General features: G+C 37.4%; 2 protein-coding genes across 3 annotated transcripts; one reads left to right on the forward strand and one right to left on the reverse strand.

Annotated features, from left to right (window-relative positions):
• Window positions 1-17,630: 17,630 nt before the first annotated feature.
• On the forward strand, window positions 17,631-44,961 carry LOC131033305 (probable U3 small nucleolar RNA-associated protein 11). 2 transcript variants are annotated; one of them, XM_057964490.2, is made up of 10 exons: window positions 17,631-18,695; window positions 19,511-19,743; window positions 23,824-23,889; window positions 24,017-24,107; window positions 24,377-24,468; window positions 24,553-24,646; window positions 24,744-24,823; window positions 43,809-43,895; window positions 44,360-44,459; window positions 44,548-44,961. In XM_057964490.2, exons 3-10 carry the CDS (start codon window positions 23,834-23,836, stop codon window positions 44,638-44,640), a joined length of 693 nt encoding a protein of 230 aa, XP_057820473.2. In that variant the 5' UTR covers window positions 17,631-18,695; window positions 19,511-19,743; window positions 23,824-23,833; the 3' UTR covers window positions 44,641-44,961. The 2 variants fall into 2 exon arrangements, with proteins under 2 accessions (XP_057820473.2, XP_057820472.2); XM_057964489.2 differs by lacking the exon at window positions 19,511-19,743 and having other exon boundaries at window positions 17,632-18,695.
• Window positions 44,962-46,073: 1,112 nt separating this feature from the next.
• LOC131033335 (uncharacterized) lies at window positions 46,074-46,643 on the reverse strand. The gene has a single exon (XM_057964543.2). The coding sequence runs from the start codon at window positions 46,641-46,643 to the stop codon at window positions 46,074-46,076; it is 570 nt and encodes a 189-aa protein (XP_057820526.2).
• Between the last annotated feature and the right edge of the window lie 25,446 nt (window positions 46,644-72,089).

Here is a 72,089-nt window from a genome sequence, read left to right on the forward strand (position 1 = left end):
GATCCAAGAAATAGGAATAGAAACACTTAAAATGGTAGAATATCACGAGGAAATGGCACAAGGAAATGAAATACAAGAAGAAGGGATAATTGATCAACACATCAGATAAATCCAACAAGATCCTAAATTTTACAAATTCATGGAGAAAATATTGGAGGGTGAAAAAGAAAAATAGTTCTTAATGTTAGCAAAATCTAGTGCTAAACTTCCCTAAGATTTTGACGTAAACAATATAAGACAAAGGGGAAGATTAAATGATACTTATAATGACAATGAGAAAAATGAATAAATTTTCAATCACATGAAGGATGACACAAGGATTCCTAATAATACAATAACTCACGAGGACACACAAAGAACTCATGATGATACAAGAAGAGATCACGATCACACAAGAACTCGTGATGATATAAAAAGAAATCATGTCGATGATCCCCTTTTGGCTCTCACACAACAGATGCAAACTCTTCAAACACAAATTCAAGATATACAAAGGGGAACTACTAAGAGGTATTTGCTTCAAGAAAACTGTCTTTATCCATTTGACAGAAGTCTTAACATGATACCTTTTCCTCCAAATTGTGAAACTCCTATATATGACAAATATAATGGAAGAATTGATCCCCAAGATCATATAAGATAATTTTGCACAATGAACATGGAGTTCCAACATGAGGACACATAGTTAATGAGGTTATTTCCAAAGAGATTAAGTGGACAAGCTATGGAATGGTTATCGAAACTTCCACCTGGAATTAGAATATTTGCAGAACTGGTGGACAAATTTGTTTCACAATATTCATACAACATACAACATGAGATCACAATCCTAGACTCGTGTCACACCAAGCAAAAGAGTGGAGAACCTTTCATGATGTTTCTATAAAGGTGGAGATGATTAGGTACACGATATCCTCATACGGTGCCAGATAATGAAAAGATGGACATATTCATTGACAATCTAAATGAAGAAATGAGCTATAAACTAAAAATGCAATGTCCTCCAAGCTTCAAAAAGATGATTGATAATGGAATCGGGATTGAGGAAGCTACGGTAAAGAAAGGAGAGTTAAAGATATACAAAGAAGGAGTTAATTCTCCTCCCAACAACAATATTGATAATAACAACAATGATAAGCCCAACTTTTGGAACAGAAATCGAAACATTGTTAATGATGGGATAGTGAATAATAACAATGTGAAACCAAAGCAACCAGTTTTCAATTTATCAAATCACACAACAGCGATTCAACAAGATAACAATAAACCAAAACCAACTTTTAATAATTTCTTTTGCAGGAAATTTACCAACATTGGCGAACCACTTGGCTTAGCATTAAAGACACTTCTTGCAAACAAGTTGATTACCTTTCCAGAAGCAAGAGAATTTGAACCCAAGGTTAAACCTGCTTGGTGGAATGACAACCATTATTGTGATTTTCATCGAAACAAAGGACACCAAACAGATGATTGTCAGTGGTTAAAACATGTCATCGAAGATTTGATTGACAATGGCGTAATAACTGTGGATGGGCATAAGACAAACGAATCGCACACAACTTTTGAAACTCCGCTTCCTAATTATGAGAAGGGTGAATCATCAACAATGCAAAATGGCAAGGGTAAAGCAAAAGTGAACTATGTTCATACCTATGATAACATGGTCAATGTGATTGTGGTCAAAGAGAAACAACAACAGGAACCCGCTCATGTTATCACAAGAAGAAAATCCAAGGTTACTTTGTCGGGTCCTATAACTGACACGTTATCCATTTCAAAACAATATAGTATAGCCAAATCAATTACAGAAAACTCCCGCGCAAATATCAATTTTGGAACTTTTAAAACTTTCACTCACACATAAAGAAATTTTAGAAAGAGTGCTAGTAGATACAACGGTATCCAAAGATCTTGGCATAGATCAGTTCCAAACTATGGTGGAACACCTCACAATGCCTCATTTTTTATCATTCATAGAAAAAGATGACATGTCTTTGCAACATCCCCATAATGCTCCCTTGCATATTGAAGTCCTTATTCATAAAATGTGTCCTTATAGATGGAGGAATTGGCTTGAATATTTTCTCATTAAGGCTTGTTCACACCTTAGGTTATTCTGAAGAGGTAGTTGATCCCCGTAAAAAGATCACAATCAAAGCATATGATGAAGAAGAGCGCTCCTCCAAAGGAATTGTGGTATTACCAATTAGAGTAGGACCCTTGCAGAAAGATACAACATGCTAAGTTCTAGACCTAGATTTATCATACAACATACTTTTGGGAAGACCATGGATTCATGACCTGCAAGCTATTCCCTCAACTTATCACTAGTGCTTGAAGTTTCTGTACAACGGGCAGGAAATCACAATTTTAACAGACTTGAATCCATTCCAATATTGTAGTAATTTGAAACCAGCACAAGAGGTCATTGTTCCACATAATAGAGAGGCATAATCTTCAAGCACACAATCCAAGGAAAAATCAATTTCCTCAATCTTGTCAAGTTTTAAAAAATAGATACAGCTAAGGGTTCAAGGGAACATAGAATATTCACTAGCACAATTACCCCTTTCTCCTAAATCTTATGGTAAACCATCAAGCTCAAAATAACAACCAGTTGTAAAACCTCTTCCAATATTTTATGGAGCATTTGTTAGTATTGGGACATTATCTGAAGAAATAGAGGACAAAGATGTGCTACAATGGCTATACAATGATGAAGAAGTTCAACAAAAAATCAATAATGTCATAATACCCACAAAAAAACATGGAAAAGGATTCAACATCCTTCAGAAAATGGGATACACTAGAATAGGTCTTGTAGGAACAAGACAAGACGGTATCTTAGAACCCATACAAACTCATACTCAGCAAGCTAAAGACAAATCCAGCTTAGGGTATGGACAAGTTACTCCACAAGAAGAAACATCTACTAGGCAACAAAAAGATGAACATGACAAAAGACAAGAACAACTTGCAATAAAAAATAGACAAGAAGAACTCATAGCATGATTAGAAGAACTAAATATCAACCCAGAGGAAGTCGAATATGAGAGAAGAAAAGAGATAGCGAGGAAAACATAAGAGACAAACCAAAATCTATATGAACAAATCTACAGATTGCAAGCTGCCAGTGAGACAGATTGCAATGAATGGGAATGGGATTCCTATCATTCTGAACAATCAATTGAAGAAACCTGCTATGAAAAATATGTGAGTGTCGATATAGTTTATGCATATGTAGGAGAAGCATTATGAACTAGATCACTTGAATTAGAATCACATTCGGTCGACTTGAATTCAATCGAGGACGATCAGGAACTACTTGTGAGAGATCATTTGGATGAGAGTAATGTCCTAGACATTGAAATACATATTTGAAACATCTCAATCTGATGATCCCTTACCTTTAATACATCTTGAACTTATTGACTGGGATAATGAAGGACACACTGAAATTGATACCTTTCCTAATGACCATGCTATTGCCTTATACCTCAATGCAATTGAGCCCACAACAACCTCCACCAGGGATTTTGCCAACGCATCTTCCAGTCAAGTGGGTGCCAAATCTCCCAGTTGCAAAAATAAAATTAAAGAAAAAATATCAAGTCTAATGGTGAAAATCATTTATTGGCAACATTAGACGGAGGTAGTCAACATTGGAACAACAGATCAACCAAAGATTCTACATCCAACAACCTCTCTATCAGAACAAGAAAAGCAGAAATATCTGGAATTTTTCAAAATATGACAAATCAATTTTGCCTAGTCATATGGAAACATGCCAGGATTGGATCTAGATCTTATAATGCATCACCTAAATGTCACTCCAGGAGCCAAATCGGTAAAATTGAGAAAGATGCATCCTCATATAGCTCTCCTTGTCAAAGCAGAACTAAAGAATTACTTGACGTGGGATTCATCAGAACTGTGGCATATCCTCAATGGGTATCAAACATAGTCTTGTTTCTAAACCAGATAAAACTACCAGAGTATGCACAAACTTTAGAGATCTCAATAATGCATGTCCAAAGGATGACTTTACTTTGCCTAATATTGACATCATTGTCGATTTAACAGCTAGACATTCCATGTTTTCCCTAATGGACGGTTTCTCATGATATAGTCAAGTTAAAATAGCTCCAGAAGATCAAGAAAAGACAACCTTCACGTGTCCATGGGGTAATTTTTACTAGAATGTCATGCCATTTGGACTAAAGAATGCAGGTGCTACCTATCAGAGAGCTATGACAACAATATTCCATGACATGATGCATACATCATGAAAGACTATGTAGATGACATATTGGCAAAATCATACAATAGAGATGAACATCTAGAAATACTGGAAAAGATCTTTTACCGATTAGAACAATACAAGCTAAGGCTCAATCCCAAGAAATGTGTCTTTGGTGTCACTTCAGGTAAGTTGTTGGGATACATTGTTTCAACTAGAGGTATAGAAGTAGATCCGACTAAAGTTAAAGCAATCATGGAAATGGCATCTCCCAAAAATTTCAGTCAACTCAGATCACTTCAATGAAGATTGCAGTCAATTAAAAGATTTGTTGCTCAATTGGTAGATAAGTGTCAACCATTTACTCATCTGTTACACAAGAATGTTCATTTCAAATGGGACAATCATTGTGAAGAAGTATTCAACAAAATCAAGGAATATCTTATGCAACCACCCATCCTAATGTTGCCAATTCAAGGTAAGTCATTGTTACTATATGTATCAGCCACAAAAGTATCATTAGGAGTTATGCTCGCACAATAGGATAATGAAGGAAAAGAACGAGCTATTTACTACATCAACAAAACATTAGTGGGATACGAGCTTAATTATTCACCAACATAAAAAGCATGCTTAGTAGTAGTGTTCACTTCTCAAAAATTGTGACACTATCTACTCTCTCACTCAATCAAACTGATTACTAAAATAGATCCATTAAAGTATTTGCTCAACAAAGCGACATTAACAGGAAGATTAGCAAAATGGGTCATGATCTTGAGCAAATTTGATATTGAATATGTGGACAAAAAAGCTACAAAGGGACAAGTCATTGCAGACCAACTGTTAGAAGCACCACTTCAAGATGATCGTCCCTTAAACATTAAATTTCTAGATGCTGATATCCTCACAATCACCAAACAGACATGGCAGTTGTACTTTGATGGTTCATATACTCAGCATGGATCAAGAGCAGGCATTTTATTCATCACACTGCAAGGTCAAACAATTCCAAATGCATATAAATTGAGTTTTCCATGCACCAACAATACAACCTAATAAGAAGCTTTGGTCACAGGAATCAAGATGGCCATAGAATGGAACATCACACAACTATAGGTTTTTGGAGACTCTCAGCTCGTCATCAATCAAATTAATGATGACTATCAAACAAAGGATGACAAACTAATGCCTTATAAAAAGATGGTAGATGATTTCAAGAAGTATTTTGTAGAAATCACTTTTCAGCAAATTCCAAGAAATGGCAACAAAGCAGCAGATGCCATGGCAACACTTGCTTCTCTACTTTACACATAGGAAAATCAAGAGTGTTATGAATTCCTGGTGGAAGAGTTGTTTTGCCTTGCCCATGAAAATTATCTGTCACCTTGTTGGGCATGATTCTTCCTTCTATGTCCAAATTTATACATACTTGAAAGATAACACCCTCCCTCCTAACTTACTAAAGAACCAAAAGCAAAATTTTATCCGCCAATCCTCTCATTATACTCTTGTCACGGATACCCTTTTTAAACAAGGTCTAGACGGTACTCTCTTAAGATGTCTCAAGCAAGAAGAATCTGAAAAGGCCTTAAATGAAGTCCATAATAGCATTTGTGGAACTCATTCAAGTGGTCTTACCCTTTCGAAAAAACTCATATGCTTGTGCTATTATTGGCCAACTATGGAATGAGATTCTTTTCAGATAGCTAAAAGGTGCAAATAGTGTCAGATCCATGGCAATTTAATTCACGCACCGACACAAGAGCTTCATGCTTTAGCAACATCTTGGCCTTTCTGCCAATGGGGTCTTAATCTAGTACGAAAGATAAATCCTCCTTCATCCAATGATCACAAATTCATCCTTGTAGCTACAAAATATTTTACAAAATGGATTGAGGTGGTACCTCTCACAAATATCACAAGAAAATAAATTGTTGCATTTATCTTAAACTATATCATATGTCGCTATGGTATACCCATGACCATTATCACTGATAATAGGCAACCGTTCAAGAACTAAGACGTACAAGAGCTTTGTGAGAAATTTTAGATCCAACATAGTGGTGCAGGAGTACCTAAGGGTTGAAATGCCCTTAACCAGTTTTGGCTTATGAGACCTTACAATGGTCATGTAAATACATAAGGGCTAACTCTAGTCCATTTGTATGGTTGTTTCTTTGCAGTTTTTGAAATTTTTCCTTATCAGCAAGACCTACCCCGATCGACAAGTCTTATCCCGATGAGGTCGCCAGAGTTTGGAGTGTTGTTATCGAGTATCGGCTAAGAGTGGTTCACACTTATCCCGATGACCTGATAAGTCAATCGGTGTTCAAAGAGTTGTTATTGGTTATCGAGGGGAGTAGTTTCAAGTTACCCCGACGACCCGATGAGAAAGCATAGGTGTGGAGTGAAGCCATCAGGTATCAGAAGGAGCCATTTCAAGTTACCCCGATGACTCAATGAGTTAGCATTGGCTTGGAGTGCATTTGCTAGATGGAGTATCGGAGATTGACGAGAGAGGTTTTCACCCTACACCAATAACCCGATGAGACTGACTCCTGTGCTAAGTTGCCATCGACCATCGGAAGTCCAGTTGTGAAGTTTCCCCGACGACCCGATGGAAAGTGCAAAGCAGTGTGTGTCGCCAACGGACATTGGCAACCCCATGTTGGTGTTACCTCGATGCCCAATAAGAAGTGCGGAGCACGGAAAGTTGTCATCGGCCATCAGAAGCCTGGATTTGTTGTTACCCTGATGCCCGATAGGAAGTGCGGAGTGCGGAAAGTTGTCATCAACATCAGAAATCAGGATTTGTTGTTACGTCGATGGAACCTGCAAGATAGTTGCAAATTGGAGAACTGTTGGTAACGAGATTTATCTCTTCCAATAGGAGGAGTTCCCAATAGAGGATGAAATGTATAAAAAGACCCAATGGGCATTTGTAAGAGGTTAATCAAGAATCATGGATGGTTGATCATTTGATCGTGGATCATTGATCATTATTTGTCGATTGCCTCAAAGAACACATTTTGTTTTTTCTGAAATGCGATAGAGAAGTCCATTTTCTGGTTTTCAATTAGTGTTTAATTTATGTTCATTTCATGTATGTTGTTAATGTAATAGTTTCTTTTCTCTATTATGAGAGTTACTGTTTTGAACCCGTGAAGAAATTCAGGATCTGTAAATAAAGCTTTCCCTTTCAATATTTGTTCCCTGTTTTCAATAATCATATGGCTCTGACTTGAAACTCCACAAGATCATTGGAGATTGTCAAGCAGAGCCACAAAAATGTATAGTAGGTTTTCATTTGGAAGTGACGAGGAAATGGCAATCGCCTTTTCTGCAGACTAAGCCTAGGCGAGCTTGGTGATAGTCCGGCTAGGTATCAATATTTTGAAGGAGATAACTTGCAGGGGAAGGAAAGTGCTAAGAATTAGAAAAAAAATTCCATAAGGCTACAAGCCTGAAAACGAGACATTGTGTAACCATAGGGAAAAGTTTGCTAAACCAAACAAGATGGGTGGTTTTGCAAAGAGAGAAGGAATGTGTGTCCTACACCCCTGCAAAGATTTAGCGAACACACTTACTTTGTGTGATTGAGGAAGGTCAGATAAGCAAACAAATGGTAGGGAATCCCTTAGAAGTCTAGAGGGGTAGACTTGGAACTCGAAAAGGAAAAGAAGTAAACCATCAAAGAAACCTAATTAATGGCAAATTAGGTAGCCTCCCTCTCACATAGATTCTCCACAGCCTACTATCCACAAGGGAATGGACAAGCAGAAGCATCAAACAAAATATTTTTTAAGATCCTAGAAAAGACAATGTGATGTTGGCAGAGATTGGCATATTCAATTGAACCCTACTCTATAGGCCTACCATACCATTATCTGCACCCCTACAAGAGCCACACCTTTCTCTCTTGTTTATGGATCATAAGCAATACTGCTAATAGAAGTAGAGATACCCTCTCTACGAGTATCATTAAAAGGTCTTATCCCAGATGAATAACAACTTGTATCTAGACTACAAGAGCTAGAATTGATCCATGAACGACGCCAAAATGCCTTTGATCATTTGAAGGTGTATCAACAAATAATGTGTCAAAGTTATAATCAAAAGGTCAAACGAAGAGCCTTTCAAGATGGAGAACTAGTGCTAAAGGAAAATCCACGCAACCAGTCAGATCGAGAAAAGGAAGGGAAGTTTGAACCAAACTGGTTGGGTCCATTTGCGGTCACACAACATTTGGGTCTGGAGCCTATCAGCTATCAATGCCAGATGGGGATTGGCTCGAGGAACTTATCAATAGCATGCATCTCAAAAAAAATTATGTCTAACAACAAAAAAATCCAAAAAAAGTGATAAGCAAAAAATCCCAAAACAATGGAAAAAGCAGAAAATCCAAAAATAATGGAAAAAATAGAAGTCCAAAAATAGTGAAAAAGGTGAAAATACAAAAGCAGCGAAAATAGTGAAAAAAAAAACAAATATGAGAAAAAAATGTAATAAAAATAGATGGTGAAAACCTAGCAACAGGAGCTATCTATCAGCTAGCTCTTCCATCTATTAGTTCATGTATCCTTCTGCTTGCATTCATTTTCCATCAACACCGTTTGTATCCATAATAAAGCCTTTGTACATACGTAGGCTTCGTAGGTGATTTCTCACCATGGTTTGGATCATTGTATATACCATAATAAAATTTATTTCTAGACTGCGGGCAAAATCCTGAACCTAGCTAGGGGAATTTTTTTTTGACCTTAATCAAATAGGCGGAACAACAATTAGGCAAAACTTGTCAAGCAAAAAATGAGACACATCCAATGTCGAACACAAGATCAAATTATCAACCATCAAACTATCAACTATAGTCTAAGAATGACAAACACGTATCAATGGATGGCATCTTTTGAATAATGATTTTAACACTTTGATAATAATAGTTCAACTATTTTATCTCAATTTTTTGCTATCATGATTTCTAAGTGACTCCAGGATGTCTTTGACTAGAGGAACGAGGAGGGAACATGATATTTTCTTGTCTACTGTCTATAAATTAATCGTTAATATGTGAAAATTTGTCTCAGGACATGATCATCAAAATATCATCGAGGACATTTCGGATTTGCATATAGAAATGGTTAATACTAATTGTTTTATGCAAGCAACACTTAGGTCATCTTGGTTCAATTGTACCTCGATGCTGTGCTAACTTGCAATATCAAAACCTAGGAAAGTAGTGCTCTGGTCATCATGGTTCAATTATACCATCGATGTTTTCACTCACTTCCCACATTTTAAAGGTTCAATGATGACAAAAAGAAATGACCAAATGACCGGTCCGATCACAGTATTGCATTTCATTTGCATTTGCATATTTAAAGTAGATTACATTTCATTTTGCATGGGATCATAGGAGCTTATCTTTTCCAAGGCAAAAAGCTTCAAACCAGGTGTTATCTCTCTTATTAAGTGATTGAATACATTGGACATTAACAAAAATAATCAATTTATCCATCCTGCATGATAAGTTAGTTCATTTCATCACATGTAAGCATTGCATAATAAGACATTATTCATATGAAATATCCAATCATTCATTCATTTAGTTAGATCATTGTATTACATCCATCTCATATCAATCATGAAAAATAGCATCATCATTGCATTGAATTACATTCGTCTCATATAAGAATGCATGGGGAAAATCATAAAAACATCATAAAAATAGAAAGAATGACACCCGCATCATCATATACAAAGCATACATCCATCATCTAGAATCCATTTAACTATATAGAAGGTAGCATGCATCGTGAAAATATTGCATGCATTCATCATATAGATCAAAATCATAACCAAATAGAAAGTAAAAGCATATATAATGTAAATAGCTGCACAACATACTCATATAGCAAGTATAATGCATCCAGAATCTCATAGGTCATATAGAATGAATAGAATCAATTGCATATCATATCATCAAAAAGATCAATGTCCAAGGTACAATGATATCACAAAATATCTGAGATGCATCACAAATATACATCACGAGAATCATTAATATCTCATCACAAAAAGGTGTGTACATCAATGAATCAATGTCCCATATCAGTGTGACCAAGAGGACGCAGAGTGAAACCCTGTCCTAATGCAACAGGTCTAGTAACACTAGTTGATGCCCCTGTACTCGGGTCCCCACCTGGGGGATCTCTTTGAAGTGGCTCTGCCACTCCTTGACTCTCAGATTGACTTTGTCTCGACCTCCTACTCATTTGTGAAAATCCTAGAGCCCTCCGATCAACAGGAACAACAATATAGTATAAGGTCCTGTAATACTCAGCCTCCCAGACTGCTTGGCGCATCATCTTCAGAGCAGCCTTCCCTAAATTAGTCTCTCCTAGCATCTGTACCTATGCCTCAACCTGTCGACACTTGTCCTTGGTTGCATCTCTCTCTGCCATGAGAGAGGCCATCCGAGCCTCTACTTGGGCAATCTGAGCCAGTGCCTGTGTCTGTACCTAAGACATCTGTGCCTGTGCCTGTACTTGTAACTATGCTATCTGGATCTCTAGTTGTGAGCTGACCCTCTAGCTGCTGCACCTTACCCTGCAAGTCAATAATTTGAGCCTGCTACTGATGAGACGACATTCTAATGAGGATCCATCGTGGTGCCTCTGCCTATAACTGCTCAACTTGTGATACTCTTGTAGGTACCTGCTCAACCTGGGGAACCTCCTACTCTGGAACCTGTTGCCCTTGGTCCACTGGACCTGATCGCCTTTGTCTGACCACCCGGGCCATCCAATCCATAGGTAACTCTGTAGCAGAGCTAGAACTGCTATCTCCTAGTGTGTTTGTTGATACCACTGCCACTGCTCTATCATTTCCCCCCTCATCATCCCCTCCATCTCCACCACCATAATCTTTTGCATCTCTTCCATATCCATCTCTGTCATCCCCTCCATCTCCGCCATCATCTCCACCCCTACCTCCTCTCCCCCCACAATCTCTTGGCTATCTAGGAGCTCTGCATCATGGCCTCTCATCATCCTCATCAAAGGGTGGCTATGGATCATCAAGACAGGTCAATATAGGAAACCTGTGTCGAGTAAAATACGTAGCATACTTGCCAGTCATCCCACTATCTATGGTACCTGGTAAATAGTCCCAATCTAGCGACCCCAATGATCGGTACTCTGTACACACCTGCTCATACGAAATAGTGCCCCCCCAAGTAGCCACATCAAGTCTTCTACACACATAGTGGGTTGTACCTAATGGAATCCCCTATATCCCACAATACTGTCTCAACACCCGCATGCAAAGGAGGGTGTAGATCCGATCAGGTACTGAGTCAAGAATACATAAGGCATCTCCACTGAATCCTTGGGCTAGATCTCACAATCTCAGCAGGGTCTCCATATTACTGTATCTAGGTCATCTAGTGCTCATCGCCAATACTCCAATTTGCCCAACTTTCTCTAGATAATGATACCTGGATATCTGTAAGCGTAAGGCCTACCTACAGGTCTCTCTCTATCTGCTAATGGTCCTGTGATGGGCAGATGCTCCTAGACCCATGTCTGGAGAACTGTAATCCCTGCTGATAATTCGGTTGATCCCTGATACACTACTCGGTGCAAATCATAATATAGGTGGTCCAGCATGCACGATGCCCATGCAAATCAAGTCCCCCGTGTCACCAAATACTCAAGGAGACGACCCCATCCAATGGATAATCCCTTTGACCTGTGATCAGGACAAAGGAAACCTCCGACGAATCCGACAAGCATAGTAGGTAGTGTGGTATAACCTAGATCTAACATCTCTTAGCATGCAATGTCATATTTGCCAATCTCATCATCATCAAAAACTTGCAAAGTGCATCTATCCCCCCTGCTCGCTGAGGTCATAATATACTAACTCGCCCATCACTGGGATGCGCAGTATTCGATACACATCCTCGAGTGTCACAGTCATCTCGTCGATTGGTAAGTGAAAGGTATTATGCTCATTATGCCAATGCTCAGCCAATGTTGTCAATAATCCTCGGTTAATCAAAGGCCCGGGCATATTAAGAAGGGAAGATAAACCACACCTATCGATGTGGTCTCACTCTGCCTGGCTAAGGTGGGGTATCAACATCCACGTCTTCGGGAAGCACTCTCGAGACTAAAGAACGCTAAAGTGCTCCTGCAATCAAATCATATCATCATATCAGTATCTCGATTTATCTATCTATAAAATCAATCTATCTATCAATACATCTTGCTCACTTGCGATTTCTATCAAATCTCATTGAGCCCCTGCCAATGATTCTCATCTATCATGAGGTCGTTATCAATCCTATCTTATCTGGCACATAAATCGAGATAATTAAAACTGATAATCAATTTTCATCAATCAAGAGTATCTAATTTTATCAATTTGATACCTAATCGAATCTATCTTACCCTATCAAAATCAAAAATCAAATCCGCTTGGCAAAATTTCATCGCCTTTATCGAAAATCACGATGTTTGGGGCCAGAGGCACAACAAAAACTTATCATTTTTGACACTTGTGGACGGCGGTCAAACCACGTTAATGCAGAGGATTTCGATTGGATGGAGAGGACGATGAAGCATTGCCCGTAACAACACCCTCGACGCTTGTGGGGCTCGTGGTGGCGCTCCCGACGCCCTCGACGCTCGTGGCGCCCGTGGCACCGCCACGGCTCCGCTGATGACCGATTTATTAAAAAAAAACTATATATTTTTTTTAAACATGACAAATTAGAAATTTTAGTATCCACCAAAACCCATTTTAAAATGTGAAAAACCCAACAGGAAAATGCAAAAATTTTAAAACCCCACATCACGAAAATGGAAAAAAATGTTTTTTTACTAAAACTAGCTAATTTTTTTTTTTCAAAAATCAATTGAAATTTAATGAAGATGGGTTTTCTCGGGGTACGTACCGGTGGACCATAGGCTAGAGGACGCTCATGATGCTGAACTCACTCGAACCTGTGCTAGTGGTACGAAATCACCATTTTCTTCTCTAGAGCAAATTTTTCAACAAGATCAATGGACCTGCTAAAGCTGCAGGCTGAAGCTCTAAAGCAACGTCACAACAGGCATTGTATACGTCACATAAATCACCCACTTTTTCAGGTAGGGGGGTCACTGCCACTATCAAAGGTAGGGGGTGTATAAATGAGGAGTGGTAAAAGTGATTTTCACTTTTTAAACTCAAAGTGGGGCATTTAAGTGGGACTTTTATTCCACTTATTTTTCATCAACTAATCAACTAATCACCCTGTCACGACAACGTTTTCAAAATTTCTTATCGGAAAATGAATCAGATCAACTCTAAAAATCGTAAATCATTAAAAATCTATAAATCATGAAAATTTCAAAAATATAAAAAAAATTAAAAAATCGTGAAAAATTCAAAAACATTGAAAAATTATCCGATTCATCTCCCGAGGGGGCATTCTCGCATCGTAATCTATCAGTCAGCGTCTGGGGCATCATATTGAGATTTATCATCTCAAAATAGAAACCGCATCATATCGAATCGAATCCGCATTGAAATCAAGCTCGAATCCGCATCTTATTGAATCATATCAACAACATCATCAAATAGATTTTTTTTTGAATCGATGTGTCATCACACATCGCTTCAAAGAGGGGCAAAATGTATACACCTAAAACTGGTCTGAAGATAATTAATTAAATATGTAGTTATTTAATTAATACCCATTCCCAATTAATTGAATTCACAAATAATTTGATTAATTTCTCCATTCATCTACTAGTAAATAAATCTAAGTGACTTATTTATGTAGTTCATTCAATAATCCCCCTTTGATTAATTAATTCCTCTTATTTTGATTAATTCTTCTAGATCCTTATTAAGATTAACAAAATCTTAGTTTTGTTGAGATTAATTAGCATTTTCCTAATATTTGAATTTCTAAATTCAAATACGAGCACATGGCTCCTAACTTCTAACCACCTAGCCTAACCACCCCCTAACCTAACCTATTCTATCTAATTCTGGGTTTAACTAACCCTATCTTATCTTGCACATCCTAACCTATTTTATTTTAACCTCCCGTGGGTTGGATATCTCCTCCTTGAGACACATGGCACTTTTGCCACATGTCTTCTCCTTTGGACACTTGCCCTCTCATGAGCAAGGTTCCTTGACACTTGTCACCAAAGAGATGACATGTGTCCCTTCCTATAACCCCCCTTTGATTAATTAATTCCTCTCATTTTAATTAATTCTTCTAATTCCTAATTAAGATTAACAAAATCTTAGTTTGTTGAGATTAATTAGCATTTTCCTAATATTTGAATTTCTAAATTCAAATATGAGCACATGGCTCCTAGCTTCTAACCACCTAGCCTAACCACCCTCTAACCTAATCTATTCTATCTAATTCTGGGTTTAACTAACCCTATCCTATCTTGCACATCCTAACCTCTTTTATTCTAACCTCCCGTGGGTTGGATATCTCCTCCTTGAGACACATGACACTTTTGCCACATGTCTTCTCCCTTGGACACTTTCCCTCTCATGAGCAAGGTTCCTTGACACTTGTCACCACAGAAATGACATGTGTCCCTTCCTATAATCCCCCTTTGATTAATTAATTCCACTCATTTTAATTAATTCTTCTAATTCCTAATTAAGATTAACAAAATCTTAGTTTGTTGAGATTAATTAGCATTTTCCTAATATTTGAATTTCGAAATTCAAATATGAGCACATGGCTCCTAACTTCTAACCGCCTAGCCCAACCTTCCTCTAACCTAATCTATTCTATCTAATTCTGGGTTTAACTAACCCTATCCTATCTTGCACATCCTAACCTCTTTTATTCTAACCTCCCGTGGGTTGGATATCTCCTCCTTGAGACACATGGCACTTTTGCCACATGTCTTCTCCCTTGGATACTTGCCCTCTCATGAGCAAGGTTCCTTGACATTTGTCACCACAAAGATGACATGTGTCCCTTCCTCCAACCTCTTCTCCAACTTCCTCAAACTTAGCCCTTGATATCTTCAGATCGAATCTAGACTGTCGATTCCTACCACCTCAACTTTGGCCTTGAAATTCCTATAAATACCCCTCATTTTGGAGCAATAAGGATCCCTTGCATTCATAGTTTTTGCGTTGTTATTATAGGTATTTGAATTCATATCATCTAGCATGATTGTTAATTTGGATTAATCATAGCATCTTAATCTAGTTTCCTTTTTATCAAATCATGTAGCTTGAATAGATCATTCTAGCTAGATCATCTATTAATCATCATGCATTTCATATCATTTGCATAATCAATCATGATCAAGTAGCTACTCAACTTTTGATTAGTCACTTTGGAGGTCATTGCTCCGCTGAGAGCCAACAATCCAATACCTTCAAGGTCCTCAAAAATAGAGGAAGATGGGATATCTTAAAAGGAGGCCTTTGGTTTGCATATCCTATTTAGTTTTCAAGTTGTGCTTCCTAGTTCTTATTGCTATCTCATCTATGTGCATGTTTAATACAATTAACCCTAACTTTAGCAACACAGTTTATGATCAAGTCAAAGCCAAACTTAGAACACTTAAAGGGCTATTGATGCGTTTTGGAAGTGACATTGACGTCAAACAAGTTGGCCATTATCCCTTACATTGTGTGGACCAGACATTGACAAGTCAAAGGAGTAAATCAACAAGCAAATTTTCTTCTTTATGTGAACTATCATATCTTAATTGCAAAAGCACCTCACAAGTTAAGAGAACACTTGAAAGCTGAATGCATTATATCTATTTTGCAAAGTAAGATTGTAGGTAAATATTAATAACAACAAAACTAATGGCTTGATTTTCTCTTGGTAGAGAAAGATTGTAGATAACTTCCTTTTTGAAGGCATCTTGTGGAGATTGTGGAGGAATACAAGAATCTTGGTCCCAATCTCCACAACAAATTTAGTTGGAAATTATGCAAGTCGAATTGAATACAAGAGCAATGGAAGGCATTACACTCAGTACAAAATTTGTGTAGAAACACACAATTGTGGAATTGTAATATCACAAGTATAATGTTTTTGGTTGCTTGTCATGCTAGCAGTACTTTACAAGTATGAGGTATGAGGCATTAAACACAACCTTTCGCATGTAACAATCTCTAAGTGAAATTTGGTAGTTAGTGCACGCTCAAAGAATTGTGCAAATCCATTTCATGTTCTAGGATTTTCTAATGTGGTTCCAATTGTTATATGCATCAGTGATTGGTATTCGTTGTTTATGGCTTTATCAGCTAGTCTGATTTTTTGCATATCCAACATAATTTTAGCTCGATCAAATCCCATTTTATGGTCAATCTCATTGGAAAAGCATAAAGTTCGGCAAAGGACATCATTTGTGCGCCATTTCAATTATAGTATTCCATCATTCTACATTTTATTATGGCATTTTGTGAGACATATTATGGGGTTCCCGTATGCTTATGTACTTAGTGTATGTGCCTATTAGGGAGTTAGAACATGACAACTTTTTTTTTGGCTTATTCTTAATGGCTTTTGACACCTGTTCCAAAGATCTCGTTTTGGCAGATGGTCAGAGGATTGTAACATTGCTAGCTGAGTTTGGCTTTACATCTAACCAATTACATATGTTACAAGTTCACCAAAGCGACATGTTTATCTTGATTTAACTTCCAAATTTCACATACATGTCCTTAAGACAATTCTCAATGGGTTGATTGCAAAATAACATCTTGTCTTATGATTTGCTCTTGTCCGTCCAATTCATTTTTTGTTTGATGGTAGACTAAGTCTTTCTAAAACTAAAGGCTTTTTAGATTGTCCATAAACAAGGATCAAACACAACCCATTTGAGCATGTATTGGCACATACCATTTTAGGTATTTTGCACTTTGTGATGGAGTAACTCATTAGCACTGTAGTCAACAATTCTTCTTGTAGACTAGTCATGAAGTATCATTATTCTCACTTTAACATTTTGTGTACCACTATTAGTGAGATAATAAGTGAGCTGAAATTTGTTCACTGTTAAATGGATTTTGTGTTGCAATTTTTTAAAAATATTTATTGTATTTTGATTTTTTAAGGTACATCTGTCTTCTTTTTTAATGTTCCCAAATTTAAAGTGATGACTAATTAAATTGATTTTTGTTAAGTCATCAAAAAATAAATAAAATATTTAATCAATGACTTAATATTAATTAATTTAATTAAATAACAATAAAATAATAAAATATTAATATAAGGTCACTTTATATAATAAAGTTCTCTCGTTGGGTTCATCTTGTAGATGTTTCCTAGAGGGCTTTATAAAGAGGTCGTGGGGTTGTAACAAGGGCATGCTTAATTTGATAAAACGGTTTATGATTTCAAGAGACGAAAACCTTCAGATGTTGACAAAAGAGTTGAACAAAACGTTATCTCTTCCAAACAAAACCCTAGCTGTTCCAAAAGGTGGATTCACGATGGAGTTCATAATTGAACCAAATTTGCAGAAATAAAAGATATCAAGACGGAGATATGAATGTTTTATTCTAATTATCATAAGCCGGTAGTATTGAGATATATGTATTTAACAAATACTTGGCTGAAGTTATTCGGAGTTTATATCCTCGGCAGAATAATATAAGGGGTGCGATATATATGTTATACCTGCCGAAGGGAAACATTGGCGAATTCTTTATTAAACGGCAATAGTAAGAAAATCTATATTTGGCGATTTGATTGCATTAGTGGATATAATTATGGGGTCGGGCTTTTCAATGGTCAAATGATTTAAATAATTTTTGAGCTTCAAACATTTCAGTGAAGTTGTGGCAATATAGAAGTATCGCAGGTATTGAATAAGGGCCAATATATATTCCTGGGCACCGCAAATATTGTTAGGTCGTCTCATTCTTCCACGGGCGGTGGAGATTGATCTCCTATCAGCGATAGCCATTGCCGTGTCTTCGACAGGCAAGGCGAACAGAGCGGACGAGTCACAGAGTTGCTAACAAGAGCCAAGACAGGGGCCAAAACTCACAACGCACATATAGCTGGACATCGAGTAATATTTGGTGCAACTCATTTCCGGTAGTTCTCAAAGCCTCTACCTTTGGTGCGTCATTTGTTGCACTGCACGTGAGGGTTGAATGTTAGTGCTCGTATATTCTGGGAACATCGTGGGCTCTTTCCTGAAGCATGGTCGCACTGGGTGAAAATATATTCCTGTACAACCTTCTATGTCATAATTAATTGCTGCTGTCACTGGAGGAAGTATCATTCTGTGCATCGTAAAAGAAGATTGTAGCTGTCATATATATCTGCGGTGTACACACAGGCTAACCTCTGCGATTCAATAGCCAGCGACTTTCAACGCTGGGTATTGAGCAAGTCCATATCGATTGTAATCTGAGCTCTCTTTCAATCTGGTGCAATCTAAAGGTTACAGTTTATATTGTTCCTAAATATTTCAATTGGAATAATTGCAAGAAGTTCTGGTCGAATGGGCTTTTGGCTGGCTGTGAATTGTTTGTACAAATTCTTTGGGTTTACATTGCAATTTTGTGGTAGAAATTAGTTAGGTATCTTTCATCTTTGCCGTGCCTTTCTTCCTAAGATTTGGGGTTCCTTCCAGGTATATTCATATCACATCCCCTGTTTCCTTGATGCCCCCAAAAGATGACTTCGTGGAACATAGAAAATTACAATTGTTGATGATCTGATTTTTTCTCTATACTTGTGCCTCTAGGCTTTGATCAATGCATGCATTGGGCCTCAGTACCTAGTACTTTTGCTGATTTTCTGCCTTTTTTTCTAATATTGTTCAAGGCATTGTTTTTGCTCATCTGTACGGTTCCAAAATCCTGTCACTTACACTGATATATCAGGCCTTCTCACTATGAATTTTGTGAATTTCAAAATGCATCTCGGGACCCAAGGTGTATTGGGTGTTTCATCTTATTGTTTTGTGATATTTGTGTATATCTTTAATTTCAGGGATATCTAATGCAAATTTGAAGAAGTAAAATTTGGCACTGCTTTGTAGTAAAGTTTTGATGTCACCTGTCTAATGTATTGTCAGCAACTATATTGCTGGCTTTATTTATAAACAAAAACTATTAAAATTTTAGTTCTTTATGTTTGAAAGCAATTGTTTGTGGAAGACATAGGGAGGAATAAACATGTAAATGCGGGAGTCATATTACTTCAAGAGTTGCTAGTTCCTAATTATAAATTGATGCAAGTTGTTTTTGCAGGTTCTTAATGTTTAAGATTACTGTTGTCATGAAGGTTTGCGCCTGGTGCCAAGTTCTTAAAACTCTGCAATCCCGTGCAACATGGGATCACTCCTAGGCCTGTGGGTTGCCTAAAATTAGAGTGAACCTCTAGATTAGGGGCTGGATCCCCTTTTGAAAACCTCCTAAAAATATCAATTGCTTGGAAAAAGGATAGAGAAATTGCTTAAACTGAAAACTACGACTACCAAGAGGTGATACACCAAAACTATGATTCTATTTGTTGTCCTAGACTCACAATCTGACTCATAAAAGCTTTTATTTGTTCACAACTCAGATCAAACATGAAATGTATGAATACTTCGTAGGAAGGTTTTGTACTAATCATTTGCTTGAAGGAAAACTAGAAGTTTTCACAGCTTCAACTGATTAAGAACAAACTAACACAACCTACAATCTGAAATAAACATGTTTCTCTTGCATTATTAAGTCTGAATAAATCCCAGAAAACACCTCATAATATTCAAAAGATTTGAAAGAATAAATCCCAGAAAACACCTCATATTATTCATCCACACAACAAGAAAACACCTCATATTATTCGTCCACATAACAAGACAAAAGATGTAGAGAACAAACCAGCTACTTTTGTTGAATTTGAAAATAGTTTTGCTGCATTACAAATTGAAAATACTTCTGATACTGTAACTAAAAATGAGCTACAATGCTTCTCTGCTACTGTATTTTGCAAGCAAGAAGAAAGAACTCCAAGAAAAAAGAAGAAGAGTGAAGACTTATGAAAAAGAAGCCTTGAAAACAACTGAGGATGAACTGATGATGAACTGCCTCTGCCTCCTCAATCTTGGCTCCAACTGATGGTCTTCTACCTTGATTCTATCTCCACTTTGTATGATTAAGCCTTCTTGGGTCGGATGTCATAAAAAATCATGCAAAAAGAGGGTCAGAACTGCTCTGAACTGGCTGTGAACTGCTACAAAACTTGTCCCAAGTGGCACTGCACCCATGTGATAGCTCAAATTGACTATAAACTGCTGTATCTGCCCTCAAAACACCTCTTTTTTAAGCCTCAAACTGATGTTTGCATTGTAGGTCCACCTCTTGCCTCTATGACCGACTCTTGAATTGATTGGCACGATGACTCAACTGATTGAGTGAACCTTTAAGATGTTTCCATGAATGTCAACTTGTGATTGAACATTGAGTTTGACTAAGCCTCTTTATTGGGCGTAGGGTTTTGATTTAGCATAGAATATCTCAATTTTAAGAAATTTGAATTGATACCTTACTTTGCTTTTCTTCCCCCTAAATCACTGTTTTCAACCTTCTATCCTTCTCTTCCTTTGTATTGTAATCTTCGACAACTGCCCAATCTTGAGGTGAGCTTGGAATCTGTTCCCTGTAAGTTTGTGATCTTGGAAACTATATTATTCTCTGCATTTTCTTTGGACAGTGGTATTTGATATTAAGCTTATTGTCGTTATGACTCTCTTGTTATCTTTTAAAAGATTTAGGACTGTGCACTAAGATGGACCTGCAATAAGATCCTTAAGTCTTTGCTTCTCTGAATGACAGTGACCTATCTCCTTTGATTTAACCTCGGTCTTCCCTCTTGACAACTTCCTTAGGACTGTTTTGATAGTTATTCATGATTGGCACAAGCATAAGACTGCTCCTATGACTGCAAAGTCTGTTCACTGCACTGTCATTTTGCCTTTGTGTTCTGGGGCTATCTCTGTCATATTCTTATCATGAGGTTTGAGAGTCTTAGAAAGCTTCTGACTGCATTTTCTCTCTGTGACAACCTTGACTGTTGTGTTTTCGTTGAATGGACTGTTTCTTATATAATGCGGATTATAATTTGTTTGATGCCTCCACCTATTCATGTTTTTTGACTGCCCCCTTCCTACCATGACCTTTTGCTGGCTGATTAACCTTGTCCAGAATGCCTCCTAAATTTTGCTTGCTTACTGCAATACTGTCTCTAAGCAATGATTGCTCTTTTCTTACCTTAGGGTTTGGGCTGCTTACATTCTTTTCCTTTTGACTGATTCTCAAAGTTGCTCTGTCTCAGACTTTCTTGTACTCCTTGCTCACTGTTTCTTGGATGACTGCATTTTGATGAAGACTTTCTTTTGCTGTTGCTTATGTCTGGAGATAGCGACTGTCCTTGGTCTCCATTTCATCATCTATTCACCGTCAATGTCATATCTGCAACATGAAGATCTTGCCTTGAGCATTGACTCAGTGAAGGGGCTGGAGTTTGGCACTGTCACATTTTGACTGCTCTTTTATACCATACCTCTATCTGTACACTTTTGGCTCATGAGACTCTAACTCCTCCTTAGGTCTACTCTCTTGCTTTGATATCTCTCTGTCATTTGTTAGTAATAACTGCTCTTTTCACTGAAACAATGCTTATACATTGGCTTTTGTCTATCTTTTTTTTCTTTTGGACTGCAAATCCTTTGTTGTTTCATGCTTTCATTGCTCAGTTTATCCATGTTCTTCTCTTCATTGTTTAAGACTATCATACTGTATTCTAGTTTCTTAGCAGTCTCGTGGCTACTTTTTTCATTGTAATCCCTGATCTTTGCGTGGATGTCTCAGACCTGCGATTGTATTTTCTTTGTTCACACTGATTTTTGCATCATTGATATCTTCAAGAGATCTTAATGGCATGTTCAAATGTGAGATTGGGGTTGTCATTACTATCTCCTTTGTTAATAGCATGATCTCTGTTTTGACAGTGTTTCGTCTTTGTCACTTTAAATACACTGTCATTGTGCTTACAAACTTGCTCACAACAAACTTTAATGGAGGGGACCTCTACTGGAAGCATGGGGGATTTGGTAGTAAAATAGATCTTTCATTGTGAACCTTAATCTTCCTATGGCATCAGTGACTGGTAACATAGGCTTTGGACTGTCTCTTCATACTGAGAGCCTCATGACTGCTATGCTGCTTTATCTCTGTTTTATTCTTTTGCCTCTCAAATCAGGGCACTGTCTTGTAAAGCATGGTTGTTGTTCTTTACATGGAAATCTCTGTCTATATGACTGCAATATTGCTTCTTGACCAATAAACTCTCTATTGTCCCTAAAGTGTCATGAAGTCATAAACCTCATGGATTAATATGTATGCTCATGCTATCCTTGTGAATCTTACTATCATCCTTTCTTGCTAAGGCTTTGTTTCAAGCACAAAAGGAACAAAAACCCTAGATGTACAAACAACAAAACCTTGCTCTCGTGAAAGGCAATAGGGTATAAGTGAAGTTAAGCAAACCTGCCTTGTGCATGGATAATCTTCACATGGGATACTTGCAGTGACCTTTGTGGCTTGCTCAACCCTCTTCATGCATTCTTCCTTCCACCATATAAGTATATTTCATGTTTCAAAACTTCTAAAATTGTTCTTCAACTTCTTGAAACTAGAAAACACGTGAAGATGTGTACTTTTCTTCCTGAAAGCTGTTGATTAAGTGGTGAAATAGGCCTGTAAGGGCTTGCATGAAGCTTATTTGACAGCAAGGTTCCATTTCCACGATGGATGGGCAAAAAAACTTAAAGTGAACTTGCAGAAGACACGAGTATAACCGAAATGCAACATTGAAAGTCTATGTTTTCAAACTCTTATTTCCCTCTCTCCATTAGAATGAACTTGACTTTGACTTGATGCTACGTGGGAATAACTTTGGTAGCTTTCATAGAGTTTTAACAAAACAAAAGACACTATTTACCCTTTTTGACAACATAAATCAAATGTATTGGAAGTGATTTTTGTCCTTTTTTAAAGACTTGAACCTTTAAACTTCTATACAAGACCTATGCCCCTAAGTAGGCTATTTTGACCTGAGAGTGGGAAAATAAGCAACAATTAGAAAATGTTATATTTTCAGATTTGTTAGCCCCTGGTGATTAAGGATCTGTAATTTGATTAATAATCAATTAATAGAGGAAAATCTATGTTTTTTTTAACGTTTTGGAGATATTCACATCACACCCCTAATTTCTATACTGAATCCTCGTGTGCCTCTCTGGTACCATAATTTTATGACTACAATGCATTTATAGTCTTCTTTTAGATTCTGGTTTTCTACTTTGTCTAACATGAATGGTTGAAGTTGATGTTGCATGATTACGTGTCCACCATTTCTTTAGGATGCTGTACTTCTGCTAATAATCATCAGAGTTATTGATTTTAGATGGTGGCTTTCATTTTTAATGCTCTTGGGATCTAGTTTCTATGTTGGTTGTTATATGTATAGTATGGATGAAATTAGATGATTGAAATCTTCTGTGCTTCATTTGCAGGTTTACAATCATGTCTTCACTAAGAAATGCAGTAAAGCGGCGGACTCATAAGGAACGTGCGCAGCCGTATGTACCCTTATCTTTAAATGAAATAAAGTGAAAGTCATTTTAAAGTTTACGTCTTCTTTACATTTGAAATGGGATTTTAAAATCACAAAAGGAATTTTGAATTTATACATTTTTGTTTATGTAGGGCTGCAAGGAGCAAACTTGGATTGCTAGAAAAACACAAGGACTATGTAGTCAGGGCTCGTGATTTCCATAAGAAAGAGGAAGCTATCCGGGTATACACTGCAACATGGCAACATTTTTTTCCCACTATGAATTCTAATTTCTAACTGTTGTGTATAAACTATAAAACATTGAATATGAAGTACACCATTTTAGTTTACATCTAAAATTCCTGTTGTTGACGAAAGGCTGTAACATTTATGATATATTTCTTGTTTAATCTGTTCAGATGAAATTGTTTTCTGTATAGTCATGTAATTGTTCAAATGTGGTTATGTTCCCCCTCTCTTTCTCTCTCTAAGGATTTGAAATTCGAATGCAGATTCTTCAAGAGAAAGCAGCATCGAGAAACCCTGATGAATTTTATTTTAAGATGATCAATACTAAGATTGTTGATGGAGTCCACCGTCCACAGTAAGAATATGTTTTATAAATTTTCACTCTATTTTAACCCAGACTGCTTTGGTGGAGATTTTGAGCATTTATTTTGTAATTTAGGAGTCTTGCAAAAAAGTATTCAGCGGAGGAAATGTTATTGATGAAGACTCAGGACATTGGGTATGTTCTTCAAAAAGTACAAAGTGAAAAGAAGGTATGTGCATTATCATCTGCATCATGTTAGTTTTACACACCCACATTGTTACTTATGTTTTGGCAATAGTGGTCTAAGTTTGTTATAAATTATGCAGAAAGTTGAACGGCTTTCCTCTGTTCTGCATCGCATTGATAATCCTCCTTCAAACAAGCACATTTATTTTGCTGACGACAGGTAACCATAGTTACCAGGTTTTTGCGCATTAAAATGACACATTTGATGTTGCAACAAGTTTTACAAGTTTTTTACACATCCAATTGCACTGTTGATTTGATCACTTGCTTTCATAAGGCATTCAACTTATTCTTAATTTAAAAGAAACATAATTTGAGTTAATAGTGTACTGACTCTTTACTTTGTCTCTGCCTTTCCATCACAATTTAAATTACCATATGTTTTTGTTTGAAAATTATGTGGGATTATCATTTTATTTTTAAAAATTGGTCAAGCTTTGTTCTTTGCACCATGCTATGCTATTTCTAAACCATTGTGTGGGCCATGTAACTGTTAATTTTCAGACCATGTTAAGCAGATTTTGCACACAGAAATTTTGATCCTTATTGTGAAGAGCTAAACATAAAAGAACTCCAATAAAAACATCTGAGTACACTGATCTACAAACACATACTGCTGAAAAATGTGAACAATGGATCTACAGAAGTAAACTCTCAAACCTTGTTGACCATTTTCACCCTCCTTTGTGCCGTGACCCCACTGATCAAGCATTAAAGATTTGAGAACCAGCTTGCCATTGACAACAATGCGATGGGGCAGTCTCACCCATAGTTGCAAAACTCGCTGAGTACTCACTAAAATTGTGAGTCAGATTGCTTGGTGAGTTGCCCAATAGCTTGCCAATGAATTTTTGTAAAACTCACAGCTAATTTTCCTTGTAAAGTTCATGAGTCAATGCAAAAAATCACAATTTATTTGTCAATAACTTATCCAAATCCATATAATTTTTTTTTCTTGCTTGCAGAAAAAATGCAATTTTCATTTTATTTTTGCTCACATTTGGCAACCTTGGGCACACAGTGACTGGCAATGAATGTTTGTGTGGTTTCAAAAGGCGAAAGGGGCTCTGCCTCTTGACCCCGCCTTGTCATGCCAGGGGTGCTGCTCCTCAACCCTATTGTGGGTTTTGCTCCCAAATCCCCACAAGTGGTGCTGCCTCTTGACCCTATTGGGGGCATTGGCCTCAAATCTTCACAAGGGGTTGTCGCCCCTTGACCCATTGGGGGCATTGCCACCGGAATTCCCATGAGGGGCACTGCCCCTCAAACCCATTAAGGTTTCCACTCCCATTAGTTTTCAGGATCTCTTGTTGGATACGAAACTTGATTACAACGAGGGGGTGATGAATTATGGGAACATGACTCTGAGTATGCAATTTTAGATGTTATCATCTCACATCTTGTCAAAATTCTCTTTAGAGAAAACTTCTACATTGGAAGTAGTGTTGTAACTCATTTAGAGGTTGAACTTGTATTTTGGTCTATGATATGTAAACTCTAATTTTGATTCATATACGATGGAAATCAGTAATATGCTCTACAAATTTAATAATATGTGTTGTTTTTAAGAATATTTTAAAATGTTTGATAAGTTTTTGCCAATTTTCCCCCTTATTTTTTGCCTAGCCCTGAGCTTTTAAATTTTTTGGGTCCAAGTTTTTCAATTATGATCTCACCGAAGGTGCACATGAGTTTAAGATTCAATACTCTTCCTACCATGTAGATTAAAACCTACCAGATCTTGAGTGTACAACATGCATGCAAAGATAACAGTGGAATAACACACATTAATGCATAAACATTGAAAATTCTCAGTCATATTACAATGAGCTGAAACATACAATGGCCTCCCTTGCCAGCAAAGGGGCAGCTGAAACCTTCCCTTTTTGCTCTTCTCCTTGCAACCAATGGATTTGCTTTTCAATCTAAGATCTCCATTACCTTTCAAAATCAACTCTCCACTCTCTCAAAGGTTTCCTCTACAAGTGTATAAGATTTAGCTTAGAAAGATGTGGAGTCTTCTATTTTATAATAATATCTCTCACAATATAGAACTTTGATTATTTACATAATTATCAAGTCCTAATTATTTACTTTTGGTGCCAACATTCTTCTGACACAAATGTTGTATTTTTTAATCGGAATACCCAAAAAGTTAACCACAAACCACATACCCTGCAGCTGTGAAGATTGTGATCCTCAGTATGTTGTGTTGCTACATTGGATCAAACCCTGTTACAATGCTCAACTGGATATGGGTATGCTACACCTTCTCAACTAACACTAGGCAGGAGCCCACAACTCATATGGTGAGCATGTCTCAGGTTCTCTCATGTGCTCCACCTCAACTGAACACTTGTCATGCTCAAGCCTTCATCAAAACAACTATATCACAAGCACATTTTGACTCTCATACGTGACATCTACACTCATCATGCATCATGCTCAAGCCTCCACCTCAAGAATAATTGACAAATGACAAACATTGTAGTCATGCTCTAATGATTCCACCAACACAAATTAAGCACCAAGAGTAGAAACCAGAATCAACAACTTCTGTCAAATCTAAGAATTATCAGAATCAAAACCTTCTCAAAAATCTGTGGATGCCTGTATGGTATCTGTGCCATCCCATTGGGCTTACATGGGTAACTGACCACTATGACGAATGAGTATGTAGGCTCATACGTTGTATATGTAGGGCTTCCAACCCCCTGTAGACTTGCTGCATCAAAAACTGTCATGTGGACAACATACTACCACTTTTGAATGGAGCCAAATATCAATTTGACATTGATTTCAATCTGCACACTTGTAATTGTGTGCTATGAAGGCAAGTCAAACAAAGCAATAAAAAAACCACTGCCACCATGCAATATTTTAAGACCATCTTGTGCTACTTTACTATGTGCATTTGTTGAACCCATCATTGCAATGTAACTATGAGAGAAATATGTGAATCATCCACACACTGTGTTAAGAAGACATTGCAATCAGGGAAAATGCGTTCACCACAGACAAATGAAAACCTATTCTGAGTATGAAATGCTCTCAAATTGGTTAGGTCAACCAATTGAATACATCCATAGAGTTTAATTTTTTGCAGTAGTACTTGTAGCTGACTAATCCATAACCATGCTCATATCCATATAATATTGAAAAGCAAAATGATTTGGCAAAGAAGAGTAAACAAACACGAAACATAAACAAAATCGCATAACCTACCATAATCAAACTACAACAATTTCTGAGATTTTTGTTGGTACATTCACTGTTTTGTTCATGCCATATGATTACTTGTACACCACCATTGCACATCCTTATCACCTTTTTGTGCTAATTCTTAACTCTTGGCACAATCAAAATTCGAACCTCAACATCCTTTTCTTCCGTGTATTAGGTATTACCACTTATCTGATTGATTGGGCACCCAGGGTAAACTTTGATCAAACTTTGCTTTAATTCCACCAAATATATCTTACACCTGGGTGCTTCTCCCTGGATTTATCCCATTGTTCTTGCATTCTTACCCTCTGCACTCTGCTCAAAATCAACTCCATTATTCTTTTAGCTTCAACCGCTACACAGTATCCTTTATAACTACAATTCACTTCATTGAAGGAAATGAAGATCCCATGCACCCATCAGAATTTTTGTTGCGTTTCATGTCACCATTTGAGCCACATGTTTGTCTTCTGCACACTATCTATTGTGCTCTTGACCACCTCCACTCATTTATGTGCACAAATATCCACCTCCATAAAGCATTCTCACTCTTTTTCATAATTGTGTACATCTTTGAAACTTGTGTGCCCAAATAACCGGTGTCAACATTTTTAAGCATGTGCATTAATCTTGCGCTCTTCTAGAATCACTTGTCTTGTATGAAAAATGCGATGCATACTTAATGAGTGGTGCCAACAATGTGTGCCACAAGAAAAAGATCACACATCTATGCATGAGCAGGTTAGACAAAAGTGGCGCTCTGTTTCAAAGCTCTCCAAAAACTTTATGGTGGGCACCTCAAGCAGATAGTCTTCATGGCACAACTTTCACGCATTTCATTTTCACAAACTCTCCTCTCATTCAAATGAACTTCAACTATAATCACATGCTTGCCTTGTCTCCTCTTGGGGGCACCATTGACAATGTCAATTTAATGTTTATTTGTATGCACAACAACACAATTCTTCAACATTGCACTTCCATATTAGCTTTGCTCCAGCGTCCATGATGTGTGTACCTCTGTGGTAACCATAGGGTTTACTTCAATCACTCACAGAAAATTAACATATCATGAACTGTAATCATGGATGAATGTACAATGAAATGATAATACCAAGAACAACTGTAAATTTAATGGCAAACAGGAAAATTATTCTGACCCAGATCTTACAGATAATGCGTTGATGTAGGCTGATTTACATGTTTGAACATGGTGACACTTTCCTTTTCACAAATCCACTTCCCTCTCGAGTTAGGGAAATAATTACAGAACTTTCTGCTTGTAGAGGTGGATGGCTGGGTCACTCTGCTTCTGTTCGGGTGATTGATTTCTTCCCAAAACGTTGTGTAGAATTCAGATCTGTTGTCATGTCCTTGCCAAAAATCAGGTCCCAGCACAAACTGCATCTGTAAATAGCCCAGGATCTGTCCCTAATAAACCGTAGCTGACCAGGGAATAAATAATAACAATTAAATAGATAATCAGCCCTAGTTGACTAATAACTGCTAGGCTGACCCCCATCTCAAGCAATAAACAATGGGCTGATGGAAATTTCTATTGCAAGATGACCCAGCATAAATATTTAATAATTAAGTTATAATAACAAAAGGGCCGACTCAGTAAGAAGATGAATTAAATAACACTAATTTGTACTAGGGCCGACCTGCTTGGTGACTGAATTGAAAACTATATATATATATATAATCTTAGGGCCGACTCCCTTTTCTATGATAATAAAGGGTGTGTGTACGTGTATATATATATGTATGGATACATACATACATACATACATACATACATACATACATACATACATACACATATATATATATCATAGTTCCCAAACTCGCCGTGAGTCGTGCGAGTTATCCGAGTCGCCGAGCAGATCTTGCCGAGTTTTTAGGCCCGAGTCATGGAATATGATATATAATTTCATATATATATAATTGTAAAAGTATATAATTTCAAGATTTTGCCGAGTCATTGCTGAGTTGTTGCCGAGTCACGAGTCGAGTTGTCCGAGCCGAGTCCGAGCCGAGTCCGAGTCTGGGAACTTTCATATATATACATATATACATTGTATATATACATATATACATACATATATATACATACATACATACATATATATATATACACACACACATATATACATACATATATATATATATATATAGACACACACACACACACACACATATATACATATATACATATACATATCTATATATGTATATACATATATAGATATAATCTTAGGGCGACTCCCTTTTCTATAATAACAAAGGGTGTGTATTTAAGGTGGATAGGTGCGATCACCTCCACGAGGAATGGGATTATTTAATAAGGAGCAATGATAGAATTTAGAGGGAGGGGTAGCGATTAACAAGGCAAAGATCAATATAATTTCAAAGGCAGTGGTTACATAAGATCACAACAGTAATTTGTTGAGTTAGGCAAAAGACAGTTTGAAAGGATACAACTCTTAGGAAGGTTGTGACTGTAGGAAGAGATCATAACCCTCCGCCACCAAAGGAGAGATATAAAGAGCAAATCCAGCAGTCCAAGGATAAGCGTTGATCATATAAGTTTGGGCATTAATAATAAATTAAGTATACAGCAGTTTGAAGATATGGTGGGTTTGTTTTGACTTCCTTATACATAGCATAGTGAATGCTATTTATATCTGCTCATTGCTGATTAATAATATGTTGTTGTTTATGTATGTATGTAGAATACATGCCATAATATAGGATTTTTTATATGTTCTGCTTAATTATTGTAATCAGCCATGATAGGGGCATTGAGGGATTACAAGGAGGGAAACATCGTTGGGGTCCTCTTGTAGGTACACCACCTCATGGTAGTAGACCGGGGAGTCCCATGAGGCCAAGGGGGTAGTAGGGTTACTGCCTTTTGGCTTAAGAAGGGATGGACTTCCGGGACACTTTATTGTGAATACACCTCAACCCTCTATCATGGTAAGTCAATACACTAAGGAACCCAATCATAGGAAGTGGGAGAAGGATGGCATGATGAAGGCGAATGGTTGTGGGACACCTCACTAGGTACATCACCTCATATGGTTGGCACGGGCCATGAGTCAAAGGGGGATGGTGTATCCGCTCTTGGGCCTAGGGTAGAGGATCTCGAGGGCACTCTATCAAGTCACCTTATCCTAGCTTCCCTATGGTGGAGCTTTCCCAAACAGATATAGGATATCTTATGATTAAATTTATAATTCTAATATATGCTTTTGATAATTCCTAATGAAGATCTATTTTATGGATTATGGTTATAAATGGTTTCTAACCTGTTTGCAGGGTCACAATCAGGTGAATGATATCTCTAACCCTACTCCTGTTTCACTTGGAAATTGTGATTTAGGGCAAAAATAGGGCATTCACAAATAGGGGACATTACATCTGTGATGGTCTGTTGATTGGGTATTGGCATAGGAGGGCTTGTTGCCTGCCACTCCCACTCCTCACAGAAAATCTAACATTTCAAAATAGCAATCTTATCTCATGCAGGAGATGACTTGTAAGATAAATCTAAATCATTAGTGATCATCCACACTTTATAGACTTATTTAGCTAAATAGAATACTCTCTCTTTGATCACTAAAGTGAAATGCAAAATAGAAACTTAAACTACTTGAACTTTTCCCTGCACATTCATGCTAAACCTGTGCGGAAGCTCATATCCGAGCTAAAAACTCAACAAATCCTCCATCATGGTATCCTACCGTACTTGCTCAACTGGATTAGCAAGTAGGCTGTAAAAAGACACCATCTCAAACTTCTTTGGCCAAAACTTGATTAGGTTCAGGGCTTTGCCTTTTAATAATCTCTTGTTGACCATCAAATTCAATGATATATTGTTGATCTATCATACAAGTGAAAGAAGACTCTTCATTAAACTACAAACATACAAGAGATCATCTAGCTCAAGAACATCATCTAAAGGCTGCAGAAGGAGGTGGAGCCCAATCTAGTAACAAGACAAGTGGTACCATTGACCAACTCAAATTGTATGCCATCTTCCGATTCATGAAATTTATTGAACACCTTCTTGTTGAAGGTTATGCATTTGGATGCTCCATTGGCCACATACCACCTCACACTAGAAATAGTGTTAGTTGATAGGTAATACACCATGAAGAAAGTTGTCTCAAGTTTGAATGCTAACTCATTTGCTCTTGCTGAAGTTTCTGCACTCCTTGCAAACTCTTGCTTTTGTTGCTTGGGTTTCTTCCTCTCAAGACACTGAGATTCATAGTAGCCCATCTCATGGCACTTGAAACACCTCACATGACTTGAGCCTTTCTTCCTTTTGTTCAAACTATTGCATTTTTCCTCCTTGCCCATTTGACCTTTACCAGGTCTTCCCGTCTTACTGGCTTTCCTCATCTTCCTAGTGAGGGCTGGGTTATGACTCTCTTTTGTTTTAGCTGAAATAGTATCCAGTTTGGTGTCCTCTTGGGTGAAATCATCACAAAACTTCTCACAAGTGCAAATACCTTGAACAAATGGATCTCACGATGGAGAGAACCCATTCATAGCTATGGGTACCAACTCCTCATCCTACATCTTCACCCTGATAGCAACGAGCTGATCTCTAAGCTTTGTGATTTTCATGAGGTAACTGTTTATTGTCTCTATCACTCGGATGTGGCATTGCGCTTGTTCCTTAGCAGCATCTTGTAGGAAATGTTCACACTTTGGTAGAGAGTGGTCAAGGCATCAGACAATTCCTTCATTGTCTTCTTTGTGATGTGAGGGATTAAATGCTCCTTCACTGAATCTAGGGTGCTTTGTCTCACCTTGGTTGAGATTTTCTAATGTTCGGCCAATTGAATAAGGTTGGTAGACCTACAACCTTTGTCTCCACAAAATTTTAAAGATCAACCTCTTCTAGTAGAATTTGCAATTTGCATTTCCAAGATGTAAAACTGGAAATACCCTCAAAATGGTCACATTCTCTGAGACCAATACTAGTCATACCTGTAGAGCTTGGAACTCACTAAAAACAAACAAATCAGTTGTAACAACTCAGATCAGCAGCCTATCATAGGTGTAGATCAACTCTCCAATCAATGAAGCACTTTGGGCATCCCAGTCTACAACTTCTTACAATTCTCTCTCTTCAATCACTAAAAAGTAAAAACTCTTGGCATCACACCACTTAAATTATAAAAATTAGCCACGTGTCTCAGATTAAAATCAACCTTCCAATCACTCTATGACCTTGGGCATCCCACCTAACAACGTATCAAAGGCCCTTATACCTCTCATATGCATGAATTGGCTTGAATCATTGAAGCTTGAGCATCATACCTGCTGAAACCTTTCAACATCTTCCATTCATAGGCAGCAGCCTCTTCCATCCACAGAAATCTCAGGAGATTTTAGATTACTACTTTGATATTATGTTAATCTTCAAATCATGATAAGTAGATTCTGCACTGAGAAAATTTAGTCCTTACTGCAAAGAGCTTAAAGCCAAAAAACAACAATCAAAACAGTAGGTTTGAGTACACCAATTTACAAGCATGTACTACTGAAAAATGTGAAAAGTGAATACACAGTATTGAACTCTCAAATCTGCAACTGTGTTCTCATGAAATCGAAAAAGAAATACATTGAACTGGAATGAAATTTCTGAAAACATACTTTATATGTTTGTAAATAGATTTCTGGATTCAACTGCGTAAGATTTTTTTGCACAGTTGAATCCAGAAATCTATTTACAATCAATGGCATGGACTGTGGAAATCTGATAAATCTGATACTCTATATGGATCGTAATTAAAATTAGAATCGGTTCCCTTTAAAGAGACAAGTGCATTGTGAATATAACTAAGAGAAAGTTAATGAGTGTCAAATAAAGCTCCAATTTAAGATTAGAACTCTTTGGAGTGACACTCAATTGGACTGAATGATCAACTAGTCTGAGTAACCAATCAACCTAGTCTAACAACAACTAACTACAAATCAAGATAGTTGAGACAAATTTACATCCACACATCAGTCAAGCCTCAAATAATTAAGCGGGGTGTTTGACTCAAAGATGAATTCCTACATAGCTGGGTCTTATTCTTTTATATAAGTGTATTCTCTTCATGCTGATCTATAAGCTGCAAAAAAACCAAGGTGAACTCTCCCATCACTGCTGTGCCATGGTATTGCTGATGCTGCTCTTGACTGTGCCTTCATCTCATCTGCACAGAGATCAAGGTTGCTGGTGGGTACACTTGTGTGCTGAGGGGGAACTGCAGTATAGTGTCATATCCCCGTGTAGACAGCGGAATCATTAGAAGCATAACTGTATGCGATTTGTACATAAATGTATATTTTCCAAATATTCAAATTAATAAAATTATATTGACCGATTAAACGAGTTTACACCTTAACTAATATTATTAATGAAAGGATGCATCCATTTCCAAGTCATCTCTGGAAAAGACACCATGCTTCCAAGGGGGTCGCGTGGTTTCAGGAGGTATAAACCACGCACACCAAGGGAAGCACGGGAGAAGGAGGTGACAAGGAGAAAATCGCAAGAAGAATCTGCAAACAGGTAACCTCATTACTCAGCCATAATATAAATTTAGTTTCATTATGATGCTCAATAACCAATGGGATAGCCTGCGAATGTATCAGGCTGACACAATGCGGAGGGTGAGTCACTGGTTCTTCCCAGCGATGAAGAACCAGTGGCTAGTCATATAGAGTGCCCCCTCCCCACCGCCGGCAGTCTGGTACGTTCCCAGACCAGTTCGTCTGAGTATCACAGTGTGTCCATGGTTTATCGTTCATTAAATGTATGCAAATTGTATTCAATGGGATTTTTTGTAACTCACCTTAATAGCAATGGGAATGAATAAAATCAAAGTAATTGTATAGATTAATTGTTAGTCAATCATAAATTTGTATCTATAAATAAATATTCTTGCTACATAAATTAATCAAACCTAAAACGTGCCAGAAGATATCCTCCCTATCAAATATACAACCTGTAATATCAGGTTCAGTTATAAATCGTAAGGATGTACTCTAGTAATCGACAAAAAAGATAAACATAATTCACAGACAATAATATGAATTAAGGAAAGAATAATAATCAATGATAGTCATGTTTTTGAATCAAGCCAGAGGTAATTAACCAACTCTCCAATTAACAGGATGAATAAATAATTACCAAGTAACACATATTCTGAATTCATTAATCTTTGTTCCCTGTAGACATTTGTTATCTTCCTGCTCTTTTCTGTTTGTTAGCCCATTCGGAATAAGGGGTCCAAGCCAGGGGTATGCTGGTCCCATCCTCAGGTAACCCTATGAGCCCTAAGAGACGGGATGGGTTTGGATGGGTAGCCTAGCCAACCTGGAGCATCCCCCAACGTTCTGAATGGGCCTATTTGCATGTAACGGTTGTGTAACTAATTTACTACTATTGCTGATATATATAATGCAATGTCTATAATGTTGCAGGGAACTCTAGATCTGATTTATTGCCCTAATCAAACCTTTGGAGTAACGAAGTTCAGGAAGGCAAGGCAGGTACAACAGGGTACATTATAGTTGTATCAGAGCCTCCTTCCTGCCACCTTGTGGAAATAGTTGATGCAACATAGCCAAAGAACCCTTAGGGCCTTAGAAAGAGAAAGGAAAAAAGGAGCCAACAACATGAGTGAACAGGCTAGTAATGAACTTAGGGCCTTCATGGAGCAAACTGCTCAAGCACTAAGGGAACAAACTGAAAGAACCATGCAGGCCTTCATTGAACAGAATGAGAGGAACACCAACTTGTCCTTCAGGCCCTCCAAAACATAAGTAACCATAATGCCAAAGAAGCCCAATCCAACCATTTTGGAAAATACCACCCCACCCCGTCAAAGGACACCAACTCAAGGCCCACTCGCCCTTCATTCCTACCTGAGGAAGTGCCAATAAGTGATGATAACCATGATAGGCCCATGGAAAATGTAGACAAGATCATTGCAGACTATCACAGGTTGGATTGCGAACTACGAGATCATGTAACCTTCAAAGACTATTGTGATGCCAAACTAAAGACACTTGGTCGTAATGAAAGATACCCTCCAGTCGACAAAGAACTTCAAAACAAACTTAGTAAGGTGATTGACCCTAACTATGATGGGGAAGGAAAGGTATCGGCTAGGTCATGGGTCAAAAAATTGGATACCTATCTATCCCTCAGCTCCATGACTCAATCCAATGCCATTAAATTTGCTATACTTCATCTATCCGGAGTTGCCCATGAGTGGTGGCACCATAGCCTCATCACCCAAGGACATTAGCTTATAAACACATATGATGAGTTCACCCAAAAGCTCATAAAAAGATTTGACCAAAAGCATCCTGAGTGGTACTTTCGAGAGCTCACCCAACTAAGGCAGCAGGGGACTATTGAAAACTATGCCACAAAATTCCAGAAATTAGTAGTGATGGTACCGGGTCTAACACAAGAAAGGCTTACTTACCTATTCATAGAAGGGCTGAGGGGATCAATCAAAAGCATAGTAAGTGCACATGAACCCCAAACATTAGATGAGGCTATACAAAAAGCTATGAAATTTGAAGAAAGCTCACTCAAGGATAAAACCAAATCCCTTGGCAACTCCCCCAAACCTCCACCCAAGGACAGTAAACACAACCAAGAAGGGATTGTAAAGTCTTGTACCTATTGCAAGGGAAAGAGAGAGAAGGGACATATGTGCTCAGCCTTAGAGGACCTTAAGAAAAAGGGACAATGTTTTACATGCCTAAAACCTTATGAAGCAAGAAGTCATAAATGCCAAAGCCGGGCTCACAGGATAGAAGCCCGACCACATGGGTATGAGGAAGAGCCACCCAACAAAAAAATGAGATTGGGGGAAGAAGATCAGGCCATAGTTGCCACTATCACCCATGCTGCTAAACACAACCTGTTCAGAATCAAGAGCTCGCTTAAAGGGAAAAAAGTAGTCACACTTGTGGATAGTGGAGCCTCCCATAACTTGATCGATGAAAGAATAGTCAAGCAGCATAAATTACCCACACAAACTTTCAAGGGGTTCAAAGCAGCAACAACCATGGGTGCAAGGGTACAATGCACTAAGTTGGTATTGTTGATGTGTTTTTTATGACTACGTCGAACACAAAATAAAGTTGCCTAATGATCACTTCATTCTCTCTTGATCAAAGTGCGATTGCATGCTAAGATTGCAAGAAGTTCAAACAATCGACTCCGAGGTTCTTTTATGCTAACTACAAAACTAACTACAAACTTCTAGTGAGGCACAAAGGTGGCATATTATCGTAGGTATAGGCCTTATTGTCTTTTTTATAACAATATTTAAAATTCATTCTTTCGACGAACTTTTCTGGAATACATGATCTGATTCATCTGAAAATAAGTCTCTGGAAGTGATCTATTTTTGTTAAGAGCCTTCTATATAAAATTCAGGGAAAATTTTGTTAGTGGGTTGTTGAGCTGGCTTTGTGTATGGCAATATGAAAACTTATGATTCACTGTGGAGTAATTTTGTTGCAAGTTGCTTGATGTTTGCTTTTGCAGTAGTAAGCATATATACTGAGTTGTGACACATGGCATTATCCATGTTTTACTTATTTATAATGATTTATGTTCTGCAGGGATTACTCCCATCCCTTGCTCTGCCTCCCATTTCCAGCACCCCATGCCTGTCCCCATATTATATCTTTATTTGGAAATCATTCTTAGGATTTTGGAGATACTATAATGTCCCCACTTTGAAATAGAATTTAATAATAAATAATAATAATAAAATTAAAATATTAAAAATAAAAATAAAAATATAAAAGAATATAAATAAAATTTAATTAAGTTAATGAATGGTCAAAAGACGTAAAATAAAAAGTTGTGACTCCCTCAAACATGAGATATAAAAGGGAGAAGAGAACCTCATTTGAGCGGGGATAATTTGGGACTCAGAAGTGCAGATCTGATTTAAATAAGAAGTGCAGATCTGATTGTGAAAGGTTGTTCCCTTTCAAAGGGCAGAAATAATGAAGAGTTGCACTCTTTCAAAGGGTGCTAATGGTGAAAGGGTACGTCTCTTGCCAAAGGGCATACATGATGAAGAGGTGTAACCTCTCCCTCACATGGAAAGATATAAAGGAAAGGAATCAAAAGCCTCCAATGACAGCACCATCGATCACATCAGATCAGAACTGTTATTAAGTTACAGGCAGTAACATCCTTGTTCTTGGTGGTATGTGTGGGGATTATGGAAAAGAAAGGAAGAAGCATACACAGCAGAGATTATCGAATCACAGGATAAATATAAATAAGAACCTTCAGATAAAGGAGAAGCATCTTCAATAATCAGCGAACTGAAGGGATCAAGAACAGTGGAACACCAAGACATAAATATACAACAGACTGCTACAATAGGCAAGCCGTGAGAAATTAGAAATATAAAGGACCAGCCAGCATTACAACCACATTATCAGTTAATGCAGATCTGGTATGATCTTCCCTATTCATGACTTTATAGCATAATAGACTATAATTGCAGATCGAATGTCTATTGAGATTATACAATACCTGTGGCCAATTATATTGGGCATATCATTCTTGGTAATAAACAATGCAATAAGAATTTATTTATAACTATATAATTCTGAATGATATACGTAATTCTTATTATATCTGGCATAAGGAACAATCAATGATGGACAACTATATATATTCAGCAAACTACCATGATATTAATATAAGGAAGTACAAGGAGGGAGAACAGTGATGAGGTCCTGCTCTAGGTAGACCACCTCATGGTAGTTGACTGATGGTCCCATGAGGCCAAGGGGTTGAGACAGAGTCCACTGCTCTTGGACTTAGAGGGGAAGGACGTCCAGGACACCCTATTGTATCTTTCCAAACACTAGCATGGTTGATTACCGAATTAAGGGAATTCTAACCACAAGAGAAGGATAAGGATGGAAGTGATGTAGGGGAATGGTGATAGGATACCTCACTAGGTAGACCACCTCATGTTAGCTGACCGATGGTCCCATAAGGCCAAGGGGGCTCTGTCTCTCACTCCGCTCTTGGGCCTAGGGTAGAGGGTCTCTTGGACACCTTATTGTTCCTCCTTACTCCCACTTTCTTATGGTGGAGTTTCGATAAGGACTTGGACAAAAACTATGGTTGAGTTAATGTTTCTAACCCTAAGTATAGAGAATTTATGCTTAATAATCTTTCTTAGAAGATTCATATTATTAATTATATACATTTCAATGGTTTCCTAACCTCTTTTAGGATCTCAATCAGGTATGCATCTGGTTCCATTTATTGTTTTACATGGAAATGGTGATTTAGGGCAAAAAATAGGGTTTTTACTAAAAAGAGACACCAGATACTTTTAGGTGCTATGTAGTTTCTTGGATTTTATGCATCTCTTATTTTGTCATCAAAGTTGAGAACGTATATGTATGTATTTAAAAGGTATTTAATCATTTTCCATGGGAGCAGTTTATAAACACCTTTCTGAAAAAGACAATTTACAGGCATTGATTAAACTTCAAGTTTAAGAAGTACATCAGCAGAGTTTAGCATTTATGACTGTCAAATGCTAGTATCAGTTCTGTGATAAATTTTTACTACTGCTTAGTCACTACAATTACAGTAGTATCTATGACAGAAGAATTCAACTTGTAACACTATTGTACACGAGCTTAGGTGTAGGTATTGAATTTAATAGTAATATATTATTATTACTTAAATACTATAGAAGTTGAAGAGTCTTGAAAAATATGTACTTTGTAACCCATAATAAAGCTAATAAGAGTTGGGCTTCACTCTTCTATGCAGTTGCTAGGAGATTGGTACTGGTATGTTTTTGTTTGAAAAAAATAGGAGACGGATACTTGGAAACAACAAAAACTATATATATTTTGCTATAACTAAAGATAATAAAAAGTGAAAGATGTCAAGTTGAACAAAAAAAGCCGAAAGTATTATAACAAATAACTTAAAACTAAAACTATAGCTGTAACTAATTGACTGAACCTAACCTAATGTTCTAAGAATTAAAATATAACAGTGTTACCCGGAAATGTGTTTCTGGCCTTGAGGCACCTGTTTTGGGGACTTGGGGATGGCCGGAAACGTCTCCAAGCTGTCCCCTATCCCTGAAAATTTTCGGAAACCGTCCTGGAAACTTGGAAACGGTCAACTATTTATCCGGGGATTGTTGACCGTCCCCGGGATGGCAGGGGACGCCCAAGCCGTCCCCTAGCTGTTAGCCATTTCCGGCAGTAAGGGCACTTAAAAACCAATTTTTTTTTTATAAAAAATATTATTTTTCAGCTTTGCAAGCAATTAATTTTTTTAGAAAATCTGGCAGCAAGTAAATTTTTTTTATTTTTAAAAAATTAAATCACTTGTAAATTATTATAATATTTATTATTTATCAATAATTATTATTAAATAATAAATATTATAATAATTTACAAATTACAAGCGATTAATTTTTAATATTTTTTTTGCACATAAATTATTAAAAGTGATATAATATTAATATATGATATTGATATAAGCTATATCAATATCATATATTTAGTTAGAAAATCAAACAAAGAAAAAAAACATAGGTGTCTGGCTACTGGGTGTCGGACGGGACGGGAGAATTTCATGGCAGGCAGGGAGGAGTTCATGCAGGTGCTCAGAAAAAAATGCAAAATAAAAAAAAATACTGCTGAAACTGAAAACGTGAAGTCAGAAGTGAAAGGGTTTTTTGATTTTGGTTCTTAGTTCTATGTGATTAGAATCAAGACTCTAGTTTATAAATGTTATTATGTTGCTATGATTAAATTTCAGATATATATAGCCGTCCCCTGTTCTGGGGAAAAAAAACCGTCCCAGAAACCTGTTTCCCCGCCCCCTCGTCCCAGAAATGGGAAACATAGAAATATAACAAAGTTAAAAAACTAAAAAAATAGTAAACAAAACAATACAAAAGTTATAGGCATACATGTAGGGGGACATATAAAATGAGGACTTGTTTAAATTTCCAAATGTACAAGATGCAGATGCATACCACAAATATTGGAGAACACATACACCGTCTTGTAAAATGTTTGACAGGAAATTTTGAAACGAAAAGTAAAACCTAAAGTTAAACATAGCTTATACTGTTTCAGTTTAATGTTTGTTAGTTTATTGTAACTTAGTGAGGAAAATAATAAAGGATTCAAATCCTTATAGGGCTGGGCCCTTCTTCTTGATGTAACGTGGAGACTCAGCTGGCCCCTTCTTCTAGATGTAATGTGGAGACTCAACTGGGTCCTATTACCATGTAACGTGTAGATTAAGCAATTGATGTCTATAGGGCTGGGTCCTATTCCCAAATGTAACGTGTGGACAAGCAATAGGGCTGAGTCCAAAAGGTAACGTGGCACAATTTGCAAGTTATGTAGGCCCCAAATTGGGCGCCAAAGTGCAAAGTAGAATATGTAAAATAAAGAATTGGTTAAAGCCGACTTAGAAGACTTAAACATGAATCTTGTATATAAACAAGATTCATTCTACACAATATATATATATATATATATATATATATATATTATTCATCGCTAGCCTTATGTGAATCAGCCTTAAAGAGTAGCGAACTATCTTCCTGTGTCAACGATTCATTCCTAGGAACAGCGAATCATATCCACAGTCAGCAAATTCACTCCTATGCTCTGTGAATGATCTGCATGACAGCAAACAGCAAATCTCGATAGTGCAGATAAGTCTATCAAGCTATTCCTTGTGCCCTAGTTTGGAATCTTCAGTCTGCTGTTCTTATTTATATATTGCTTCAAGTGCAGTAAGCAAAGTTGTATGCTGATATTGTCTAATATAAACTTGGATCTTGATGCTGGGTTTTTCACCTCCAAGAGGGAGGTTTTCCCAGGGTAAACTTGTGTTGTGTGCCCTTTCTATTTGTGTGCTTTGATTCTTGTGACTACATTATTATTTCCTGCTCATTATTGTTAATCTGATCACGAAAATCAACAATGTTTAATAGTTAAAGTAAAACCTAAGCCAAAACATACACGGGAATACATTGCTTAAAACATAGTTTGGAAGACATAGCTTAAACACCTATAAATTTAAAGTTTGTAATATTAAAAAATTAAAATTTGAACACAGGATCACACATGGAAGGCAGCTTAATTGTAGACACTAAACCTGTTCATGGAACTGAAGTGAAAGATACAGAGAACTCATGGGAGGCACAGAAAAATACAAACATAGGAGGCACCCAAAAAATAGTTAAAAACATTGTTGAAATGCAGTTATTTTTAAAAATGGAGATGCTTGCAGCAATGGTCGGGGCGTCTCTTGTGATTGGAGACATCTCTGGTATGGGAGATGTGACCTAGTGGGTGGGAGACACCATGATTTCCCTGCTACCCTGCTCTTCTATTTTCAAACTCTTTTGTAGTTCATTTCCTGACCTGACATTTGTATTAGAGCTATGACAAATTTTCATTTGCATTTAAAATTTTTTTTTGCACTTTTTCACTCCAATTATGAATTTCAATAATGAATTTCAATTTATTAAAAAGTCTGTGGGGTCCAACAAACATTTTAATTGATTCTAGTTAGGACCCCATTTACCTTTGTGTCTACTCCTCACAATAGCTTTAGAATCACTCCCCCTTCACAATCTCTACAAGGGCTGCTCTCATGTCTACCTCCACCTGGCTATTTTATCAATCAGTAAACTACCATTGTTAACCAAAAGAATGACATAGTGAACTGTACACCTTTGATGAAACCTAGAGTCAATTGTCAATTTTTTATATTTCTTTCTAGACACTTATTAACATCATGTACTAGTAGGTACGAGTCCATTTTAATAAAAATCTTCCCAAGTTGGTAGCATGCGGCAGCTCTAAGGTCATAAGAATCACCAAGTTCTTTCTTAAAGTAACTAGAGATCACTGAAAGGTTGTAAGAAAACCAGAAGGTGGGTTAACAGTAATTGCCCAGGGTCTGGTTTTCATCTAGTAGTTTTTTTTTTTCCGATAGGACACCCTTTATTCTTTTATTGATCATTTTGCTGTTTCTAATGGTTTGGTTTTGATTTACTAATTTTGTTCTATAGCTATCTTATTGAGCCAAAAGTACAAAATTTTATATCCAATACATGATTTCAGCATATAGAACAAGTTTTGCTTAAGAGTTTTGTGTGCTGTTGAAGTAATAACAACTATCGTTCTCTCACTTCTTAAAGATCTAATGTTTTTGTCCATTCTCTCCTTCAAACACTCAATTTGGTGGATTTCCTTTAGGAAATGATCTATTTCCAAAATTTAAAACTGAATGCCATTCCTTGTAAACAGAAATTGTAAAATAAACAATTAATTTCTGATAATTTCTTATCCCTGTGCCCTCAATCTTCATTATTGTCAAATTGGGATTGTCTCCCTTCCACAGAGACCTCCTCTTTGATCAAAGTCTCAATATTATATCCATGACTTTCTGTTAAAAGCAAAGTTGAAATTCCCACAAGCCTTGAGAGCACCAAGGCCTGTAATGAAGAACGATTTGAGTTTGTAGGTTTTTTCACTGCAATTTTCTATCATTTTCTACTTCTGTCATATTTGTATTTGTCTTCTAGTATACATCCAAGCATTCTAATGATGATTTGTGTGTCTGCTTAATTCTATATTAATTCACATAACTTTTGAAGATCTGTATTGGAAAACCAAAAAAGAGGAATAAACATGGGACAATTATCTTGTTCTGGTCTCCAAACTAAATTCTATGCTTGCTACTATTTCAGCAGGGATAAACATTCTTACTGTCAATTAAAATAATTTGCATAAGTGCATTTTGATTATATAATTACTTGTATTTTGTGATATACAAGGGAGGAGGCAAAGGAACTTGAACAAGTTATTCATTCTTCAGAAGAAAAGGCTGTTCCATCATCTAAGTTGCCAAGGCGCATTAGAAAGTGAGCTTTTCTTCTATTCCCAGTAGCTTGTTAGTGAGAAAAATTGGCTGATTTGTGTGAAATGGATGAGTGTTTGTATGATGATAAGATTTGTTCTTCAGGATACCTTTAACTATTCACATGGATGTGCTAACGTAAACAGAAGACAAACTATTGGTAGTGGCTTCTAGTGATATTTGATTTAATAAGAAGTTGAGATATTAAATCTTCTTTTGAGCAAACATGTCTTTAGGTGACTGAATTACCTAATTTAGGAACTTCAAACCTAGCAATATTTAAATTGTTGGAGTAGGTGAGCAATTAGCTCTTTTCTCTTCGCTAATGTCCACATTCGGCCTTTCCATTTTATTGCATATCCTCAGAAATCTGGTATTGTGCATGACTTCAATATTTTGTGTGGTATTTTTACTGTCCTTATATTGCTGAGAATTTTTTTTGTGTAAATAACTGTCTCCTGTTTGTAGAAAAACTGCTAAAGCATACAAAGAGCTTGAGGAACGAAAGAAGAGAATAAATGAGATGCAAAATGTGGTTATGGACATGAATTTGCGTAAGGAATTGATGGTATGATACATCGAGTTAATTGACATGATTGTAGTTTTTGATTGCTCCATGCACACCCTTACATAATTCTCTAACTTTTTGGCTGTAGGGGAAGGGTAGGAAAAGGAAACTCCGTGAAGATGAGGTTGTTTCCCCAACGTCTGCACCAGTTTACAAATGGCGCAAAGAACGTAAAAGGTGATATGTTCATGGTGTATCTGTATTCTGTACAGCTGTAGTAGGTTATTGAGTAGTTGAAATACATTATGAAAAATCCATTTTTGAGAACTTGGATGATATCCAAATAGATTTGTACTATGCACATGTTTGGCAAAGTTAAAAACATGAACTTGAATACTCATAAAATCATACTGTTGAGGATTTATGTATTGGAATTCTCTTATGTACTTCTTAAATTTTGTATGCATAGATTGGGATATGCTAGAAAGCATTTCTCAGTTGATTTAAATATGTTCTACGACAATCTCTAGATCATGCCAATGAAGAAATCTAGTTCCTAATTTATTGGCAAATATTTGTTACAAACATATATTTAAAAATATATATATATATATATATTTTTTAGGTAACTACCATTATGGGGGTAGAGCCCTCTCTTAACTAGAAAAAGAGATTCAAGAAAATCCCTACCAAAATACCCTATACCCCTGCACAGATTCAACACCTTAAACACTGATCTATTGGACATTGGAAAATGTTCTGAGAGAAGCATCTGCTGTAATCTTCCAAACTTGTTCCACCTGACAGCCATTTTAAACTCTTGCCAGATAATCTGCATCGGTATACTCTCAGCCTCCGGAATCTCCAATGGCCTCTAAGCCAAATCGCCCTGGTCCATAATTTCCTTACTGAAGAACCAGGATAACGGTGGTTCTAAGCTTCCAAGGTTAATCTGAATTTTTTATCAGCCACCATCGGCCAATATGGTTCTGCTACAAACCCATCTCCAATCTGGAAGCCCGCCTCATGCGAGCTCATAGATTGCACTATAGGTACAAAGAAATTACTTAAAATGTCCCCATCGTGTGTATGATCCTCCCCAGGGCTGGCGTCCAAAATCCTCTCCAATGCCTGCAGAGCCTGGTCATCTTGTATCTTGAATAGTCTGCGGCACTGCTCCTCTCGGGTCTCTGTGTTACAAGCGCATCCCACGGATTCGAACACCATCGCTCAGGGCCACCCGCTTGATCTACTTACTTCTGTTGAGAGTGGTTCGGCCTTCCTTCTCTAAATAATGTCACTCCAATTCCCCCCCCCCCCGCCGGGGTTCCAAATCCCAATATCACACACTCCAATCTGGGGGGGCCGATACGTATCTAATCCAGTTCAGTCTGCAGATGTACCCATTCCTCCTTGTCCACACCTTTGCTTCCTCTGAAACCGCACCCAGCCTTCAGTCTTATCCATTTCTAGTCGGTCAAAACAACATTCTGTAAAAAGCCTGTTCAGTTTCTGAACCTTCAGCCCATCAATCAACTGCTCACTGGGCACGGGGTTTATGTGGCCAACCTGCTAACCTATCCCGCTCCTTGGGAAATTCCCCTCCCCTTCCTCCACTAGAATATCATAGAGACCCTGTGATACTTGCTCTGGATCTATCTCTACATCCTCAATTCAAGCCTGCACTCCTTCATTTGCCAACCAGTCTGCCGCCCGATTGCCTTTCCTATAATTGTGTGCGATTGCGTAATCTAAGAGAAGATTGATCAAATTTTGTATTCCTGGGATCCACTGTTTGAGTTTCCAGTTTGCTATTTGTCCCTTGGATATGGCATTGATCACAAGTTGCGAGTCGCCTTCTATGTCAACATTGGAAAAATCTTTGTCCCTGCACAGAATCAACCCCCTTCTCAGTCTTATTAATTCAGCCTTATTGTTGGTGGCTGTGCAAATGTAGCCATGGGCAGCCGCGACACATTTTCCTTGGCAATTTCTTACTATAGCCCCAAATCCTGCCTCCCCCGGGTTGCCTTGGGCAGCCCCATCGAAGTTCAGTTTGTATTTTCCTGAGACCGGCTTCCTCCAGCAAATCATGCTACGATCTCTTTGTTTGTACATCACTGTACCTGTGACCTCCTTAAGCCCAGCCCATATCTCCTCCATAGATTTATCCCATTGAGTAAATTTTGACACCTTCCTCCTTAGTATTCTACGGCATGCAACTTCCTCAATGGCTTCTCTCATATTTAAAAATATTTATTAATTATTAATTGATAATTTAATTCTATTTTTATGCGTGTGTAAATGTTTGCATATATTTTCCAATTGATTTTTTTTTTCAAGAATATTCAAATAAGAACTATCTACTTATAAAATTTCATTTGAATCTTTATGACTTCAACTCTAAAATATAGCACCATGTAACGGGGATCAGTTGACCCACAGTCAGTATAACAAGATATATTTGAAAGTTTGATTGACCTCCCTTCAATTAGAAGATGGTTGATCGAAGCCCTTTTCAATATCTATCTGTATATATTCAAATGAAACCTTAAATGGGAGGAAAAGACAAGCATTGGAATATTCAAATGAAACCTTAAATGGGAGGAAAATACAAGCATTGGAAGGAGTGAAAAATAGGAAACAAAAGAAATAGACAAATTTGTTTATGATAATTTTTTTCACACCTATTTATTTTATGGATCAGTCTTCAAGGCCCTGAATAAAGGATCCGATTTCTTTTTCTCGTTTTCTCTTTGGGTAGTAAAGGCAGTTTCTAAAATTGGCCTTTACTACCAAAAAAAAAATAAAAAATTGTTGGTTCCTTTCTTCGTAGTCTTGAAGAGCAACTGAAGGTTGCAGATGTGTAGGATGTCACAGAAGGCTGGTGCTTGGCTTGAATTAAAAACAAAATAGAAGCCTAGTTTCTTAGGTAGAGAATGTAAAAGGTGCTGTTAAAAAAATAGAAGCCTAGTTTCTTGGGTAGAGAATGTAAAAGGTGCTGTTTCCAACTATCCTTGGTTCAGAGCTTCATAGGTTAGTGAAAACAAAAGTTGTCATTGATGTCAAAGTTGAACATAAGTAGTCTCTGATAATGTAGCTCATGCTGATTGATCCTCCTGTATCCGAAAGAGTGAAAAGTTATGGTAATGACATGTCATGATAGTACTTTTTGAGTAGTGGCTGAATTTATGCAGTCTCATTGATTGATATGACCATGAAATTAGCTGAAACATGTGTAATCTGGAAGTCTGTTCTAGAATGTTTTGTTACCCAGACAGTGAGCTTGTTATGATAACCTGCAGGATGTTTTTTTAATTGACTAAGCATAATGTCTTGCGATATGAATCGTGAGTATGCTGACACAAGAATTGTTAGGATCCTGAAATTTGGAATTGTTTGGTTCACCAGTCTGTTACTATGGTGGTAACAGTCTTGGTTTGTGTTCCGAAATGTTGTAACTGTTAATTTGAGTGTGGGTTGCCAGAAATTAAGGATGAATATTCTCTATGATCAATTTGACTACTGGCTTGTTCCACGTGACAAGTTTCTTTGCATGAAGATGAGTAGGAGTTATTTGGTCCAGACCTATTGCACGGTTGATGTGGCCAACCTACAAAAGAATTGAAGTGTGTGCATCTGCCTGTAATTAGTAATTACCCATGGATGACATTTTGGACCTGATTAAGCTTCCCTGTGAAGTGTGTAGCATTCTCTTGCATTGGGTTGTGTATGGGCTAATTAGGACCTAGCCTACTGCACATTTGATGAAATAAAGTGTATGGCCAACTTGTAAATTATGTAATTATGAATGTAGCCAACCTATGTTTGTAATTGTAATTGGAACTCGTATATATGAGTGTCCTATAATCATTAGTATGAATGTGGTTTAGTTGTAATGTACTTCCGAGGATACAAGTTCATATCAAGCTAGCTAGAGAATGACCTAGAGGGGGAACCCCCGATTTGAGTGTGCCAACATCAGAATATCCCATGTGAAGAGAGGAAGTGTTTGAAGTTTAAATTAAGGAGTAGGCAGTATCAAAGGTCCTAATCTTATCTTTCATATTGTTGAGATTGAGGTCCTAGCTTCTAAGTTGCTGCTCAAACCTAAGCATTTGAGATTGGTGTCTCTAGTGGGTTGTTGCTTACAATAGTTGAAGGGGATTGGTGTCTTTGGTAGGTTGGTGCCTACAATAATTGTGTAAATGATCTTTTATTTGTGATGTTAGATTTGGGTAGTAGATCCAAGCAGCTATTCTCATCTTGGTTTTTCACATCTTGGGTTTTCTGCATAAATTTGGTGTTCCTTGTGTGCATGTGTGTTCATTTGCTTAATGCTTCATTAAGATATTAGATCTTTTCATGAAGAAGTTATAATTACTGTTGGAGAATAAGTAAAATTACATATACTAATTAGTCACTGATAATATAGCTTATGCGAATTGACCCTACTATATCCGGAAGAGTGAAGACTTTTGGTAATGACATGTCATGATAGTACAATTTGAGTAGTGGTTGAACTTTTGCAGTCCCATGCAATGAAATTAGCTGAAACATGGGTAATTTGAAAGTCCATTCTAGAATGTTTTGTTACCCAGGCAGTGAGCTTGTTATGATAACTTGTAGGAGGTTTGTATTTTTTATTGACTAAGCATGATGTCTCGTGGTTTGAATGGTGAGTATGCCTACACAAGAATTGTTAGTATCCAGAATTTTCAGAATCTTGGAGTAGAGAAAGGAAGTGTTTTGTTCACTGGTTTGTTACTGTGGTGCTAGGAGACTTGGTTTGTTTTCAAAATGTTGTAATAGGTGATTTGAGTGTTGGCTGCCAGAAATTAAGGATGGATATTCTCTCTGATCAATTTGACTCTTGGCTCACTTCATGTGACAAGTTCCTTTGCGTGGAGATGAGTATGAGTTGTTTTGTCCAAACCTATTTAACAGTTGATATGGCCGACCTACAGAAGAATTGAAGTGTGTGCATCTCTCAATAATTACGTGAGGATAACATTTTGAACTTGATTAAGCTTCCCTCTAAAGTGTGTGGAGCATTCTCTTGCATTGGGTTGTGTATGGGCTAATTAGGACCTAGCCTACTACACATTTGATGAAATAAAGTGTATGACTGACTTTGTAAATTATGTAATTATGAATGTGGCCAACCTATGTAATTGTAATTGGAATTCATATATATGAGTGTCCTAGAATCATTTGTATGAATGTGGTTTAGTTGTAATGTACTTCTGAGGATACAAGTTCATATCAAATTAGCTGGAGAATGAACCAAAGGGGGAATTCTTGATTCTAGTGTGCCAACATTAGAATATGCCATGTGAAGAGAGGACGTGTTTGAAGATTAAGTTAAGGAGTAAACAGTATCAAAGGTCCTAATCTTATCTTTCATATTGTCGAGATTGAGGTCCTAGCTTCTGAGTTGCTGTTCAAACCTAGGCATTTGATACTGGTGTCTCTAGTGGGTTGGTGCTCACAGTAGTTGAAGGGGATTGGTGCCTTCGATAGGTTGGTGCCTACAATAATCGTGTAAATGATCTTTTATTTGTGAGGTTGGATTTGGGTAGTGGATTCAAGTAGTTGTTCTCACTGTGGCTTTTCCCATCCTAAGTTTTCCATATAAATCTGGTGTTCCTTGTGTGTATGTGTGTTCATTTGCTTAATGCTTCATTAAGATATTAGATTTGATATTTGTATGAAGAAGTTATTTATGATAATTAATGTTGGAGAATAAGTAAAAATGCATATATTGATTCACCCCCTCCCCCCATCCGCCTTAGTATATTGCGTGCTCTTCAATTGGTATCAAAGCAAGGTTCATTGGATAAAGCTTAACACCTTGAGATAGATCCAGGATGACACACTTTGTTATTTTAGAAGAATCTTCTGCAATTATTGGAGTGGAAGAATGGAGTCCTATTTGATGGCTCTAGGTTTTGACCTTTGGCAGTCAGTGATTGACAGATATGTGATTTTGGACAACCCCCCTACAGATGCAACTAGTAAGAAAGCATTTGAAAATAATGCTTAGGCTAGAAAGGCTATCGTTTATGGTTTGGCTAGCTCTGAGTATATAAATGTGATGTAATGTAAGGCAGATAAGGAAATATGGACTAAATTACATACAATCTATGAAGGAAATGAGAAAGTTAAAGAGGCAAAGCTTTAGACCTGCATAACGCAATTTGAAGGCCTTAGGATGAAGGAGGATGAAAATATTGTAGGTTTCATGCTCTGGGTGGATGAGATGGTTTGCTCAATAAGAGGGCTAGGCGGAGAGCTGAGAGAACCATGTGTAGTGAAGAAGATTCTTTCCAAAAGTGGCTGCCATGGAAGAAGCTAAGGATTTGAACAAGTTAACAATGGATGAGTTACATGGATCTCTAAATCTGTTGTTCAGATGAGATTGGAAAATGAAAAATTTGTACGTAAAGAGACAACTTTTAGGGCATCTAAGAAGGAAGTTGGGTCATATTCTGATGATGATTCAAATTTGGAAGCGACCAACTTGGTTAGGAAACTACAAAGAGGTTTCGTGAAGTACAAAGGCAAGTTACCTTTTAAATGTTTTAATTGTGGAGAAATAGGACATTTCATGGCAAAGTGTCCTTCAAGATTCCAATGGTGAAAGTAAAAAGAACGTGAAAGTAAATTTCAAGAGAAAAATGCTTAACAAGAATTATAAAAGTTTCTTTGTAAATGAGGACATCGAATCATTTGATGAAGAAGAGCAAAAAACACTCGAGGCAGTGATGAGAGAACCCTATTCATGACATTAGAGACTCCAGATGATAACACCAGAATGAGAACAAATGATGATGGCTATGTAATAAAATAACTACTTTGCTTTGAGATACAAGAACTAAAAAGGAGATTGCTTGAGGAAGTGAAGAACTCTAAGAATCTATTTTAGAAATTGGGTAAAGTAGAGAAAACAATTGTTGAATTGAAGATTGAAGATGTATTGACTAGAAAGTTGCATAATAAAGACAAGGACAATGAAAAGCTAGAGGCAAATTTTATTGCATTAAGAAAAGATCTTAACAAAGCAAATAATCAACTAAAGACAAAGTTTGAGAAGAGTTTAGAGATGTTGGATCAAATCATTGGGAGTTAGAGATCATCACACATCAAATTTGGCTTTTTAATAGAAGAACAAAAAGGCAAGACGAGGAGCAGTAGTAGGCACAAAGAGAAAGGATCCACAAATATGAAAATAAAGCAAGCTATATCAATTGAAGAAAGCAAGAAGATAGAGAATGGCTTCATTAAGTTCAGAGGCGAAATAGGAGATTCAGAAGGCAAGCACCTAGAAGACAAGGACTCAATACCATGTTCAATTATTCCTTTTCAGGCTATTGTTCTACTTGCAATAATTTTGGTCATAAGGCAACGGATTGTAGAACAAGTCTAGTTAGAAGAAGTAATTTTGTCAGCATAAATGTGTTTGCCCCTTTGTTTGATTTCAATATTGTTTGTCATAAGAAAAGTTCCCACGAGGTTTGAGGACGTTTCCTCTGGGGGATAGGGGGACAAGTCTCGGGGAGGGGGGTACTTGGGGCCTAATTCTGGGAACGTTGGGGGGACGACAACGACCAGGGTGGCGGTGCTAATATAATACATATAGTAATTGAAAAATTAGTTTTAAAAGGATAAAGATGTATAACATAATAATTGGAGTCTAGTATTCAAATAACAAATGTCAGAAGAATAGGCACGATGTCTCCCGCTCAGGCATTTTCTCCTGCCTAGGCATTTTCAAACGGCTCCCGTATCCCTGTTGTTGCGAATGGTGCAACTGCTAGGGATGTCACTGTTGCTGTGGGTAGTGGTAGGGGTTGCTCTGCACCCTTTACCGTTGCCTCACCTCCCCTTTTTGTTGAGCGTTCTGTGCGCGATGCTCCCTTGGTGGTGGGTTTTGCTAGTTCCTCCACGGCTGGTGTCCCTGATCCGGTTTTGGATTTGGATGCCCTTGTTGCTGATGCTGATGCTTAGGTTAATAGGCTTTCTCCTCAAATTGGTGGTGCTCCTGACGACCCTCCTGTGGGTGCAAATGTTCTGCCCAGACCTTCTTTTGCCGGGAACCGTAGCTTTGCTCGTGTGGCTAGATCTGTTGCCCATCCTTCCAAGGGGGTTCGTCCTCTTCCTTGTGCCAAGACTTCCCCTGTTGTGGTCTGTGGCCAGGAGGTTGTGGAGAATATCGATTCTACCAACTCAGTGCTTTGGTCTACAAATTTGCTGGGGTTTGGCCTTCTCTTCCAGACCTTCATCATTGGGTGAGTGATTCTTGGAAGCCTTTAGTTGCTTATGGCATTGAGCTTTTCCCTTGTGGTAACAACTTTTTCATTGCTTCTTTTATGTCTACTCTTGATCGTGATTTGGTTCTGGGAAAGTTTTGGTCTTGGGGGGATCACTCTCTCTATTAAGCCCTGGTCTTCTTCCTTCAACCCCCTTACTGAATCTCTATCTATTCGTCCGGCTTGGGTCCGCCTCCGCAATCTCCCCCTCCATTTCTGGGAGCCTTCTTGCTTTGAGGCCATCGGTAACTCCATTGGCAACTTCTTGAAGGTTGACGATGCCATGACCTTCATGGGTCATTCTACCTTTGCTTGCCTAATAATTGATGTTGACATATCTATGGCCCTCCCCAGGGATGTGGTTCTTATGGTTGGGGATAGGCCATGGGCTCAATCGCTGGATTATGAGGGCCTCCCCTTATTCCGTCGAAGGTGCTTCTCAACGGGCCACTTAGCTTCAAATTGCTCTCTCTCTCGCCGTAGAGGCACTGCTACTAAAGATCACTTGACAATTAATGCTTCTGACCCTGTCTCGGTTGAATCCTCTCGAGATGAGGTGCCCCTTACTGCTGATGATGCCTTTGCTGAGGTTACTATTGTTGTAGACTCTTCTGTCCCCTTGGCTCCTACATCCATTGCTCTTGATCCTCAGCTTCGCTCTTCTCCTTGCAATTTGGTTCTTCTTTAGAGCAATTTGCTGTTGTTCTGCAACAACAGTCTGCCGGTGTTCTGCTGCAGCAATTTGGCAGTGACTCTGCGGGGTCTTCCCCGCCTGATTTGTCTTTGAATATTCTTAATGATAGTGTAGCTTGGACAACTGTTTGTCGCAGGTGAAAGGGAAAATCTACCCCCCTTCCCCAACCCACCCTTCGTCAAGTTGTGGATTCTCCCCACTCTTGAGTTGGGTTGGGTTTTTGATGGTTTGACAAGTGGGTTTGTTTGGCCTGTCTAACTTTGTTTGCTTGGGGTTTACACCCCTGCTTGGTTTGATGTAAAGGGTCAAGCCCTAGTTAACATTGCTTTATTTATAAAAAAAACAAATGTTAGAATATCAAATATAGGCATTGGAACAAGAATTTACCATAATCATCTGAATCACAATGCAATGTTCATCAAAATTATCAAATTGTTAAGTTATCAAGTTATCAAGATTCAACAATGTTCAAACTTCAAACTTCAAAAACAAAATTATAAATAGTAAATAGCTTTATAGCACTAGAAGTAGAGTCTAATGACTCTAATAATTCCCAAGCTCCTCGCCAATCTCGTCAATGTCCCCATCACTCATTCCGTTGGACCACATGGGCTATCAATGTTTTAGGGTTACATTTACCACTGCAAATATATATATATTTTTTTTAAATTTTAAAAACAACTAGGCGTCCAAGAGACATCCAAACGTCTCTTCGTGGTGTCCAAACATCCCCGTCTCGGAAACACTTGGTTTTTTGGGGGAGACACTTCCCCATGGAACACTGGTCACAAGTACAACAACTTTGGTCATATTCCGAGAAATTGTAGAAGTCATTATGTGAGTAGTTTTGTACTAGAAATCAAAGGAAATAGTTTTGTAACGCAAAATGATGATTCGAGGAAGGTTTGGAAATAGAAACTAGAAGAGCAGAAGCCTAAAACATCCTTTGTAGCGTAGACAACACTTAATGCTTAGGAGAAGAATTTGTAAATAATTTACAACAGATGTTCAAGTCACATGATCAGAGACGAGCAAGTTTATAAATCTTAAAAGTAATGACGAAGTAGATGTTACACTTGGCAACAATTCAGTTGCCTAGATTGCTAGAAAGGGTACATTGAGTCTTGACGGTGGAAAGACAAAGACCTACAATGTCTTATATGTAGAAGGCTTGAAACATAATCTTCTTAGTGTTAGTCAGATATGTGATAATGGCTACAATCTATCTTTTAATGAGAAAGGATGTGAAATCAAGAAAAAAGATATCAGAGAATTGATTGGGGAAGGAAGCGAAATTGACGACGATGTATATCATTTGAGTGAGGTGAATGAACAAAATTGTTTTGTTATTCAAATAGAAGAAAATTGGTTGTGACATAGAAGAATGAGACATATTCATTTTGATGATCTAGTGAGAATTAGCTAAAACGAATGGTAAGTGACATGCCCAAGATAAAGAAGCCTCCATCTACAAGTTGCAAACCATGCCATTAAGGAAAACATACAAAGACCAAGTTTCCTACCAAGGAGTATTCTACTGCAAGGCCATTGGATTTGATTCATATTGATCTAGTTGGCTGAATGAGAACAAAGAGTCTGCAAGTTGACAAGTATTTCATTATGATTATTGATGATTATTCTAGAATGTATGCTTTTGAAAAATTTAAAGCTTTTAAGACACTAGTTGAGAATGAAACTGCTAGAACAAACAAACGTTTAAGGTCAGATAGAGGCAAAGAGTTTACCTCTAATAAATATGAAGAATATTGTGCGAAGTATGGTATATAGAGACAACATTCAACACCCAAGGCTCCACAATAGAATGGAGTGACAAAAAGAAAGAACTGAATTGTTCAGGAGATGGCTAGAACTATGTTAAATCATGCACCATTACTAGATGTGTATTGGAGAGAAGCATGTCAAACAACAACATACATTTTGAACAAAGCTCAAATCAAACCTAAGACAACAAAGACCTCATATGAATTGTAGAATGGAAGTCATCAACAAGACATTTCAAAATCTTTGGAAGCAAATGTGATATCAAAAGGATGAAGATAATTTGGGTAAGTTTGATTTTAGATCTAATGCTGGCATTTTTCTTGGATATTCAATGACTAGTAAATCATATAGATGTTTGAACAAGAGAATAAAGAAAGTTGTAGAAAGTGCAAATGTAAGCATTGATGAGTCAATGTTATCAAGTGGGGCTCTTAAAGAAGTTAAAAATTGTTCTAGCTCACAGAGATGATGACTCCATAAATGAATCAAATATAGCCAACGAAAAGACTCCGAAAAGATATGTACAAGAGAATCCTTTAGGAGATTATATGATAGGAGATAAAGACAATGAAAAGGGATAGCAAGATGCTATTGTGTTCCGACTTGGAGAAGACCAAAAAAACAAGTGAACAAGTGCATTGTGTTCTATCCAAAACTGAATCAAGCTATTATGCAGAGGCAAGCAATGAAAAGGGATGGCAAGATGCTATGGAAGAAGAATTATCTCATATTAATCAAATTAGAACTTGGGAGTTAGTTCCAAGACTTGAAGATAAAAATGTGATAGGCACTAAGTGTGTTTTCACAAATAAGCTGAATGGGGAAGGTAAAGTGATATGAAACAAAGCCAGATTAGTGTGCAAGGGTTATGCTCAAGTTGAAGGTGTGGATTTTGAAGAAACATTCACTCTAGTAGCAACACTGGAAGATATTAGAATGTTCTTGGTCTTATCAACATTTAAGAATTTCAAGGTCTATCAAATGGATGGGAAGTCTGCATTTCTGAATGTTAAATTAGAAGAAGTTTACATAGAATAACTGGATCTTAGATAGACTGGATTGTATGTGTAGATTGAAGAAGGTTCTATATGGACTAAGCAAGCTCCAAGAGCTTGGTATTCTCATCTGGACATATACTTGTAACAAGAAGGGTTCTAGAGGGGTTGTGCTGACAACAACTTGTATATAAAAATTGATGATTACCAATAGCTAATTATGGTAGTTTATGATGACAATATTATCTTTGGGGGAAGGACTAATAATATGTGTATAGAATTTCTGAATGCTATGCAAAAAGAGTTTGAGATGTCAATGCTTAGTGAGTTATCTTTTCTTTTTTGGATTACAAATTTGTCAATTAGGTAAGGGTATAATCATTTCTTAGACAAGTTATTTAAAGGAGATGTTGAACAAGTTTAAGATGGAAGACTATAAACTGGTAGGAACTCCCAATGGTTATCAGATGTAAGTTGTGCAAGGATGATATTTTAGCTTTGAGAAATCTGACATTATACAGATCTTTGATAAGGAGTCTATTTTATGTTATTGCATCCAGACAGATATCATGCAGACAGTTGTAATGGTAGCAATATTTCAAGCAACACTAGAAGAGACTCATATTAAAGCCGTGAATAGGATTTTTCGATACTTGAAACATACAATGATTTTTGGAGCATGGCATCCTAAGAGGAAGGATTTTAGATTGATTGCATTTACTTTTGGAGTATGGCATCCTAAGAGGAAGGATTTTAGATTGATTGCATTTACTTTTGGAGTATGGCATCCCAAGTGTATTGATGATCGAAAGAGTACCTGTGGAGGAGCTTTATTTCTTGGAGAAAGCCTAGTCTCAAGGTTAAGTAAGAAGTAGGATTAAGTGTCCCTATCTATCGTGGAAGCAAAATGCATTGCATCAATATCCTCTTGCACATAAGTGCTATGGATGAAACAAAATCTGAAGGAAATGAAAGTGAGATTTGATGAACCTATTTTAATTCTTTGTGATAATGCAAGTGCTATTAATATTTCAAAGAATCTGGTAATGCATTCAAGGACAATGCATATTGCAATTAAGTATCATTTCTTCAGAGAGGTGGCGCATAAGGAGGTTAAGTTGGAATATGTCGAGAACAAGGAACACATAATAGATATCTTCACAAAACCTCTTCCCAAGGATGCCTTTGAGTATCTTGGAAGAATTTTGGGGTTGTTGCTTCCTCCTCTTTGATCAAGAGGAAATATAGGGTGAGGGGGAGTGTTGACTCCCTGCCACAAGAAGGTTGGTGGTCTTGCAGATTGATGTTGATGTACAATTCCTTAGACTTATCACTATAGGGATTCAGGGGGAGCGCTTTTCGAATGAAGTTTTAAACAAGGGAGAGAAATAGTCTCAAAAAGCTAAATATCAAAGGAAGCGAAATTGTTGACCTTTGCCATTCATGCCAAAGGAGGAGAAATAGACTTAAAATGCTAAATAGAATGGAGATAAGTTACAACAAATAGGAGAAGTCCTGGTCCTGACATATTATATTTCTTTGACATATGAGTCGATGTGCCAACAACATTTTGTTGTTCACCATCAATGACGAAGGTGGAGATGTTGAACATAAGTTGTCATTGATGGCACAGTTGAACATAAGTTTTCTCTACGAGGTCATGTTGATTGATCCTATTGTATCTAAAAGAGTGAAGAGTTATGGTAATGACATGTCATGATAGTACATTTTGAGTAGTGGCTGAACTTATGATGTCCCATTGGTTGATATGACTATGAAATTAGCTGAAACATGTGTAGTCTAGAAATTTGTTCTAGAATGTTTGATATTGTTACCCAGACAATGAGCTTGTTCTGGTAAACTACAAGAGGTTTGTATCTTATATTGACTAAGCATAATGTCTCGTGGTTTGAATGGTGAGTTCACATACACAAGAATTGTTAATATCCATAATTTTTAAAATCTTGGAGTAGCGAAAGTGTTTGGTTCACCAATATGTTCCCATGGTGCTAACATAACTAGTTTTGTTCAAGATTGTTGTAACAGTTGATTTGAGTGTGGATTGCCAAAAATTAAGGACAAATATTCTCTATAATCAGTTTGACTCTTGACTCACTCCACATGACAAGTTTCTTTGTGTGGAGTTGTTCGGAACAAACCTATTGCATGGTGGTTATGGTCGAATTGCGAAAGAATTGAAGTGTGTGCATCTGCTGATAGTTACACGAGGACAACATTTTGGACTTGATTAAGCTTCCCTGTGAAGTGTATTAGGTGACTTGATTAAGCTTCCTCGTGAAGCGTATGAAGTGTTCTCTTGCATTGGGTTGTGTATGGGCTAATTAGGACCTAGCCTACTACACGTTTGATGAAATACATAGTTTGATTGACTTGTAATTTATATAATTATGAATGTGGCCAACCTATATTTGTATTTGTAATTGTAATTGGAACTCATATATGTGAGTGTCCTATAATCATTTATATGAATGTGGTCGAGTTGTAATATACTTTTGAGGATATGAGTTCATATCAAGCTAGTTGGAGAATGAATCAGAGGGGGAATTCCTAATTCAAGTGTGCCAACATCAGAATATTCCATGTGAGTAGGACAAGTGTTTGACGTTTAAATTAAGAAGTAGTATCAAAGGTCCTAATCTTATCTTTCATATTGTTGAGATTGAGGTCCTAGCTTATAAGTTGCTGCTTAGACCTAGGCATTTGAGATTGGTGTGTCTAGTGGGTTGGTGCTCACAGTAGTGGAAGGGGATTGATGTCTCTGGTAGGTTGGTGCCTACAAATATTGTGTAAATGATCTTTTATTTTGTGAGGGTAGATATGGGCAATAGATCGAAGCAACTATTCTAACTGTATTTTATTCCCATCTTGGGTTTTCCACATAAATCTGGTGTTCCGTTTGTGTATGTGTGCTCATTTGCTTAATGCTTTATTAAGATAGTATATATGATTTTTGCATGAAGTTATTTATGATAGTTAATGTTGGAGAATATTTTTCCTGTTCATTTTTTATTGATTACAACCTAAACTTGTCCACTTCATAACCAATAATTACTTGTTTTATTTTTTACTTTTCTTGTCCCCAACCACAAATTTAACCCAACATGCTTTGTATTACTCTTCCAATTTCATTGCCATGGTTATAAAGGAATCTACTTGAATTTGTGGTGGGCGCCATTATATCAATTTGAGTACCTTATCCATGCATTCTTCTAGGGTAACATATTTGTTTAGCGAATCTTATCTTGTTGAATGCTTCACTCAACTCTAACTTATGGAGTATTGAAATTTGAGTGAAATATGTGTGTGGCCTTAAAGGGGGTGCCAAGGGATATGTCTGGGCTCATTATGATTATTTGAGTTTCTTGTTTTTCATGAGCCATATATTCCTTTTTCTTATTGGACCACTAGATGGTTGTCTTGTCGGAGTGATGATTTTTTTGTGGCATTTTCTATCTTATTTGTTTCTTTTTTCTCATTCTAGTAGTTCTACATTGTTTCCCCTAATTATTTCTGACGACTTTCCCCAATCGCAATGTCCAAGTTTTCTAGTACTAGTTAGTTTATTCTATTTGTTCATCATCATGTTGCTTCTCTTGTCTTTTTACTAGCATGTAATTTTGACCCTATAGCTAATATGCCATTTCTTGTGTATGTGATATAGACGGTAGTAAAGTGGCATTTGTAGGCTTTTTCTTTTGTAATTTCTTGATCTTAACTATTGCAATGTAGGCATATTGAGTTTTTGCAATAACTTGCTTATAAAACTTATGTTTGAATCTATCATTTTAAAAGATTCATAGCCAAAGTATCTATCACATGCTTTATATTTAGATCTTTGATTTTGGAGAGCTTGTAGTTTCCATTTTTTGAGGGAAGAGTTCGAGGTTCATAGCTACCTTCTTTGCTTTCTTCTTCAAATCTTACAAGAGCCATCCCTTTGTGCAAACACCTAATTTTGTAGAATTGCAATTACTTTCACTTAAAATCCTTTATTTATTTGGTCTAAAAAATAAGGGCTAGTGTATATGAAGCACATCATTGCTTGTACAATGAATTTATTGTTGGTTGTGGTGGCAAAAGACTAAGTCTTAGCCAAATTGGTCTTTCAACTACAAGTAATTTATGTCTATCCAAATTATATCCTTATGATTTTTCTTTTTCCATTTGATGTCTTCTATTTTTGGAGTTTCTTCTTTCTTGTCTAAAGAGTTATCATACTATACTGACTTGTTATATGCAAAATGTTTCTTCATTTTCATTTTTTTTGTGTTTTCTCTATTGTATTCTTAGTTGGGGAAGAACATGCATCAATTTGGATAATTTTTTATTTTCTTTTCCTTATTTTCATTTTGTGGTTGCTCTATTTTTTTTATTTTTCTTGATCGGTAAAAGGTCGAAGCCAAAATTTTTATTAGATTAAAAATTCATTACATTGCATTACAATCTCTGCTTAGTGTGGTGTCGGTAGGAAAGAGTGAAGAGGAGAAAATCTCTGGCCTTGCCTGGGACATTAAGTCCAGATACAAAAAGACTAGTTATGATTACAACATTTTGAGATTACATCATAATCAATGCAATATGTCATCCTGAACTAAACCTTCACCTATAGGCCCAGAAGATTAACTTTCCCTTGTCTCAAATTGTAGCCAAGGTTTGCCTATGGAGGACCATTTCTTATCAACATACTGTAAATGCCTTTCCACTACTATCAAGACACTCAAACTAAATGAAATCTCAGATACGTGCAAAAAACCTTCAAACCTGCCCTACAATAGACCACTTCATGAATTGTTAGCCAATATACAATCCCCTATTCAGGTTGCCAAGCATATTCCCCAACAGCTACTACAACCATCGCACTTTAGTATTCATCTTGATCGTAATTAAGTCAGAGAAAAATAACATAGCATGGATATGGGAGAAAGGAAATATGTCGTCCAAAAATGTTGAGACATGGACCAGCTAGGATTCGAACCTAGGACCTTCCATACGTTGCTGGAGTGCTCTACCACTGAGCTACTGGCCCCTCTTGGACCAGTCCATCGTCGGTCCGGGTGTGGCTTATTTCCAACACCAACACACCCCCTTAAGCCACACCTCTCGTGTGCTTGGGGCTCCTACCGTGAACCTGACTCTGATACCATGTTGAGACATGGACTAGCTAGGACTCGAACCTAGGACCTTCCATACGCTGCTGGAGTGCTCTACCACTGAGCTACTGGCCCCTCTTGGACCAGTCCATCGTTGGTCCAGGTCTGGCTTATTTCCAACACCAACAAAAAAGATCTTAAAGTCACATCACTCCTATCAGAAAGCCTTAATCATATTTGATAAACATAAACCTAATCCTTTGAGAAAGTCTTAATCATATTTGATTTTCAGAAACCTATTCCTTTCAAAGAGTCAACTTATTTGAGTCACTAAAGAGAATTTTTAAAAACAATTATCTACCTTTATACTAGAACCAAGCATAACCGAAAGCAGGAAGGAAATGTATGGGGGGAAACTAGACTTTCCATATCCTTTCCATGCTTCTTAGTTCACTTTCAGAAAATAAAAATAGAAGCGGTCAACCTCCACACCTTGCCAAAACATAACGCTACATATGAATATATCATCTATGCCGTTGAGTATATATGCCTGTCTATATATAAATATACACATACATACATTCATACATAAAAGGATGAGAGCATTGGTTCATCCCACATGGTCAAGAATTGAAAAATACTATAGGAAGGCTTAGTTTTCAAACATAATTTGCTTAACCCACAAGCAAGACCCATAAAATCACACGAAAATTCAGAAGATTCATTTTATGGTAGAATGTGAGAGAAAAGCTATCGAACTAATGGAAGAAAAGCCATATCTAAAGCTAGAGCAAATATTAACCTTAACATCCATAAGTCCTTGAAAGTTAAGTCTGAAATAAAGTAGAAGTATTACTGTAAACCCTTAAGAATAAAAAAGGTAACGATAAGATAAACCTGGGACGAGATCGACTATCTTGTCCGACACCTTCTCGCCCTCACCTCTGTTTCCTTCTTCCTTGAGCTAGCCAGAGAATTATCTGGGCTAATGGCAGGGACTTAAGGGATGTTCGTGTCAACCGTGACAACTTCAATGTTTTTAGCTTCAAGATAGTTGGCCAACCACCTGTTACATGACGGTTTTCTAACATGCAAAAGCCACATAAGAAAGAAAAAAATCGTTTGCCTAGTCGGATTATAGGCCACAAAGGCAACCATATCTTCAATTTTTAGGATTGGAAATCTAGGCACCAGGTTATTCATCCGTATGAGTATATCATAATTGCGAGGCTTTGGTACAGTTAACGCCTCATCAATATTGACAACCACCCTCTCAAGTTCACCCAACAAGTCTTTCTTGAAGACACTTCTGCAAAATTTTATCAGCACATCCCTGTCCTTCTCATAATGCATAGCCACCGCTAAGAACATAGCAGCAATATCAGAATTAGCCCTAGTGCGGTCCTCATTCTTGATATATTCCTTTTCAAGAATTTTCGTGACCGCCCTAATTACCAGGACCTTCGGTAAGACCAGTATGCCTTTCAGTCTATCTTCCGTAATTTCGCTTGTAAAAGCCATTAGACGCTTGAGCCCTATAAGTCTTAGCAGAGTATTCATAATGAGCTTCGAGTTTCTCAGATAACCATCTGCTCAAAACAATGCCTTTACTTATATTAATTGAGTTTTAACAGGTGCTGAAAAATACAACTCATCTATCTCGGTAAAGGACCGATTTGATCGCTAAAGAGTGTCAGAGGAGCAAGGATGAAGGGTCACGATGCAGGTTAGACAATCTCCAAGATCAAGGTAATAAATACCGCCGTCGTTGGTTGAGCAAGCTCCTTAGTATTAGCTGGTTCATATGGCAAGGGAAGTCACCTCATCAATTCTAAGTGTGCCGCCAGAGAAGGCAATACTCGAGATAATGTGCTGACAAGTAGATGACATAATAATATGTCTAACGACATTTAATTGCCCCTTTAAACTCGTTAATATGTCTATAGATGATCGATACCATATGTATAACCCTATATATGAAATACCATATAAATACAACCATATATATATATATATATATATATATATATATATATATATATATATATATATATATATATATATATATATACGGATCTAACAACAACAAAATCATTTATGCATATATATACGGATCTAACAACAACAAAATCATATATATATATATATATATATATATATATATATATATATATATATATATATATATATATATATATATATACATATGTATGTCCGTATATATATGCATATCCATATATACATATATATACCTATATGCATAAATTCTTGCAATAGATGGCTCTGAGTATATTAAAGATAGAATATGTAAATATGTGTATATATATAAATATTTCAATATATAAGAATTTATATATATGTATATAAATGTATATAAGCACATATACAAATGTTTCATTGAGTGTTTATCCCAAAAACCTATGATATTCATAATCAGAGAGATAAAGAAGAGGACCGTGCTCTGATATCCAGCATGTCTTAGTATATTTAGAATTTAAGAAATGCAAGATGAAATTACTCTACATCCTTCGACTTAGCCTTAACCATCTGTCACTAACGAAACCTTCTCCCACTTAAAGGGGGCTGGGGGATGCCATAACCTAACTTATAGAGAACTAAAGGCTAAGAGTGTAAACCTTGCAGCAAATTCTTAGGACAAGAGGAGGGGCTCTATCTTAACTTATGAATCACCCATTGGCCCTTGCATTGGCTAATTCATCTGCCTTGGAGTTACCTTCTCTATAAATGTGATTGAAGGTTGTTTTCTTAATCCTTGAGGAGGGTTAGAGCTCTTGACATGATCACATTAAACTTCCAGTTAGGAAGAAAACCTTTTCTAAGGCCATTGATATTTAATAGCCGAATCTCCTTCAATGGCGAGCTTTCTAATGCCCCTATTTTGACATAAGAAGAGGCCTTCAACTAAGGCTAAAATTTCTGCTTTATTATTGGATTAAATCCCTATAGGTTTGGCCATCATAGCTAATTCCCTTCCAACATCATCATGCAAACAACATCCGATCCCTGCAGGATCCGGGTTCACACGAGAAGCACCATCAAAGTTAAGTTTAGCCCACCCTTTTTTTGGGACCTTCCATTTGCAGGCTTCTCTTAACTCCTATTTATTAGAATTGCTTACTCCTACAGAGGGAGGGATCTTCAGACCTAACCATTTACCTCTCATTTCTCATCCCAGTAAGTCACCTCAAAGAGTTTGCTAGGAAATTTAGAAGGCCTTCTATTAAGGGTCTCTGCTACTGGGGCTTCACTTTTATTCACAAGTTGGAGCCAATCCCTTTTCTTATCCTTAAAGAGTCTCTTATTGCGTTCCTTCCAAAGTTCCCAAATAACCAGAGATGGGGCCAATTTCCATAGTCCTCCAAAGAGGGAGCGTTGATGAAGAATAGGCTATGCCTGAAACATTCCCAAAATGGAGTTAGGGAGAGCTTAGCTCCATCCTAATTTGTTACATAACCAGAGCCAACAATTGGAGGCATAATTGCAATTGAGGAGGATATCATCCTTATCCTCTTCTACCTTTTCACATAAAGGGCATCTACTAGGTCCCTCAAAGCCTATTTTCCTAAATCTGTTCGCCTTTAAAATCTTATTTTGGAGAGCAAACCATGAAAACAGTCTTGCCTTTGGCAAACACATCTTATCCCAACATAGGATTGAGGGTACAAAAGTGCTTGAGGAAAGATGCTGACTAAGGAGAAGATTATAACCATCTTTTGAGGTGTACTCTCCCGAATTCGATCCATCCTTGACAAGAGTATCAAACCCCATGTTGAAAGTGACCATTCTCTTTTTAAGGATGTCTTGGACTATCTATTTTTCCAATACTGGGATATCCACATGATCTAGAGATTTCGATTTCCAACCCTTAACTGCTCTGGACGCTTCCAGATTTGCACTTTTATGAAGGGCCTCGAAGCCTCCCCAAGAATCTGTCTAAAAAAGGGCTTCTTCGCCATTGCCCAAATTCCAAGATAATTTGTCTAAAATTATTTTCCTGCAATCCACCATAAAATTCCAAATGCGAGAGCCTTCCGGGGGAGAAGATTCCCTAAAGAGGCTAGAATGATCACTACCTCTAAGATATTTGTGGTATAAGATTTGAGCCCACTTGAGGTGGGGGGATTTGAATATTCTCCAAACTAATTTATCCCCTAGGGCTCTACTCTAGACCTTAATATTCTTAATCCCAATACCCCCTTCTGACTTTGGCCTACAAATCTTATCGCAAGCCATAAAGGAGATCTTCTTCTTCTCCTCAGCACCCTGCCAGAAAAAAGACCTAAGATGTCTATTCAATACTTCCTTTTTGGATTGTGGGAGGTTGATACATGATAGTTGATAGATTGGCATCACTGCCAAAATCGATTTGACCATAGTAGCTCTCCCAACAGAGGATAGCCACTTGCCTTTCCAGGTTACTACCTTATTCCTAATCCTATCTGTTATTGAATCCCACAAATTTGACGAACCATTGCCCTTATTTAGGGGCAGACCTAGATACTTGCAGGGAAGCCTACCCATATTAAAATTCAAAACTTTGCAGATGTCATTTTTTAAGCAAACCTTAATATTAAAAAAGAAGACTTCAGATTTAGATGGATTAATTTCTTGTCCAAAAGCCTTAGATTAAGAGTCTAGGATTTGCTTGAACACCTTCACTTCCCCTAAATCCCTGAGCCCATATAACATAATATCATCCACAAATTGTTGATGCGTAGTAGGATCTAGGTTGCTAGTAATTCAAATACCTGAAATTTGACTACTTTCCCTTGCTCTAGAGATCGGTCTACCCAATGATTTTGCCATAATGATGAAGAGAAAAGGGGATAAGGGATCTCCTTGTCTTAGACCCCTATAAGAGCTAAAAAATCCTTCATGAGTGCCATTGACTAGCACTGAGAATTTTGGAGTTGAGATGCATTCAAATATAAAGTTAATCCATGAAGAGGGGAATCCAAAGACTTCTAGGCATTTGCACAAGAATCTCGAGTTATCCCCTTGTCTTAGACCCCTATAAGAGCTAAAAAATCCTTCATGAGTGCCATTGACTAGCACTGAGAATTTTGGAGTTGAGATGCATTCAAATATAAAGTTAATCCATGAAGAGGGGAATCCAAAGACTTCTAGGCATTTGCACAAGAATCTCGAGTCCACCTTGTCGTAGGTTTTCCTAATGTCTAGTTTTAAGAGGATGCTAGGGGTTCCATTCTTCTGAACATAGTGAATGGCCTCTTGAGCTATAATAACCCCATCATTAATAGACCTCTTGGGAACAAAACCTGTTTGTTCTTCACTAATCAAAAGAGGAAGGAGCTTCTGAAGCCTATTAGCTAAAGTTTTAGAAAAAACTTATCGATGGTGTTACACAAGGCAATTGGTCTAAACTCGTCAAAATACTTAGGCTTTTCCTTCTTTAGGATGAGGGCCAAAAAAATATTATTAATTTTTTTGAGGATATTACCTGAGTTCCTCATGCCCTCGAGAGCACCCGTCTCCTCCTCCCCTATGAAGGACCAACATTTCTAAAAAAAACTTGTTGGGAAGCCATCCAAACCGGGGGATTTGTCTGGGTTCATCTTCATTAGAGCTGCTTCTACTTCCACTAAAGAGATTTTAGCAGTCAGATTATGAGTTTGATCCTTATCGAGTAGTTTTGGAATACATTTTAGAAACTTTTCTTGGTTTGAGCAGAGAGGGCTCAAATCAGAGTTGAGAATATTGGAAAAAAATTCTACTGCCTCCCTCAAGATGATTTTAGGATCTTCCACCTCAGAGCCATTACACCTATCTTTACCTTAGAAATTCGGTTAATGACTCTTCTAAGTTTCACACTATTGTGAAAGAATTTAGTGTTCTTATCTCCTTCATCCAACCACGTCTCCCTGGATTTTTGTTTCCAAAAGACCTCCTCTTTTGCAAGAATATCTTCTTGTTCAAGGAGTTTATTTTTCTCTGAGAAACAAAGCTTCATCCATCCCTTTCTTCATCACCACTTCGTTTACCTCAACTAATTCTGCTTCCACCTGAGCCTTCTTGTTAAAAATATTACCAAAATGCTCCTTATTCCATAGAGTGAGCTTTTGCTTAATTATCTTAAGCTTATTGACTACCTTATAGATCCGAGACCCAGAGACCTCTGCCTCTTTCCACCATTCGTCTAAAAGCCTAAGAATATTATCGTCTTTTAGCCACATGTGTTCGAATTTAAAAGGACATCTTCTTGGTCCCGAGTCACCCAGAATGCTAAGTTGGATCGGAAAATGATCCGAGCCCGAGAAAGGTGAAATTGAGGCTTCTAAGGTATATGAAAAGTTGGTGAGACTACCCGATACAAAGAACCTATCTATTTTTTCTGCTATATTACTAAAACCTAACCTTCTATTGTTCCAGGTAAAGGCATCCTTGACCATGTTAATCTCTATCAAGCAACTACAGTGGACCGAATCTACAAAGTCTAAAGTAGCTCTAGAGATTTTGCCTATGCCTCCTCGTTTCTCACATCGATTCATGATAGCATTGAAGTCACCTCCTAAAATGCAAAACTGATCCCGGGAGTTTGTAAATTCCTCGATTTCCTTCCAAACTCTTCTTTTGTCTTCATTTAGGGTTGGCCCATACACATTAATAATGAGAAAATCTAGTTTGTGTTTAAAACGTGTAACTCTGCCACCAAACTAATTGACGTGAGACTAATAATGAAAACCCAATACTACGTGGGCCCCAAATAATGGCTAGACCTCCGGAGGCACCAGTAGCTGGAACACCTATAATATGTCTAATGCCTAGTCATTTACCAAAGGAGGCTAAGCCAATTTTCTCTAATTTGGTTTCTTGTAACATAACTAGATCAGGACTATAGTTAGATAGGCAACGTTTAAATATCCATTGCTTGTTAGGGGCATTTAAACCCGTAACATTCCATGATAATACTTTCATGGTGTTGTGGGAAGGTCCTTCCCCTTCCCTGCATGAAACATATCCGTGAGTTTAACCTGGCCTTCAGCTATACCATCATTAGCTACTCAGCTCCGATAGGGATTTCCTGCCTCTCTTTTTATAGAGTTTGGCACAATCCAAAGTGGCCTTTTCCCCATTCCATTCTTCAATTCCCAATGCTTCAAAAGTTGCACCATTTTCTTTGTCATCTAACTCTATTATGAGGGCTTCCATGTCCATGACCTTAGGGGGATGGGTAAAATTCATAATCCCTTTCCTCAGCAACCTTTGTTGTTGTTCTAGCTCATCTTTGTCTACTAATTCATCCAGTAAATTCTCCAAGATGTCCTCGTTGACTGAATCACATAAATAGTTGATAATGCAGTTTACCTCTTCCTCTTTACGAACCACATCTACCTCTTGTTCATCCTTATCCAAACTATTGGGAGCTTGCAATGATTGGGAGGAACCATTAACTCCCAGATTACTCCTGACTTTCGAACCAGCTTCCTGATCAGGGATAAGAGTCATATCTTCCTCCTCCCCAGTTGCTCGATAATCAGTATCAAGATTGATTTCACCCTTACTATCCTGGGATAAGTTATTAATTTCTTCCCTTACGACCACTTCAAGGGCACTATAGATCTTCATTTTCTTAGATTCTGAAACCCTCCCCTGCATATTCTTCAAAATATCCTCATGGGATAGCAAGGGAGAGGGATTCATCCCCTCATTCATACTCCGATCTCCTATAATTCCCCCTTCTTCTACCCCATCATCCTGCCCTGTCGCTGGAGGGTTATCCTTAATCACAAACCCTCCCTTATCCAAACTGAAACAAATATCTAGCTTAGGGATTGCACTTGGGTTTTTTTGAAAAGGACAAACTTCTAAAATCGGTTCGGGTGCTAAGTCTAGATGTAGAATCCCTTTATAAAATTCAAAGTAAATCAAGAAAGACGATTCCCTAGTTTTGATTTCAATACGGGTGAGTGAATTCACACTAATATCCATATTAATTATCAATACACAGTTCGAATACTTCCTATCTTTGTCACTAATCTCTACGAATTTTCCTAAATGATTTCCTATTTTCCTAATAATTTTTTTATCCATTAATTCTATTGGTAAGTTGGGGATCAAAACCGGTCTATCTACTTTAAATGACTTTAATTTTTTTGGATTGAAAGGAGGTTGTCATTCTAAAAATTTAAAATCAAAGCCTTTAAAAATCGGAGATTTACCTGCTAAGAATTCATTCTTATGCCTGACATTTCCGTAGTCAATATAAAGAAAACCCTCAGACAAGATAGCAATACTCACTATCCATTTGTCTTCTAATTTAGGGTTCGCCATCATGTTCGAATTAACCGTCGTGGGTTTGGGAGGAGGCAAATATTTGAGATTCTTGCCTTCACATAAATCTTAGGTCTGGCATAATTACCACCCGACCTCCAATTATTCGAATTCCCTTTATATTTATTTTTATTTGCGTTGATTCGGGGAACCAGTTTTGAAAAACCTTCCTCAAGATTATGCAAATGGGTAAACTTGTTGGAAATAGTCGGCCTGATAGAGTCTCTGTGGCGAAGGGTATTATGTTTGCCATGACCTTCATTTCTAAAAAATGGTAAACCTTTCCTAGCAGTCCTCCAATATCTTCTTGGGTTTCACCATCTGCCATTCCAATTTTGCCTGAGGCAGGGGAGCCCAGTTCCCCGAATTGTAGGTTGAAACCGCATATTTCGTTCGCTCGGAAAACCATTTCTGTCATTCGATGTCTGGATGTTTTCGCGAAGGATATCGCAGAGCCATTTTTTCTCTATTTTTAAAACTTTCTGTGGTTGCTCTATTATTACTTCCAATGCCACCAATTTTTCTTTTTGTGGTGTGATGTTCCCACTAATTAAACTTAAATAGCTTGATCTCCTTTTTCTTGTTCTTTTTTTGTTTGAATGATTTATTTTTCAGTAAAATACACAAATTTTGGAAGAGAATCTTGTTTCACCTTGGTTTCCTTTATGCTCTTCTCTTTCCTATTTTTAGTAATCTTGAGCATATTTTTAGATTTCTTATCAATGTAGTCTTGCTAGGTTCCATAGTTGGCTGGTTCCTTTATATAAGAGTGGTTGCATCAAGAAAATGTGTGGTTCAATAACTTCTAAATGGATGTAGTAATTTTCTACGTCATGTTCTAGCTTTTGTGCCACTTTATGGCTCAATCTTTTGCTCATTTCATTTTTTCTTAAAAATTAGAAATGAAGGATTCATAACCAAGTCTACAAATGGTTGTATCTGGAAACTCATCTATGTTTTCTTTTACTTGGTTTATGATGGAGGTACTTGGACTCATATGAAATTATTAATCCTCTACAATTTCTCTAAAAATTCAATGCAAGACCTCCTCTTTTGCAAGAATATCTTCTTGTTCAAGGAGTTTATTTTTCTCTGAGAAACAAAGCTTCATCCATCCCTTTCTTCATCACCACTTCGTTTACCTCCACTAATTCTGCTTCCACCTGAGCCTGTCTTGCATTGAGTGCACCCCATTCTTGGCTTGTTCACCCTTTTTTGGGTGGACAAGGGCACCAGGGGCATCCTTGTCCCGTAAAACCAAACTCAAATTTCAACATGTTGGTGCTTGCTTCCTGCCAACCAGTTCCTTATCACGATGTTTCAATTTGCCCATTGCAGGTTGACCTAATTTGTTAAATAGCTTCAGAACCCTATATAAGAGCATTCTTCCATTCATTTTGATGTACACAAATATCCACTATCCATCTATCATCCACCTTCAAGTATCCACAAGCATCTTCAAGAATCAAGACGATATTTCATCCCACCATATTCTTCAAGCACTCTTCAAGATCTACACATCATGGAGTAGCATATTACATTAATCTTCATGCAAGCATGTGTTTGTTTGATTCCTTTGGGTTTTGTCATTTCATGTAATGTTATTGCATCAACACTTGTTTTTGAATAAGGGAAAACAAGTTTTAAGGGGACTAGAAACCCCATACAACAGGTTTTGAAGGGACCGGAAATCCAAAAGATTTTACTAGGATCTAGAACCCACCAAAGCAGGCAGTGCAAAGATATTAACAATGAAAACCACAGCCAAAAACCAACACAACTGACTCAACAACTTCCAACAAAAGCAACGAAGCTGTGAAAAAGAATAGACATAGAAAACCAGCAGGCCTACTAGATGAAGAAAGGGTAGAAACCCCAAAGAGACAAGTTGCCTGAGGATTTCTCTTTGGGACCCTTCATGTGGGATCAAAGGGTCATGTCAAAAGAAGGTGAGGACCTCTTAGACCGTTTACCTTTTACCGTTATCCAACCATCTTCAACTTTAGTAGCCTCATCTTGCCACTCCAACGAACAACACCCTCAGACCTATCAAAACCAGCAACAGGGGCAGATCCAACAATATTTGACACCTCCGAACCACCGACTGAGGGATAGCCAACAAGCAACGAAGCTCCAACAGGCATATCAGGACTTGGATCAGAAACAACCTTGGAAACAACAACAGGCACAAGGACCGCTCCAACAACCTCCCTAGACACATGAACAACACCCTCAGACCTGTCAAAACCAACAACAGGGGCAGATCCAATGACATTTGAGAACTCTGAACCTCCGATTGGCTCCGAACGAACCATCTCACTAGAGGCAGGAGGAGCGTCTTCAACAACATTTTCAAGAGAAATATCAGGCCCCATACCCATCTGAGAAGAGCCCTTTAACACCATGTAATGGTGGAGGAAGCCCCAATCCACCTAGACGAAGGCTTCTTTGCTTTAAATTTGTGTAAATCACATTTAGCCGCT

Source organism: Cryptomeria japonica, chromosome 6 (genome assembly GCF_030272615.1).
Source record: "Cryptomeria japonica chromosome 6, Sugi_1.0, whole genome shotgun sequence".
NCBI lineage: Eukaryota > Viridiplantae > Streptophyta > Pinopsida > Cupressales > Cupressaceae > Cryptomeria > Cryptomeria japonica.

Bases quoted from the DNA above. Each gene is read 5' to 3' on its own strand.
- LOC131033335 (XM_057964543.2), bottom strand. From the start codon at position 46,643: ATGAGAGAAGCCATTGAGGAAGTTGCATGCCGTAGAATACTAAGGAGG.
- LOC131033305 (XM_057964490.2), top strand. From the start codon at position 23,834: ATGTCTTCACTAAGAAATGCAGTAAAGCGGCGGACTCATAAGGAACGT. The intron at 23,890-24,016 runs GTATGTACCCTT...TTGTTTATGTAG, and splicing joins CATAAGGAACGTGCGCAGCC to GGCTGCAAGGAGCAAACTTG. The intron at 24,824-43,808 runs GTAACCATAGTT...GTGATATACAAG, and splicing joins ATTTATTTTGCTGACGACAG to GGAGGAGGCAAAGGAACTTG.